The sequence below is a fragment of the Phragmites australis genome, chromosome 1, assembly GCF_958298935.1.
Source record: "Phragmites australis chromosome 1, lpPhrAust1.1, whole genome shotgun sequence".
In the NCBI taxonomy this organism is placed as follows: domain Eukaryota; kingdom Viridiplantae; phylum Streptophyta; class Magnoliopsida; order Poales; family Poaceae; genus Phragmites; species Phragmites australis.
The window spans coordinates 25,805,696-25,877,784 of NC_084921.1; the positions used below are offsets into that span (position 1 = coordinate 25,805,696).

The 72,089-nt window shown below is 43.5% G+C and overlaps 1 protein-coding gene across 1 annotated transcript; it reads right to left on the bottom strand.

Moving 5' to 3' along the window:
• Nucleotides 1-21,621: 21,621 nt before the first annotated feature.
• Nucleotides 21,622-23,477, bottom strand: LOC133913350 (3-ketoacyl-CoA synthase 6-like). The gene has a single exon (XM_062356484.1). It carries the CDS (start codon nt 23,391-23,393, stop codon nt 21,936-21,938), a length of 1,458 nt encoding a protein of 485 aa, XP_062212468.1. The 5' UTR covers nt 23,394-23,477; the 3' UTR covers nt 21,622-21,935.
• Between the last annotated feature and the right edge of the window lie 48,612 nt (nt 23,478-72,089).

Below are 72,089 nucleotides of genomic sequence, written 5' to 3' on the forward strand. Positions count from 1 at the left end.
AGTGCCGAGTCCTTGTCTGTTATAGTCAAGTAATCACTCCGACCACCCACTCGGGGTTCGACCAATCACTCTAACTACCCACTCGGATTCCGACCAGTCATTATGACCACCCACTCGGGGTCCGACCATCTAGTCGCCACGATCACTTAGTCAGAGTCACCCACCTTCTCGGATCCAACCACCATAGCAATAATTTTTAGCAACATAACCCACGTATCAAAGATGATCCATTTGCTAAGTTTAACTTTACTATACCATATTTTATTACCTTTATACCCTTTCTCTCCAGAAAAAGTTCGTGACCCACATACCTCACTGGTCTTAGAAAAGATAATAGAAGAGTTTTGAGTTTGTGTCATTTGCAAAAAAAAAAAAAGCAAGAAGCAAAGAGTTTAAAAGAGAGAGAGAGAGAATTCAAAAAAATCAGTCTGCATTGCGAATTTTGTTCCATTATGCTTGTGTCTTTTATAGTTTCTGGCTTGCTTGAGTTAGTTCTAGGAATGTGTTCAGCCAACAACTGAGATGAGTACTGTGGACTCTTATTCATCTTGGCTAATCTAATTTTAATTATTCCTACTCCTTGCTCTTAAATACTGCGTATCCAAGCTGCACCTTCTCTCGATTAGAACGGTTTCTTCCCTTGCAACTACCCCACTCGCACCCGATATGGTATCATGAACCAGCCACCGTTTGTGCCAAACTGTTGTGATTGGTAAGAACACATGCAAGAGTGTGGTAAGACGCTAGAGAGTGTGTGACTCTATTTCACTTTCCACCACCTATTAGTCAAGAGAGATAATATCTTTTATTATCTTCTGTCTACTACTAACCATGGCAGGTAAAATATCAGATGCGAAAGAGTGTGTTTTGTGGGAAGAACTCACAATATTGTTGGATGACCATCGACAAACCATTAATGATGACATTGACAAGAATCTTGCGGAAACCAATACCACATTGCAGCGACTCAATGAAAGCATTGCAATGCTCAATACACGCTTTGATCGATTGGTTAATCCGCCATCGAACAATGATCGAGTGGATCCTCATGGTGCAGCTCATGAACAAGAGGAGTCTGTCATGGATGATGAAATTTTGAGACAAGAACGTGACGCCTTTGATGAACGATAAAGGAACTTATTGAACTTCAACCATCAAGATATAAGAGGTAATAATTTTCAGCAACATAATCCACATATTAATGATGATCCATTTGCTAAGGTTAAGTTTACTATACCATCTTTTGAGGGTTCTTATGATGCTAAAAGGTATTTAGATTGGGAGATAATGGTAGAACAGAAGTTTACTGCTCATTTAGTTCCTGAAGTGTATAGAGTTAGGCAAGCCACTACTGAATTTAAATTTTTTGCAATCATCTGGTGGAATAGGGTATGCATTGACGGATTAGCACCTACTACATGGAATGCTTTAAAGGTTGCTATGCGTAACAAATTTGTTCCACCTTCTTTTAAACATTATTTGTGTAAGAAATTTCAACACTTAAACCAAGGTGATACTTATGTAGAAGAGTATTATCAGGAGCTACAAATTAGCATGTTGCGTTGGTATATTATTGAAGATGAAGAGGCTGCAATTGCACGTTTTTATGGAAGGTTAAGGTGTGAAATTCAGGACATAATCGATTGCAAAGAATATGATAGCATTCCTAGGTTGTTTAAACTTGCATGTTTGGTAGGAAAAGAATTACATGGACGACAATATAAGCCAAGGAACAATTTTGGAAGGTCGACTACTTTAAAATCAACGCTGGGTCAAGACAAAACAACCCCACATTCAGCTTTACGGTCTGCTGCCCACTTTTCGAGTAGGGCACGTTCAGCAATACCCTCGACACCATTACACGCTCCCAAGGTAAGCAAATCTTCTAGTGTACAGGCTCAGTGAAGAGCTCTTCTTCGGTTGTTTTGACTAGTCACATGACTGGGATTATTTGCCACTGATGTAAGGGAATAGGCCATGTCGTGAAGGATTGCCCAAGTCACCGAGCGTACATTGTAACAGAGGACGATGGATATGTAAGTGCTAGTAATGTTCAGGATGAATATGCTCTTACAGCTAACCTTACAGGTGAAGAGGACGAACACGAGACGGATATCAACCATAAGGAAGAATTCGGTGATGCTACCATGGAGAATTATAGGAACCTCATTATGCAGCGAGTGTTAAGCACTCAAATGGAGCAAGGTGAATAGCTACAACGCCACAATCTATTTCAGATGTTCCTCGTAGTCAAGGATTACCATGTTTGTATCACTATTGATGGACGGAGCTGCAACAATTTGGTATGTTCAGATTTGATCAAGAAGCTTGCCTTGTTGACAAGAACCCATCCTCACTGTTACCATATTCAATGGTTCAACAACAGTGGTAAGATGAAGGCAATGCAAATGGCTAGGGTGCATTTTTCTATTGGTTCATACCATGATTGTGCTAATTTTGATGTAGTACCCATGCAAGCATGCTCTCTTTTGCTAGGTCAATCATGGGAGTTTGATACAAATGCAACACATCATGGTAGAAGTAACAAGTACACCCTTATGTATAAAGGAAAGAAAATAACCTTTCTACCTTTAACCCCTGCTGAAATTATGAAATGAGAAAAAGAGATAGCTAAAAATAAGAGGAAAGAGCGTAAGCATGAATTTGGAAATCAGCATGTAGCGAAACAAAATTTTCCGCCCAAAAAGAAGAAGGTGCCAACAACTTCTAAGTCAGATAGAATTCAATTGAAAGGGTGTGTTATGCTTGCTACAAAATCTGATCTTGCTGAAATTTATAACAATGAGCTGTCATGCTGTGCTTTGATATGCAAAGATGCTTTAGTTTCACTGGATGATATATCTAGTTCTTTGCCTCCTGTTGTTACTAACCTTTTGTAGGAGTTTGTAGATGTTTTTCCAGTTGAAGTACCCCCATGATTACCACCAATTTGAGGAATAGAAAATCAAATTGATTTGATTCTGGGAATAACTTTCCCAAACCGTGCTACATATAGGACCAACCCAGAAGAGACTAAGGAAATTTAGTGACAAGTCCAAGAACTTTTGGATCGGGGATACGTACGAGAATGCCTTAGTCCTTGTGTTGTTCATGTTCTTTTGGTTCCTAAGAAAGATGGTAGTTGCCGTATGTGTGTTGATTGTAGAGTCATCAACAATATTACTATAAGATATCGTCATCCTATTCCTAGGCTAGATGACATGCTTGATGAGTTGAGTGGTTCTATAATTTTCACTAAAATTGACTTGCGAAGTGGTTACCACTAGATTAGAATAAAACTTGGAGATGAATGAAAATTTGCATCTAAAACTAAGTTTGGCTTGTATGAGTGATTAGTAATGCCTTTTGGGTTAACTGATGCACCTAGTACTTTCATGCGATTGATGAACAAAGTTTTATGTGTTTTCATTGGAAGATTTGTGGTGGTATACTTTGATGATATCTTGATTTATAGCAAGTCACATGAGTCGCACTATGATCATCTACGTACTGTTTTTAATGCTTTGAGAGATGCATGTTGGCTCGATAATCTTGAAAAGTGCATCTTTTGCACGGATCGAGTCTCTTTTCTTGGCTATGTTGTTACTCCAGGGAATAGAAGTGGATGAAGCAAATATTAAAGTCATAGAGAGCTAGCCAACCCCTAAGACTGTTACTCAAGTGAGAAGCTTTCATGGTCTTGCAGGCTTCTATCGGTGCTTTGTGTGGGATTTCAGCATCATTGCTGCCCATTGAATGAATTGACGAAGAAAGGAGTGGTTTTCAAATGGGGACCTACACAAGAAAAAACATTCAATTGTTGAAAGAGAAACTTACCCATGCTCCTTTACTCCAACTCTCTGATATTTGTAAGACCTTTTGAGCTAGAGTGTGATGCTAGAGGAATTAGAGTTGGAGGTGTGTTAATTCAAGAAGGTAAATCTTTGTCACACCCAGTTTTAACGGATAAAACCAGATGCGGCTTATGTCTGGCCAGAAAGTTTAACACACATAAGGACATCATAGGTGAAGTAACAAAAGCATTACTTTAACTTACAACCATTTACTTCTTACAAAAAGACTTCACCTAAACAACTTTAATAACTAAATGACAGCATCTAATTGACGGTAGCGGGATGAAAGCATCGGCGACCAAGCACTCCACAGGCATCGACCGGAAGACATGCTCCTAGAACACCAGGTCATCATCTTGAAAATCATAAAAGTCTTCCACTAAGCAGCATAGGTATTGTGGAAGATAGCAAGGGTAAGCACATGGAGTACTCAACAAGTGTGGGAAAATAATAATATGTAGACTTACAACAAGAATGGGCTAACACATGGTATATTTGCGTAAATGTGAGTAATGAAAAGATATTTGGACTCAAAAAAGCATTAAATAATTATTAAGTAAATGTAACCCATACAATCCAACATCCAACATAGAAGGCTCCCCATCTTGCATACCGTAACCATTTAGTACTCCCTGTACAATAACCAAAACCACAACCATCTAGTACTCCCTGTACCAGAAGCATAACCACAATCTATAATCATGTAAGGATCCAAGTCTCCCATAACCGCAGGATGACTGTTATAACAGTTTTTACACTTTGCAGAGGTTGTCCAGCTTTCCCCACGAGTTAGTGAATTCCATGTTGCCATGTTTGCAAGACACTTAACACACTCCAGTAGTGTGCTGCCAAGAAATTACTAAATGATATTTTTCACTAACCAAAGCCTAATCCAGTACGCATATCTGCCCACTAGGTTTCATCACCATGGTTTATGCGAGTCCAATTCCTACCCAGAAGCCCCCTTTTGTGTTGACAAAACACACACTGGATAGACTCTAACTAGTATGTCATGCCTTACCTATATAAACCTCGTGGTTGGTATGTTACATCTTGGGTTGTCGCTCCATGAACCAGTCCTTACTTAGGTTACTTGAGCAAACACTAAACCAACAATATAACCCTGACAACCACCAAATCCACTTTGCTCAAGGCTTAAGGTTCCATGTTGCTAGACAATTAACACATTAACCATCATTGTTGCACATGTTCATTAGTCAAGATTATAATACTTCCTAGTATCCCAAAAGCATGGCTAAATAATCTACCCACCAAAAATTCCTAACCATAAACCATCTAGGTTCCAAGGGATGATAAGGAAAAATCTAGGGAAAAACCCTAACATAGGTGACTACCCATCATATTGACAAACACGGCATGCAATTTTGTAAAATAAAATAGTTTAAATCATATGTTCAAGATGATCAAGGACACTTGCCTTCTCCTTGCTGCGGCTCAGTGTACTCTTGCTCCTGGTCTTGATATTTCTCAAATTGATCCGGGACGTGGTCAACTAATCGCACAATTACCGATAAAGTACACAAACAAAATACACTAAGAACAAACACAAAATAAAAGAACAAGAAGACAAAACCTATATAGAAAGATAGAGCTCAGAGAAACGAATCTAAGACGCAAAAATCGCTTAAAATGGAGCTACGACAAAAAAGATACACTAAAAACAAGATTTTTAGCATTTATTTTAACAAAAATACTAATTTTTATTAACAGAAAGTTTTAGGGACCTTTTTGTAAAAATAAAGGGACTTATATGTAATTTTGGTAAAGTTTAGGGGCCTAAGTGTGAAAAGATAGGGCTCTTTTTGGAAAAATATAGAAGTCCAGGGGTCTAACTAAAAAATTACCAATTAATTGGGAGTTTTGGAATTATTTTTATATTGAAAATTCTTATTTACTACGTGGCTGGCTCACTGGGCTGACACGTGGGCAAAATGCTGAGGTGGCGCATACGTGGCTAGGTGATTGGGTAGGTGAGGTGGCAAAGGTTGACTGGGTTAAGTGGTTGCCATGCGGTACCACGGGATTGGACACTGAAGGGGTATGCAAGGATCTAATCTAAGCCGTTAGCTTGAGATCGGATGGTGCAGATCAGAGGGGGTGGTCGGAGGGGAACAGGACGGCGGCGCCGAGGGGTTCAAGGCGGCAGAAGGCTGGAGATCTCACCGAAACCTCGTCGCCGGCCATAGGGCACGACGGCGAGTGGCGGAACACCACGACAAGCTCATGGAGAGTCGATCTCGGGGCTTACCGAAGGTTTGGAGGCACGGGAAAAGAGCCAGTGATGGTGAGGGGCGGCAGAGGGCTCGGATCTTCATCGGTGAGGGCACTCCGGTGGTTGATCGGCAACGGCGAGGGTCAGAGAAGCTTTAGCACAGGCAGGCAGTTCTTTTGGTGGCTTCGGGTGAGGCTTGGCGGCTCTGGAATGGTGAGCCAGTGAGGTCGACCAAAACGATTGTGATGGTGGCTTGGAAAGCTTCAATCTCGGCGAGTTAGCACGGGAGGCGGTGACTTGGCTTGGGGAATAGACCGAGGGGCCTCATGTACATATATAGGCAGAAAAAGGAGGCTCGGGTCGCAATAGGACTCTAAAGGTGGTGGCGATTTCCCCGGTTGGACTTGGCGGCACGGCGGAGACTGACTCGAAGATGACAAATCTGTCGTGGGGGTCCCACTTGGCAGCGGCTCAAGCGAAAATGACTTCGGCATAGATGTCTTCAACGGCGAGTGCGGCCACAGCTTAGCTGGGCTGGCTCGAGCGCCCATGGGCGCGGCCCAGGCGGAGGGAGAGCGGGAGAAGCGGGTCGACGCGGGTTGGGCCAGAAAGAGAGAAGAGAGAAGGGAGGCCTAGGAGGTTTTCTTCTTTTCTTTTTTTTCTTTTTCATTTCCTAAAGCTTTTGAAATGCTTTTGAATTCAAATTAAAGCAAACTAAACTCAAACAAAGCCAAATAAAATCCAACAAAAACCAAATAAATCCTACATGCCTATTTCGGCATGAATGCACTCAAACCAATATTTCCTATGTCAAATTGGATTCTCTTTTTATGAAAATAGATTATTGCCCTTTTCTAAGTTTAAACGTTAAATTAAATTCTAGCAAATTTATAAATTGACAAAGATTGAAAATTAGGGTGTTACAACCTGTTGCTTATTTCAATGAGAAATTAAGTGGGCCAAGTTTGACTTATTATACCTATGACAAAGAATTGTATGATTTAGTTTGTGTGTTTGAAAATTGGCAATATTATTTATGGCCCAAAGAATTCGTTATACATTTTGATCATGAATCGCTGAAACATATTAGGAGTCAAGCTAAATTGAATAAATGACATGCTAAATGGTCGAATTTATTGATTCTTTTCCATCTGTCATAAAGCATAAGAAAGGAAATGACAATGTGATTGTTGATGCGCTTTTTAGGCATTCTACAATGTTATCTCAACTTAATCATAAGAGATTTGCTTTAGAGACTATTAAGGACTTATATGCTACTGATTTAGATGTTGAAGAAGTGCTTGAACATTATAAAGAAGGGAAAATATGAAATAAATATGTGCTGAATGAAGGATTGCTCTATTGTGCTAACAAGCTATGCATTACAACTATTTTTGTTCGTCTTTTTTCGTTATAGGAGGCGCATGGAGGAGGATTGATGGCACATTTTGGAGCAAAGAGGACTGAAGATGTGCTGGTTGCCCACTTCTTTTGGCCAAAGATGAGATGTGACGTCGAGTGCTACATTTTACGTTCTACCACTTGCAACAAAGCTAAGTCTTGCTTAAATCCACATGATCTTTATATTTCTATGAATTTTATTTTAGGACTACCTAGGACAATGAGAGGGAGGGATAGCAAATTTTTAGTTGTGGATAGATTTTCTAAAATAGCATATTTTATACCTTTTCATAAGAGAGATGTTGCTACAAACATAGCTAATTTATTTTTCAGGGAAATCGTTTGAGAAAAACATAGTGATGATGCTACAAACATGGAGTGGCTAATACTATCATCTCAGATCATGACACAAAATTTTTGAGTCACTTTTGGAGATCACTTTAGAATAAATTGGGGACGAAGCTGCTATTTTCTACTACATGTCACCCCCAGATCAACGCTCAAACAAAGGTTGTCAACCGTACATTATCAACCATGTTACGGGCTATTCTAAAGAAAATTTTGAGGACGTGTGAAGAGTTTTTACCGCATATTGAATTTACTTACAATAGGTTGGTACACTCCACCACCAAGGTAAGTCCGTTCCAGGTAGTGTATAGATTTAATCCCCGTGCTCCTATTGATTTACAACCTTGCCTACTTTTGAAAGACTTGATTTAGATGCTAAGAAACATGCTAAAATTATTCTTAAGTTGCATGAAACAACTAAAAAGAATATAGATAACATGACTAAAAAGTATAGGATTGCTGGAAGTAAAGATAGGAAGAAAATAAAATTTGAACCGGATGATTTAATTTGGTTGCATTTGAGGAAGGATAGGTTTCTAGAACTAAGAAAATCAAAGTTGATGTCTAGAGCTGATGGATAAATGACAATGCATACAAATTGGATCTACCTATAGATTTTGGGGTTAGTCCCACATTTAACATTTCAGATTTAAAACCCTACCTGGGAGAAGAAGAAGAGCTTGAGCCGAGGATGACTCTAATTCAAGAGTGGGAGGATGATGAGCTCATGGCTCTTTTGAATACGATCAATACCACTAATAATCCTCAAATCATACAATGTCCAATTACAAGAGCACGAGAACGACAATTAAACCACCAGGTGAACTCATTTCTCGCTGTTTATGATTCCTCGGATGGATTACTACTAAATTCATGTGATGTTTTATTGCTTAGGAACGTGGAAGAAGCACCACAACCTTTCTTGAACATCACCCCTCGAAGACCAAGTCTACCAGGACTCGAGGCTGAGCTCTAGTCGTGGTTGTGGTCGTGGTCGAGTCTCAGGATAACAAATTAGTAAAACGGGCATAAATCTCTCCTACAAAGTCTATTTTAGGCAATCTTGGACATTCTGCAAAGCTTATGATGAGCCCTTTCCGATGGATATGAGCTCAACCAAATATTCCTTATAGTTTAGTCAGAATCAAAAAAATAAGGTGTTGTGCCACCATTTTGGACCTGGTTGGGTCTTGTAAGCATGTCAGGGTTAGAGTCCAGGTTGTATATGACCTCATGACATCCCGCTATAAATATACAGTAGCCGTCATAGTTTAGGTTGAGGTTAGCTTAGATTATTCTGTTTTAAACAGTTTCACCATTTATCGGTTTGTTGAACCCCAACTTGAGTACTCATTGGTAATCAACAATATTCATATTGCATTTACCTATTCTTTCTTGTGTTCTCGATTCGCTAGCCGGAAAATCCTTCTTGGTGAGGTCAACCATGTCTTGGCATAGTTGATAACCACAGAGTAGTGGTGTAGTGGTTGCGAGGGTTCTTGATCTGTTTTGATCATTGCCTTTGGATCATCAACGTCGAAGCTTCACCAAATCAACTTATCATATTACCTATGGAAGATCGCGCATCCCCGCATCAGGTTTCCTGGGTGAAGGTGGTAGAAAAAAAAATTTAGGCTAGCGTAGCCATTCTATTCCCCAACTTGAAGTTCCTGTTCCTAAGAATTCCTCCCACTCTGGTGCTAATTACAAAGCCAATGGAAAAATGCCAACCAATCAAGAGGCTGAAGGGTCTCTTCTATCCAAGAGATCCCCTTTACTCTATGATCCATAGCCTCTCAAGCGAAGGTAGAGAAATAATCTACTGGTACTAAAATCAAGTCCTTAGATGAATATTTATTTGTCTATAATCCTGACTATCGTACATATCCCAACTGACACTAGGTCTACATAGGGGGCTGTATTATAGGGATCGATTGGTGCGTCCCCACAATCACCTCCTCGAGAAACCAACACGCCTCATGACTCGGTAAGAGTGATAACTCATAACAAGTTAGAATCTTTACATTGGTCAATCCTCTAAAGATTTACTTGGTAAATCCAGAATGATGACACAAGTCATTGTGAGCTAATTTTCTCTAGGCAATGGCTTCCTTAACTTCTTCAGACTCCATGTCATTCCTTCCACACAATGAGCCCCAGTTGTTGGTATGATGAAGAAGAAAATCAGCACTAAGAGGCAGAAGTTGAACATTGTTTTGTGTATCCCAATTGCCAGAAGGTTTTCCTTGAACAATTATCTTGTCTTGCAGCCTTCCTTTTCCTTCCTTGCCCTATTTAATCGTAGACCATTCTCCCTGGAGAAGCTAAAAGAACAGATGACGAGCAGTCCAACCAACCAGCTGAATTCATCCTCCCCAGTGACATCTCCTTCGCCTCCTTGAGTAGAGAAAACTCCCATGGACGCACCCAAAACATGCCTGCAAACCAACAGAGTTGAGACCCCAGCATCGACGCCAACTGATCATCCTTCGGCGATGCTCGAGGATCTACTCAAGGCTGCAAGTGACCCGGCAGCTACTACCAAGGCTTGGTACACAGCGATCGACCATAGCAACTGCCGAAAGGTACTAAATGTCAGCCATGAAAGAATTGAGTGTGAGTCCACCCCCAGATCGCAAGTATGTGATTCGATCATCGGGCAACTAATAATTGATTTTTGTTTGCTGTTCCAGTTCTCAGGGTTATTGTTAGGGATAAGGAAACTACTATTAATGAGGCAATGAAGACTATTGATAATAATTCCAAATATCAGGAAAAGCTTAGAGGCAACCTGAAGAGAGCAAAAACCAGCCAAAAGGCCATGGCTGCCAAGTAGGACGTTGTTGTTGTCAAATGAGATGTTGTCGCTACCAAACAAGACACCATTGCAGCTTCACAAGACATTGTGATATTAGCGCTTTCGAAGATGACGGAACGGACCCTCGATTGCATGAACCATTCAGCCTCCGTAAGTGCCAAGACAATGCTTGGTCTTCTCAAAAGCTACAACCCTAACCTCGACACATCATTAATGACGGAGGGGTTCGAGTGTTTAGTAGAGGAGGTAACAAACATCATTGTCGACATGATTCCTTTGATTCCTGCCTTCGTCTAGATGATGGTGAAAGTGAGGGCAGTCCTTCTAGATGATGGTCCATTCGACTCGAAACATTCATGACATGATCCTGGTTTGGAGATGTGTGTAAATATTGGAATTATTTTACTTGCCTAGTAGGCTCTTACCACTATTCCCTTGTTGATGAAATAAAGATAGTATAAGTAGATGCAAAAACCGATTAGTACATGCTAAAACCATCGTCGAAACCTATTTATCAAATATCCGTCGATACCTGAAAACTCAACTAGACAATTATTAAATGCATTGGACCTTGAGTGACCACTTAGAGTATCCTCAATAAAAAGAAAAACACTGGTAGAAAACTAGAAAGAGCAGAAATAACATAATAATTTTTGCAAACTTTTAGCCGACACGCGTATTTGACCAGCGTACGAACATGAACTCAATAAAGAATACACATGAGACAGACTAGAACTTTAAAACCTTGTTTGTCATTAAGCGTGAGATGTCTGACAATCTCTTGTGGTGTTATGATTTATGAGGGGTAGTTGTTCGTCATCTACCCAACACATGCCTCTATTGGTTTTATCCAATACAGTCGATGCAAAGCCAGATAATTTTTTGCAAAAAATGTGTATTTATAAAACATGGTATTACTATGTAGCCCCGACTCTCTGGATGAGGAGAAGATTTTCCGAACGGAGAGTAAGAAAGAACATACCTATACCATCAAAAGTATATGATGTAGCACCCGACTCTCTGCTCGATAACTGAATCGAGTGGAGAGTAAAGCCGTAGCATCAAAAGTATGCGATGTAGCCCTCGACTCTCTCGTTGATGTGATAATCTAGACAGAGAGTAGAGCTACAACATCGAAAGATACCCGACGTCGGCCATGACACTTTACTCAATAATTGAGTTCGAGTAGAAAGTAGAGCTTTAGTGTTGATATTAAACAATGTAGCTCCTGGTTAGCGTGATAACTAAACAGAGAGGGAAGCACAAGCATCAAAATTATGTGATGCAACCCCTATCTCTCTGCTCAATGACTGGATCGAGCGGAGAGTAGAGCAGAAGCATCAATTGATTATTCTCGAAGGTATAAACCTATGAGTATATGATTGTAGTTATGTTATGGTCATTGAGTGAATTTGAACAGTCAGGTAGGTGAGAATTAAAAACCCACTCCCATTCATGCTCGTTTTCACAGCAACCTTTGATTCAACATGTCATAATGATGTGACATCCCTCTGCACAGAGATTGTTTGCGCCATAATTCTTTGGTGAAATCTTGGCTTCCGTCTGGCGCGTTAGCCTTGAATCATCATGCACCCGAGGTGGCCTTGGAAATTCAATCGTCGTTATCATATCTTGACAGATTCAAAATTTTCCATTCAACCCATTCTTGCAACTATAAATAGGAGGACCCAAAGCCATTCATTTTCATCCCAATCTCCTTCCCTTCTTCCTATGTACTGCTCAGTAGAACTTGAAACCATGGCTTCCACTCCGTCGTCATCTCCCAAGCAATGTCTAGAAATAAAAGAAGTAGGATCTCTCACCCCACAACCTCTCTCCATGGTTCCACCTTGAGTCATCATCATTTCCTCCGATGAAGAGGATTCGAGTTAGAGGTCAAAGAGGAAAGGGAAAAAATGTCCGTCAGAGGTCGGTGACCCTTCACTCGGCACCTCTAGTGCTTCCTCGACGCTGACGCCGCGGAGTGAATAGTGGAGGAGTCAACGATGTGGACCGCACAAGAGGGAAATGTCAATGCTGGTGACCTTGACGAGATCATCGACCAGGTCGCTGATGAGATCTTCGATGATGGAGCCCTCGAATGCATCCTTATAATAATAGTAATATATTAGTTAGTTGGGTATCAATATCTATTTATCTTTGTCCATTCTTGCTGCTATTGTTCTACCTTTTTCCCCTTCTCATCTTCTACCTAAGAAACCACACTAGCCCTAGTGGCAATGCTTGTGATGGACAAGTCAATGGCAATCCGCCTCCACCACCGCAGCCTTCCCTAGAGCAACATCTAGCAGTGCAAACACAAATTCTAAAGGAGTGGCCCAGACAATAGCCCATATGCAGCAGAATCCCCTTGCCGCCGGCCCTGCACTGCCACAGCAACCCCGTGAAAAGGTCGAAGAATTCCAAAGGACTAAGCTGCCTACCTTCTCTTATGCTGTTGAACCTATGGACACCGATGATTGGCTCAAGGTCATCGAGAAGAAGCTTTCAGTTGCTCAGTGCAACATTGGGGAGAAAGTTTTGTTCACACCAGCTGATGGGACCTGCTGCAGACTGGTGGGATGCCTATGTCGCTGCTCATGAAGAACCTGACATCATAAACTGAAAGGAGTTCAAGAATGCTTTCCGTGCTCATCGTGTGCCCCAAGGAGCTATCAAGATGAAGAGAAAGGAATTCCTAGCACTCAAGCAATGAGGAATGACTGTGAGTGATTATGTCCCTAGATTCACTCAGTCGTCTTGGTATGCACCAAAAGATGTGGATACCAATGAGAAGAAGCAAGATTATTTCTTGGTAGGACTGAATGATAGATTACAATATTCTTTGGCTTCTCATGATTTGAAGAGTTTCCAAGCCCTTGTAGATCATGCTCTTATCTTGTAGCACAAGAGAAACAAGATTGAGCGCAAGTGCAAAATGAATCGTTCAGGTGAGTCAAGTAGCAACACTAGGCCCCGTTATGACTCTTCTCACTTTGGATCTATGAATCGTTATGGTCAGCAATACAATCAGCCCAGGACCTAGTCTACAAATCAAAGCTCCCCCACGAATGCAGGATAGTACCAGCACTCCAACATTCAAGCTCCTCGCACTTCAAGTCAGACCCCTCAAAGAATCAACGACACTGGCATCAACACTGAAGCCTCCACCAAGGGAAATCTTGTTTCCAATGTGGAGCAAAGGGACACTTTGCCTACCATTGTCCTCGGAGACATCAAAGTCAGCCACCTGCCTAAGGAGCAAACAAGCAAAACCGTAATGGGAATCAACCCTAGAATCAAGCAAAACAGAATGTTGTTAGAGGCTGTTTGAACCATGTGGCAATTGATGAAGCTCAGGATGCATCAGATGCCGTGATTGGTATGTTTCTTATCAACTCCAACCCCACTATAGTGTTATTTGATTCTGGAGTATCACATTCTTTTATATCAACAAAGTATGTGGCAAGATACAACTTACCTATATCTCTTATGAAGCATAGGATGATTGTTAGCTCCACAGGTGGAGAAATAAAAGCAAGGTTCCCTAACCTTAGTATTAAACTAAGTGGGGTAAAATTTCCTTCAAACCTTGTCGTTTTGGAATCTAAAAGGATAGATATCATACTAGGAATGGATTGGTTAACCAAATTCAATGAAATTATCGACTGCGCAAGAAAAGCCATTCGTCTGACTGCTAAAGAAGGAAAAGAAGTGGAATACGTTGCAGAAGTATCGCCAATGGCCAGAGGGACAGTCGATCAAGCTAATGAAAATCCAGTCGAGAGCATTCGAGTCATATGCAGATATCCAGTAGTATTCCTAGAAGATTTGCCAAGTATGCTACCTGATCATGACATCGAGTTTGTTATAGAAATAGTACCTAGTATGGCTCCTAATTCTAAAAGGCCATATAGAATGGATGCTAATAAGTTAGCAGAACTTAAGGAACAATTACAAGAGTTGTTAGACAAAGGTCAAATGCAACCTAGTTCGTCACCATGGGGCGCACCAGTAATTTTGAACCCAAGAAGGATGGTACCCAAAGGATGTGTATAGATTATCGAACCTTGAATGAGGTAATGATCAAGAACAAATCCCCTTTTCCTAGGATCGATGACTTATTTGATAAGCTTAGAGGTGCATGTATGTTCTCCAACATCGGTCTTCGATCAGGATATCATCAGTTGAAGATTCGAGCACCAGACATACCTAAAACCACTTTCATCACCTGTTATGGACTATATGAGTATACAATCATGTCGGTCGAATTGACAAACGCCACTGCCTACTTCATGTATCTGATGAACAAGGTATTCATGGAGTACCTGGATAAGTTTTTGGCTAGACCAAGTTTCTTTCCTTGTTCATACTTCCACTGGAGGAATAACATTTAATCCAAGAAAGGTGGAAGACATTTTGAATTGGAAGCCGCCTAGAGTGTCTTCGAGATCCATAGTTCTCTTCCATTAGCAGGTTACTACCGTCAGTTCATAGAAGGTTTCTCCAGGATTGCAAAGCCTATCACAGTGTTACTTGAGAAGGGTAAAATGTTTAAATGGACCCTTGCTTGTGAGGCAAGTTTCAAAGAGTTCAAGGAAAGACTAACATCTGTGTCAATATTAGTCATGCCAAATACACAGAAGCCATTCTCCATCTATTGTGACACCTCTCATTAGGGATTAGGATGTGTTCTTATGCAAGAAGGTTATGTTGTGGCATACGTATCAAGGCAATTAAGGAAGCATGATGAACACTACCCTACACATGATTTAGAGTTAGACAATGTGGTACATGCACTCAAGATATGGAGATACTACTTGATTGGAAAAAAGGTGTGAGATATATTTGGATCATACGAGTTTGAAGTATATCTTTACTCAACCAGATCTCAACCTTAGGCAGTGAAGATGGTTAGAGCTTATCAAGGATTATGACTTGGGAATTAATTATCATCCCGGAAAGGTGAATATAGTTGCCAATGCTTTGAGCAAAAAGACTTATCTAAGAATAATGACCGTGCAAGACAGATGACCCGAGTTATACAAAGAGTTTGAAATACTCAATCTCAGAATGGTAAGCAACGCAGAAGCTGTGGTAATGGAAGTTGATTCGACTTTGGAATAAGAAATTCGTAAACGTCAAAACGAGGATGAGAAGATTATGGAAATCAAATAGTGTATTAAGGAGGGTAAAACTCTAGGTTTTACCGAGGATGAGAATGAAACAGTATGGGTTGAGAAGCGTATTTGCGTCCCAGATATCAAATCTATCAAGGAAACTATACTTCATGAAGCACATGAATCTGCATATTCTATTCATTTCGGTAGGACCAAGATGTATCAGGATCTTAAGGATCGTTATGGGTCGTATGGTATTGTATGAAGAGAGAGATTGCAGAGTATGTAGCATTATGTGATATATGTCAGAGAGTCAAAGCAAAACATCAGAGACCCGCTGGACTGCTTCAACCTTTGAAGATATCAGAATGCAAATGGAAAGAAATTAGTATGGATTTTATCATTGGATTGCCACAAACTCAATCTGTATATGATTCTATTTGGGTTATTGTGGATCGATTGAAGAAAGTTGCTCATTTCATTCCCGTCAAGACCACATACACAAGACCTAAAGTTTTTGAGTTGTATATCGCCAGAATTGTTTGTTTGCATGGAGTACCCAAGAGGATAGTGTCTGATATAGGAAGCCAGTTTACTTTCAGGCTTTGGCAAAAGCTACATGAGTCATTGGATACCTAGTTAAACTTTAGTTCAGCCTATCATCCTCGGACCGATGGTCAGATCAAGAAGATAAATTAAATTCTGGAAGATATGTTGAGAGCTTGTGCCTTGAAAAACAAGACTAGTTGGATTAAAAAATCTTTCCTATGCAGAGTTCTCCTACAACAATAGCTACAGGGTAGTTTAAAGATGTCGCCATTTGAAGATTTGTATGAAAGAAAATGTAAAAATACCATTGTACTGGAATGAGACGGGCCAAAGTCATGTGTTTGGTCTAGAAATTCTGAGAGAAGCAGAAAGGCAAGTACAATAGATCAGGGAAAACTTGAGAATAACGTAATCACTACAGAAGAGTTATGCTGATCATCAACATTGTGAGTTGATTTTTGAAACAGGTGACTTCTATATCTACGAGTTTCGCTGCTCAGAGGTTTTTGTAGATTTGAAGTCAAAGGAAAACTAGCACCCAGGTTTATATGACCTTTTAAGGTATTGGAAAAATGTGGAGAAGTAGCATATCAATTGGAGCTACCGCCTCAGCTAGCAGATGTTCATTATTTTTTTCCATGTGTCACAGTTGAAGAAATGTTTACGAGTTCCCTAAGAGTAAATGCCCATAGAGGAAATATAAGTTGGAGAGGCTCTCACCTACATGGAATATCCTATTAAGCTTTTAGAGACGTCAAAGCGAATCACCAGGAACTGAAGAATCCAGATGTGCAAGGTGTAGGGGAAACACCATTCCGAAGAAGAAGCCACATGGGAAAGAGAATATGAGTTAAAAGTCAAGTTTATGTAGCTCTTCTCCAATCCTTCTGAATCTCAAGGGGGAGATTCCTTCTAAGGGGGTAGGTTTGTAACACCCTGGTTTTTATAATTCTGTAAAAAATTTCCTAGAATTTAAATAGGGTATAAATAAATAGAATAGGTCAAAAACCAATTTTTCTAAAATAAATTTTTTCCATACGTTATATCTTGGTTGAAATGCATTCATGCTAGGTAGAAGCATTAGTGCTTTTATTTGTTGAAAAGTAATTTGAAAAAAAAAACCCAGAGCGTGCCGTTTGAATTTTGGTAAAGTTTGGAAAAGGCTTTTACAAAAAAAATCCCCCCCCCCTTGGGCCTAATCTCCCTTCCCTCTTCTTTTTTTTCTCCTTTTCCTTCTAGCGGTGCACTCTTCTTTCTTCCGAGGCCAAGCCCGTGCTCCCTCTCTCTCCTTTCCTCCTCCCCGCCTGGGTCGACCGAAGGCCACCCCATCTACCACCCGCCTCCCTCTGTTGGCCCCACGGCCAGAAGCCACCTTCTCCCTTGCATGGTGCCCATGTGCCCGTCTCCTTCCTCGCGCCATTGTTCAATCCTGAGTCTAGCTTGGATACGAACATTGCCGCCCTCATCGAGCCTAAATCCCAACGAACCCCTCCGAATCTGAACACCCTACGTGTTTCCGTGCCTATATAAGTTTGTGCCCCCTCCTTTCAATCTGTTTCGCCCAACCCTAGCACGCCACCACCATCACCATTGTCGCTCAACCGAAATTCGCCGCGCTTTGCCGTGACTAACCCACCCATGAGCTTCGTCCACATCCGATGAGCACTCTCGTGCACTCGCCTTCGCATTCCGGTCACTGGAGCGTCTTCTGCACAAGAACCCATACGTCACTGACCATCTTCCCAAGCCGCGCTGCCGAAGGTAAACCTTCCAATGGGTTCCCTGTACCCCTAGCTATCTTTTCCGCTGCTTGTTGTCGTCTTTAGCCCGTCGAAGCGCAAGACCGGCGAGGTTCTGACAAGTCCACTACTGTACCTATGCTCCCTCCGCCATCCTCTCTCTACCGCTAACACCAAATGCACGTCCTTCCTCCTCCACCATCTTATCTAGCATCAACTGCTAGGGTTAGATCCAACATACCCCTTCGCCACCCCAATCACATGATGACACGTGTCCCTTCTTATCCAATCAGCCGCCTAGGGCCACATCATCCCGCCACGCCAGCTGGCCACATCAGCAAACAACTAACATTTCCATAATTTCAGTATCCTTTTTATCCAGTCATTTTCCCATTTATTTTAATTCAGAAAAATTTCCACTTTTGCAAATAAGCCCCTAAACCTTTTTGTATTTAGATAAAAGACCCTGCCTTTTTACATCTTAGACAATAAACTTTCCTGTATTTATGGATAGGTCCCTCTGTTTTTACAAAAGACCCCCATCCTCTATATTTTATTCAAAATAAGTCAGTTTCCTTTTTCAGATTCAACACTAAACTTGCTTTTAGCGTAACTATCTCATGTTAGCTCCGATTTAGACATTTTTTGCACTCTCGTGTTCGTAGTGACGTGTACTATCTTTTAATACCATTTTCATAGATGCTAGATATTATTTTGTGTACTATTATTAGTTATTTTTGTTGTGTGTTTTTGTGGTGTCTTTCAAGAGCAGTCGAGGAGCAATTCAAGAATCTCCAGGACCAAGTCTTTAAAGAGTCTGAGGAGTAAGTTGGAAGAGGCAAGCGTCCTTGGATATTCTGATCCTAGTTTTCAAATGTGTTCTTTATTTCAGACATGCATGCTGCTAATATTGAATTCCATCTACTTATAGTACCCTGTTCTATATATTCCTTGTCGCCTAGTCATTAGTAGTGGTTATGATGGGTAGCTTATGCTTAGCTTTTCACAAGGGTTTGGATGGGTTGTTGGTTAAACATGACTAATGAACTTTGCAACTATGAGTTCAGAAATTCTAGTAATGGTATAGCGACATGGAACCTTAGGCCTTGAGGAGGTGTTGGTGATGGTGGTTATAGTTATATTGTTGGTTTGGTAATTGCTCGAGTGACCAAAGTAAGGACCGGTTCGTGCAGCAACAACCCAAGAAGTTTCGTACCAATCATGAGGCCTGGTATGGGATAGGCCTAGCCTATTTTTTTTTTGTGGATTCCAGTTTTGTTCGTGTCAAACCTTAAGAGTGGATGTGTAGGAATGACTTAGGCCATAACCATTTGGTTAGTGGTATGGGATGTGTAGTGGAAGGGAAGAGTAAATCTTTCTAGAGCTACGAGGCGCAAAAGGAGGCTTCTTGGTGGGTCATGCTACTTTGACAGAGATGAAATCTAGTAGGGGTGCACATACTGGATGAAACTTTGTAACGGCCTTATAGTGAATTTTCGGGTGACACACCATAGGCGTGTGTTAAGTGTTTCGTGAACACGGCATTATGGAAATCATGACTCATGAGGAAAGCTGGACAGTTCTACAGAGTATAATATCTGATAGATCAGCCGTGCTCACGATTATGAGAGATTTAGATCCTCACATGATTAGTTGGGTTGGGAGCCTGAAGTGGTTTTTAGGTGGATGGGAAACATGTGGAGATGTTTCTAGAGGTTGAAAGTAACATGATGGATCACCTAGATAAATATGATGCTTTTATAAATCATCATTAGCATAGGTTGTATTTATGCAAACTTAACCTATGATATCATGTTCCTTTATTTAAGCTTGCAAGTCATTTATTTCCTACACTTACGGAATACGATATGTATTCACGCTTGCTATTTCCATCCAAATGTACATAAAACACTGCTTAGATATGAAGGAGAACTAGACTACTACATCGATGAAGATAAAGATTGCTAGACTAGTGGACCCCCCAATCAATTGCCCGTGGAAGATGGGAGCTTTGCTTTGTTTTGCTAGTGTGTTTTAGTTAAAAACTTTGAGGTCCTTCTATCTTGTTTAAGTTAAAAATATAGTCATAATGGTATTGTGTGTGATATACTGATGAAGTCGCTGCATGTATGAAACTTGATCATAGCATACATGTGGTTTATATCTGGTTTTGTCATTTTATAGAACCGGGTGTGACAGTGGCTATCACCAAATTCGCATGAAATTAGGAGATGAATGGAAAATAATATTCAAAATTAAATTTGGTTTATATGAGTGGTTGGTTATGCCTTTTTGTTTGACTAGCATCCCTAGTACTTTTATGAGATTGATGAACAAAGTTTTACAGGTTTTCATTGGCAAATTTGTGATAGTATACTTTGATGATATTTTGCTATATAGCACATCCATAGACAAATATATTCAACTTTTATGTGTTTTATGCTCTATGTGATGCATGTTTATTTGGTAACCTCAATAAGTGTATCTTTTGCACCAATCAAGTATCGTTTCTTGGCTATGTTGTGGCAACGCCAGAATTTGATGTTGATAAAGCAACGATTGAAGCTATCCAGAGTTGGGGGACTTCAAAAAGGGTCACCTAGGTGACTTTTTAGGATTTTGGGATTCTACCGTTGCTCTGTGAAGGTTTTAGAACTATTTTCACACCTATGAATGAGTTCACAAAGAATGACGTTTCGGTCATTTAGAGCGATACACAAGAAGAGGCATTTATGGTATTGAAAGATAAGTCCTTTAATATCATGTTTGACCTTTAATGTGATGCTTGTGGCATATAACTTTGTTGGTGTTTTATTGCAAGAAGGCAAACCAATATATTATTTTACCGAGAAATTAAGTGAATCTAGTTTAAAGCTAGAAATACCAAAAATTCTTGGAGCTGAGCTCAGGCAAACATATAGTATTAGTAACTAGAGAAAAAAAATTTAGAGAACTTGGCAAAGCCAAAAGAAAAGGCAGCACAGCCCTAGTCCGAAAGTGAGGGCGACAGCTTATGTGCCCCCAGGCTGCATGTGGCACATAAGCGTGCCGTCTAGATTATTTGGATAAAGCACATATCAATGCATATTTTATTTTTAAACCTTTTTCAAAGAAGTTTCAAAAATAAAAGCTCGTATTTTATTATTAAAAATAAAACATTGGCCACAACATATTCCGTGGGGTCACTAAATCCTTGCCACACCATCCCTTTTTTCTAGCGTGGCAACCCAGTTAGCTACGTCACAGCCCATGGAGTGGCCGAGAAGTTTATTTTAGAAAAGGCTTATAAAACTAAAAAAAGAATTATGATTACAACTGTTAATTTCAATCTTCGAAAATTCAGTATCTCAATGATCATGGTATTGCAAATTTGAATTTGTTTTTTCCTTAAAATCGTTGCAACCATTAGATTTGTACGAAGATAAGTGGGAGTTTTTTTTATCTTTGTTGGATGTTGACCTTATGGAGAAAAATATAAGCCATATTGCAATTAGGCAATCTCTTAGCACTATTAAGAGTACTTTCTCTGCCATCAAAATTGGAGAATTTTTGTGTAGTAGCATTAATCTTCAATTATATATATTGGAGATCATAGTATGATCAGTTCTATAGTTTATTTGTTCCAAACCTAACAGCACATAATTGGTATTGTACGAAGTGGTAACCAAACTAATGAAAGCCGTACTTTGGGCTATATCAAGGACATCGATCCAGCTATTTTTGAAGGATCGCTTCCGAGATATGTACCATATATCCAATATGTATACGCATATTTCTACTTGGACTTGCACATGATGTGTATACACGTATACTAGTTACGTTGTATGCCTGACAACGTCAGTTGCATGCATATGCATGCTCTGTTTTATGGAGTTAGATGTCCTTGACGATCTCTGGAAGCTGCACCGGGTAGCGGCGGATGCAGTCGGCCCATGGCCCGTCGGCGTCGGCCGCCGGCTTGATGCACTCCCACGCGACGCTGTTGCAGTCGAAGCCGGCACCGAAGGAGATCATCCACACGCGGTCGCCCTTCCTCATCCGGCCCTTGGCCTCGATGTACGCCAGCTCGTAGAGCACCGAGCTGCTTGACGTATTCCCGAACCGATGCAGCGTCATCCGCGACGCCTCCACGTCGTCGTCGGAGAGGCCGAGGCCGTGCTGCACCTCGTCGATCACCCCGCGCCCGCCTGCGTGGATGCAGAAATGCTCGAACGCGGTGCGGAAGTCCGGGCGGTAGAGCCTCACCTTAGCGCCCCCGCTAAGGAGCTTCTGCTTGAGGAGGGACAGCGCGACGAGGAGCTGCTCCGAGGCCGGCAGGACGAGGGGGCCGAAGACGGTGATGTTGCTCTTGAGAGCGTGGCCGGCGGTGGTGGTGAGATCCTTGGAGAGACGGATTCCCGTGTTGCCCTTGTCGTCCTCCTCCTGGAAGACGCAACGGTAGTCGGCGTCCCGCGCGGCGGTCACGGTGCGCACGACGCGGCCGAGCTTGAACCGTGCGCGTTCGGAGGAGTTAGACAGGATCATGGTTGCGCCGCCCATGCGGAAGAGGCAGTTGGGAAGCAGCATCGCGCGCTCGGTGCCGACGTAGTACTGAGACGAGAGGATCTCCGTGGAAACGATCAGGACGTTCGTGCCCGGCGGCGCCACCTGCAGCAGGTTCTTGGCGAGGCCGACGGAGACGAGCCCGGCACTACACCCCATCCCGGACAGGTTCACGTTTTTCACATCGGCGCGCAGCTTGTACCTGTTGACGACCATGTCGGCGAACACCGGTGTTGGCGTGAAGATGCTGCAGTTGACGATGAGCACGTCGATCTCCTTGGGCTTCACGCTCGTCCTAGCGAACACGTCATCGATGGCGGAGAAGATGACCAGCTCGGTCTCTTCCCGCGAGGCCTTGAGGCTACGGTCAGGTGGCATGTAGTGGTACGCGTCGGGAACGCATGTCTCCTCGCTGAGCCCCGAGCGTTCGAGCAGCCGAATGGCGAAGCTGACGCTCTCCTTGTCGATCAGGTACGGCATGAGGTGCGCATGCTCGAGGCACGTCGCGATCGGCGCCCGGAAGCACGGCTTGGGCCGGAAGCAGCCGTACTCGACGAGGTACACGTCCTTGGGCCGGCGCATGCGCCTCAGCTTGGCCACAGCTGCCGCCAGGAGCAAGGCCAGCAACCAGTGGACCGGCCGGGTTTCCCACGCCCGCGCGAGTATCTCCTCGGGGCTCGTTCTCTGGAGCACGGCAGCGGCGGCAGCCACTGGCACAACGGCGAGGAAGTTGTTCACGACGACCTGGTACATGGTCTTTAGGAATTTGACATGGGGTCGCGAGTCCATCGTGTAAGCGTGTATGATATCAGTTTGCGTGTGTGCTTGTATAGCTTTGCACGAGTGTGCAACTGCAAGTCTCCAAGTGAGTGGAGGGAGAGTGGAGATTTAAAGTGCCCGGCGAGGGCATTATGGGAAGGAGGCAGTGCCGCAGCTGTGCTACCAAACGGCGCGTCTTAAATGCAGTGCCAATCAGGCGAGTCTTATAGAATTCACTTTTAACTACTCCCTCCGTTCTCACTGCCACTCCCTCCATTCTAACTATTTAGAAATAATACACGTTTTTTTATTAAGATTTTTCGTAAAATATATCTTTTATAACTACAAAATCTGCATAGCATAAAATCATTTTAAATTATAAATATAATTGTATAATTTTTATATATTATACATTCTTATAGTTTGATTCAATATTAATGAAAGTAAATAAAATTTGATTTTTTAAAATAAAATATGTTTACTATTTCTGAATTTAGTGAGTACCTGTTATCGTTCCAAACGACCTGGCCCTATAGTGCTCCTTGGCCATACATGGAAAGGAACTTGGATCGTCATACTAGTTCGAAATATTTTCTTGTGAATTTCTTATAGTTTCCTTTTTGTGAAATTAATTATTGGTGTTGGGCCGGTAAAGAAGAAGCAGAGAGAGAGCAGCGGTGTGCAGTGAGAAAGAGAGGGGAACCGGAGTTGTGGGGAGGGGGGGGGGGGGTGGGGGAAGCCATGTCCATGTCGGCAAAACTGACTTGTAAAACTGGGCCGAGGGGTTAATTGCCCAAATAGTTCTGGGTAGTAAGACGAGTCAAGTTTTTATTTAGAAGGTGAGGTTAGATGCACAAAGTGACTTGTTGGACAGTGAAATTGATTTTCTCACATAGATTTTTCCTATTTTATTGCTATCTTTTGAGTGTGTGGATGTCTTGGTGTGAGAGCTAGAGATGGATAATTCAGAGCAAATCACTGCTATAAAAATATCTTTATTGCCGGCTCCAAAGTGGCCTTCACTGTTGACTCTAAAGCCAATAATAGGCAGTAGGTAGTGATAGTCTCCGATTATTATTGCCGGTCTAGTAACTGATACTGAAGGTATTATCAGCCACTCCTCACCCAACCGGTCACAAGTTGGCAGATTTTTCACAAGCATGTGGATCAGGACTCGAACTCATGACCTCAGCAGCTCGGTGTGACCCCTCTAACCATCTCACCTCTTATTTATTCTTGAGTATAGAAGCAAAATCAATTCTTTTGACATCTTCTCATCGAATATTCGAATGACTATTTGGACATCTAAATGATCTTAAATGAAAAGGTTATCAATTACAAAGTTGAACATCTCGTCGAGTTCTACAATATTCATATAAAATTTGTCTTCATCCAACTCCGTATGTAAGAGTTTGTATCCAATCTGTGCAGTCTTCAGTAAAACAGCTATAACTTTTGCATATGGAGAACGATTTTGACGATTGACCTCCACTACTAAAAAATTTATTTTTAGAGGTGGGTGATAACTCGTTTTTACAGACGTTTAGTGCATCCGCCTGTGATCGAAGGTCTGTAGAAATAAATGATTTTCACAGGCGCAAAAGTGACCGTCTGTGGAAATCTATTATCACAGGCGGTTCACTTAAGGTTTCTGGAAACCTTAAGTGAACCGCCTGTGATAATAGATTTCCACAGGCGGTTCCTTAAGCGGACCGCCTGTGATAATCGGTCACTCAATCGATATTTTTTGAACCGAAAAAAAGCAATTTTTTTTGACCGACCAGGAACCCCACGCGGTCGCAACGTCGCAAGTCACAAGTCACACGTTTTTTCGCGCAAAATACGCGCGCTACGCGTTTTTTGGCACTCGAACTCGAAACCTATCGGGTCACGCGATCCCTCCCCACCATCACACCAGAGAACGACAACTGAACATTGAGCATTTGTAATTCTTTTGATATCTGCAATCCGAAAGTTTAAATGATTATTTGGGCATCTAAATAACCTCAAATGAAAAACTTATCTTAAAAAAAACTTATCTTAGAAAGTTCCTTATGTGAACCGCCTGTAATAATAATCTATTATCACAGGCGGTTCACATAAGGAACCGTCTGTGGAAATATATTTGCACAGGCGGTCCGTAACTGCAGGAGGTTCGCGCCAATTGTTCAGGCGGTTTTTCAAATAAACCGTCTGTAGAAAATTATCCTAAGTGTCTTGAAAAATAGTTTTGTAGTAGTGCTCTACTTTCGAAGGTAATGATGAGGCACATTTGGAAAAAATACACATCTATAGATCGGTACCTTCATTGAGCATAAAAAAGGCTCAAAAGACCTTTGATAGGACCTCTAAAGTTTTTGAACAAAAACTTACCTTCCCAATTTGCCTAATAATTTTTGGAAATATAGTGCTACATCTGAAAGTCAGTGTTGTACAGACATTTTATCAATTTGAGTTACAAAACCCACGATAAAAATATTTGAATTTGCAGTTTTCAACTTTGTGGCCTTGTGTGCTTCTTTTTTAATGATTCCTACTAGTTTTACACTAGATCTATGCTAAAAGTTTATGGTCAAGTATGTGGTTCCTTCTGTACTAGTTTTAGACATTTATTGTGCATCAATATGGCTTCAAATAAAAAATGATCAAATACAAAGTTGTAGATCTCATCGAGAGATACAATTTTATATAAAGTTTGTATTCATCCGACTTCGTATGAAAAAGTTATGAATTTTTTAAGACTAGTTGTCATCGACCATGACTGAAACTTTGTTAAGATTATTTGGGAATTTAAATGACCTCAAATTAAAAAGTTTTCAACTACAAATTTGTAGATCTAGTCAAGGACTACATTTTCGTGTACAGTTTCTCCCCATCTGAGTTCGTATGAAAAAGTTATGAATTTTCAAGGTATGCTATCATCCATTATCACTGTCTGCTCGGCACACGAACCGGCAGTGATATCCATTATCACTTTCGGTTTATAACACGAACGAGTAGTGATACTTGACAAACTATCACTGTCGGTTCGTGGCTAGAATCGACAGTGATAGTTCAGGTATCACTGCCGGTCGGTGCCCTCACCCGGTAGTGAAGCATCACTACCCGCTCAAGCCTTCAGCCAGCAATGATGCCCTTTGTCACCGCTAGTTCATAAGACACATTGGCTGATTCTTTCCATGTAGCTTTTAAATAGGTAGTGATGCCCCATCACTGCTGGCCAATTAGGTACCGACAATGATGGGCCGGTATATATGACCGGTTCTGTAGTAGTGAATTAATGACCCTTAAAAGGTCAAAACGTCAAACAAGAGGGGCCCTTGCTATTATGATGAGTAACAAGGTACCCGGACCAACCAATTAAGGTGTAGAGCAGACTGAGTACTTTGAGGTGATCTTTCGTTATACTCCCTTCATTTTAGAATATAGGGCGTATTAAGATTTAAAAAGTCAAACTTCATAAAATTTAATCAACAATTATTCAAATTATACGTAGTTTAATGTAAAAAAATTGCATCAATAGATCCATATTTTATTGATCTTTTAATATGATATTGATTTTTTTGCAATTAATAATATATTACAAAATAAATTAATGGTCAAAATATACTTTTAAAACCTTTTTGAAACCCTAATGCGCCCTATATTTTGGGATGGAGGGAATAGTGATGTGTCATTATGTTCGTATTTTTGTGCAGTTGATTAGTGCCTTTCTATTTACTACTCACAGTTGGAGTATTGAGTAAGGGGGCGTCCTCGCTAACGGGCTCCACGAGGGATATGGCGACCGACGGGGGATATTTTCTGAATCCTGGCCCATCATGTGAATAGCTCAAGGCTCGCTCGACTAGTGAGGTTTGCATGACCAGCATCCTAGCAATATATATTATGATCTCACGACCAACCTTTGCTGATCGCGGGATGTCCATACCTAACTTGTTTAAATCGCATTTATTGATTTCTACTCAAGAATTTTCCTTCCCGACGTACCTCCTTCAACGAACAAAGTCGTGGCCAGCACAGATGGGCAGTGCCCCGTCCCATAGCATTAAATGCTATGGAGTGAGGTTTTGGGGACCGGCTTGGCACAACGCATCAGATGAGATGGGCTCCGCGTGGTGATGGCCTAACAAAAGAATATCTAGCTAGGTATGGGTCTACTAAAAAGGGCCCACTTGTAAGTTCTCCTTCTCTTATATATAAATAGCAGAGGACCCGGTTTGTAGAGGACAGAGAAGGAAGAGTCCAGGATTCGAGGAGGAACTCATCTGTAACCAGTTCACAAACACTCATAACAAAATGCACATGACATTTTGTTAGGATTATTATCCTTCCAGAGGTCTGAATCTGGATCACCCCTAGTGTTCTTAAGTTTATCACACTATAAGCATCATTCACATGCCAATCGACTGCTAGACCCCATAATCATTATCAGGGACTAACCCTCGATAGTTGGTGCGCCAGGCAAGGGGCACGTTTCTGCATTTGAGTAAGTATTGGAGATTAGATTGGGCTACCCATGGCTAGATCCATGATAACTGTTGATTCCCGTTCTGAGGACCCCGGTCACCGTAAGGTATTCGTCATGGGATACGACCTAGATGAGCTCAGTGTGCTCCGGGTATGGAACATCGAATAGGAGTTCGAAGGCTCTGAGGCTCAACTGAAAGTTTGCATGACAGTTCATGCAACGGGGGGCAGCGGAGGCTCCCATGTTGGGTGCCGGCAATGATCCCTAGGCCACGCGCCTAGAGGGAAACTAGATCGACGCTAGACACGGGGATGCTCTGACACAGCCCCAACCACCATAGCGTCGTCCGAAGGAGCTATCGCAGAGGATGCGGTCTTTGGCAGTGTCGTCACCAAGGCCATCACGCTGCACAAATGTCGGGGGCTCCCACCCTCAAGATATGTCAACACTCCACGCTCGGCAGCTCGGCTATAGGGCCATGACGCCTGCAGAGAATCTGTTGATCGTGCCAATACTTCTTAGCCATCCACCGGTAGCACTACAGGAGGGTTTGCCAGTAGCGTCATGGTTTTGTGACCTCACCCTCATGGTTGAGACCACCCGATGCCAAACTGCGACAGCAAACACCGTGGTTGTCGTTAGGACAGGTGAAGGTCATGATCGCCAAGAATTGCAGCAGGCCCCACGATAGGAAAGATCTCATCCTCCCTCGGTAACAGGGAGTGCTCAAAGACCCTTAGCGTGCGTGTCGGGACAGCCAACCCTCTAACCTGCACGACTCTTTGCGCCAATGCTACCTCTGTGGTGTGATCCATAGCTAGGTGGCCACCCAAGAGCAGGAGGACCACACCTAGCGAGAGTAGGAAAAGGGCAAGTACCCCTACCACTCACCTCCCCCACGTAGGGAGGTGTCAGATTCCTCCATCCCATCCCTGGGACCACGTGACTATCATCTCTCTCCCCGAGCATGCATCATCCCTCATTAGCTAGAAACTCCCCATTACAGATTGGTGTGCAACACTCTATTAGCACAACTGTGAGAAGTGTGCTGGCCGAACAAGTTCCAACTGGTCCTAGCCGAAAAGTATGATGACTCGACCAACTTCAAGGAGTTCTTGCAGATCTACACCATCATGGTGCAGGCCACAGGAGGTCAAGAGAAAGTCATGACCAACTACTTCCTGACCACCTTGACTGGCTCAGCTCGATCCTAGCTTATGAACCTCTCCCGTGAGTCGATTCACTCATGGGAGGATCTATGCGAGCAGTTTGTCACCAACTTCCAGGGGACCTATGCCTGACTCGGGGTCGGGGACGATCTGTACCAAGTCAGGAAACGACAAGGTGAGTCATTGCGGGACTTCATCTGGTGCTTCACCGAGCGCTAAAACATCATTCCAAGGATCATGGGTGAATCCATGGTCATAGCATTCAAGAGAGGGGTCAGATACCAAAAGATGGTCGAGAAGCTAGCTACCAAGGAAATCTGAAGCTGGTCATAGACAAGTGCGTACATGCTGCTGAGGCCTGAGAGTGTCAGATTGACACCAAGTCATGGTTGACCTCCAACTAGCCTGACTTCTCCTAAGGGGTTGGCCGGAAGGAGAAAAAGAAGAACAAACGTAAGGAAGGACCGTCTGATGTCTTGGTGGTCGAGCAGACTAGCCAACTGCGCTAGTGCTTCGAGAAAAAGGAGGGGAAGAAGGGCCGTCGCTACTGCCCGATCCACCGCATAGATTCCTTTTTTTTCTTTCATTTCTAGATAAATGCAATTTTCTCCCCCTTTGTTGAATATTTGTGAATAACATCTTTTGTCATATTTTCTCCCCTTTGGCAATGCAAACATCAGGGATATAAGACTATGCAAAAGATGTACAAATAAAATGCAAGCCTACAAAGCTTCACATATAGATCACAAAGCACTTGCAAGGACTAAAGATGTCAAACCACTAGGAGGAGTAAACAATATAACTCAAAAGCGCACAAAGTCTCGAAGTGAGTTCATGTCACAAGCACCGGGAGTGAAGCAAGTTTTGATCATGTTGGTCCATTATCCCAAAGATGTCACCACAAAAGCATCCATAGTTTCATGATCAGTGCAAAGATTAGATAAACTAGTGCTTTATCAAGTTCAAACTAGACAACCAAGTTCAACTCGACGGGCTATGCAAACACCAACATATCAATCCAAGCCTTAGTTTGATAACATGAAAAACAACATTCTTCGCACATTAAAAAGCACAAGTTAACTTTATCATTTGATCATTTAACTATCCTCAAGTGAGTTTTAAGCAACCATGGGTACACTTCTTTGGCAAACCACATGAAGCCTTAAGCCACTGTATTGGATTTAATTTTAACTCAAAACTTGATCATTCATTTTATTGACTCAACATAGGATTCAAGATATGCAATTTTTCACAAAGCCAAAACAAGTTGTTCCTTTGCGACACAAAAGAGCGCATGCTCTCCCAAGGGTTAATCATGGGCTAAACATTTACATGGACAAAGGTTAAATACCCCCAATCTGGTGAACTGAACAAAGCGACCTAGCACAAGCTTTTCACAGAACTAGCGCTAAGTTAAGCACTGGTCAAGCTAAAGCAAACATTCAAGGGTGACAAGAGATTTTGTTCACATTTCAAGTTCATTCTTAGAAAAGACAAGCTTGCTCAAAATATTTTATGCCATGTTTCAATAAGAGCTTAAGTTTGCACAATTTGTTATACATCCACTACACTTAGCACAAATTCACAACTAGTACAAGAAAGTGCAAAGAACATATAAGTGAAGCTTGCTAACATGATTATCTTACAAAAATGCTATGCAATGCAAATACAACAAAAGTAAGATAGAGTATGTACAAAGATAACTCCCCCTCACACAATGCCATAGGGATAATACACACCAAGCTCTCCCCTTAGAAAGGCAAACCTTGTTACATCTAGAGGCTTGGTAAAGATGTCGGTTAGCTGGTGTTGGGTATCTATGTAGCTCAACTCAATATCTCTTTTCTCATTATGGTCTCTCAGGAAGTGGAAACTCACATCTATGTATTTGGTTCTAGAATGTTGAACTGAGTTATTGGCTAAGCTTATGGCACCGGTGTTGTCACACAAAAGTGGCACACTCTTGAAATCTAACCCAAAATCCCTCAAGGTAGCAACCATCCGCAAAATATATGAGCAACAGCTAGCAGCAGCTACATATTCAGCTTCAACAGTAGACTGCGCAACGCTAGACTACTTGCGAGAAGACCAACGCACAAGAGAAGTACCCAAGAAATGACAAGTACCAGAAGTACTCTTCCTTTTAGTTCTACACCCAGCAAAATTCGCATTCAAAAATCCTCGAAGAGAAACCGAAGAGGATGCAGAAAACCAAAGGCCATACTTGAGAGTGTGCTTGAGATACCTCAGAATGTGTTTCACCGCTTAGCAGTGAGATGTCCTCAGTGAAGCCTAGAAGCGAGCACACAAGTAGATGACGAAGTGGATGTCGGGTCTTTTCACCGTCAGGTACAGGAGGGAGCCGATCATGCTCCTGTACTCCTGCTGGTCTACCTCCTCGCCATATTCATCCAGATCAAGCACGGTCGAGGTAGCCATCGGTATCGCCAATGGATTTGCATTGCTCATGTCGAATTTCTTCAGCAAATCCTTAGTGTACTTTGTTTGGTGGATGAATGTACCTTGTTTGCATTACTTGATTTGCAGCCCAAGGAAGAAGTTGAGCTCACCCATCATCGACATCTCGTACTCCCTCCTCATAGTTTCTGCAAACCTGGCCACAAGTGAATGAGAAGAGCCACCAAAAATGAAATCAACCACGTAAATTTGAAGAAGTAAGAAATCATTGCCATACTTGAGAGTGAACAAAGTTTTATCAGCTGACCCTATCACAAACCCATGCCCTAGAAAGAAAGACCTAAGCCTATCATACCAAGCCCTATGTGCTACTTAAGCCCATACAAAGCTTTCTGAAGCTTGTATACTCCTGGGGTTGCTTGACATAGATCTCTTCTTCTATGAAACCATTTAGGAAAGCACTTTTTACATCCATTTAATAAAACTTGAAACCTCAGGATGCTGCAAATGCAAGGAGGATCCTAATAGCTTCTAGCCTAGCTACTAGTGCAAAGGTCTCTCCAAAGTCTATCCCTTCTAACTGAGTGAAACCCTGAGCTACTAGTCTAGACTTGTTTCTTACCACAGACCCATCCTCCCCCTGTTTGATTTTGAAAACCCATTTGGTGCCTATGGTGTGAACATTTGGGGTGGCTCCACTGGGACCCAAACTTGGTTTCTCTCATAGTTTTCAAGCTCTTCATGCATGGCATTGACCCAACTCGAATCAGATAAAGCATGTCCAATATTATGGGGCTCAAAAGAAGCAATAAATACAGAATCAATGAAATGAGCATGCGAAGCAGATTTGGACCTCGTTACCCTCTCACCAAGGTCACTAATCATCAGCTGTGGAGGATGTCACCACTAAATGTGTTGAGGGGCTTCACGCTACGATATGACCTCCCCCTCAAACAGTGCTAGTGCAGGCTCGAAAGCAGATGAAGTGGAAGTAGAGGCTATAGGACCCTTTGCTGGTGTCGAGGAGGCAGGAACCAGCTCAGGAACGAGTGAGTAGTAGGAAGTAGTGGATCATCCTCATCATCCCCGAAAGCTGGAAGGTCACCGTCTACAAAAACGCTTTCACTCATCTCCTGATCAACTGCACACTCAAAGATAGGGCTAGCACAAGGGATTAATTCATCAAAAGTCACACCACAGGACTCCATAATGGTGTTAGTGTCAAGATTAAAGACCCTATAAGCATGATCATGAAGAGAATACCTTAAGAAAATGACATCAGAAGAGCGCGACTCAAACTTATTGTCAAGATTGCCACTGTTTAGGATGAAGCACCGACACCCAAAAACTCTCAAATGCGAAACCTTCGGCTTCCTCCCAAAACGCAACTCATAAGAAGTCAAATTCAAGATCAAGTGCAAGAAAATTCAATTGGAGATGTAGCACGCTGTGCTAATGGCCTTAGCCCAAAACTTGATAGGAGTCCTATGCTCATTGAGCATCATCCTAGCCGTCCCCACCAAAGTGTGATTCTTTCTCTCAACCATGCCAATCTGCTGAGAAACGCGTGGGGTAGAAAATTGATGCTCAATGCCATGCTCAAGACACAAAGCATCAAAGAGATAGTTCCTGAACTCAGTGCCATTATCACTATGAATTGCTTTCAATACACCAGGGAGTTCTTTGAACAATCTCAAAGCCAAGCTCCAAAAGTGTGAAAATACTTCATCCTTGCTCACAAGAAAGAAAACCCAAGAGTAGCGAGAGAAATCATCAACAATGATAAGTACATACCACTTCCCACCCACTGAACAAACCAGGGAAGTACCAACAGTGTCCATATGGAGAAGTTCTCTCGGTCGTTCAGTCATCACCAGATTGACTGTTGGGTGAGAGGCGGCAACCATCTTGCCATGCCGACAAGGAGCAAAAATGAGGTTCTCCTCAGATCAAGCCTAGCGCACTCAAACGAGTAAGCAAGTCAAAGCTCATATGCTCTAGTCTCCTATGCCACATCCAAAGCTCATAAGAAGGTTAAGCAATCAAACAAAAAAAAAGAACCAAGGGATTCAGAAAAACCAGCTCCAAAAACTCTCCCAACTCTGGAAATCCGGCAAATCAAAGCGCCCAAAGAATCAAGAACTCGAGAAGTATCGCGTTTGAAATGCACTTTCAAGTCCTCATCTAGCAACATAGATACAGAAAGCAAATTGTATCCCAGATGCTCCACCAAAGCCACATCCTGGAGAGTAAAACTCTTATTTAACCTTAACATACTTTTGGCTTTCACCCTTCCTTTTCGATCATCCACAAAAGTGATGTACTAATGCCGCTTCGTTGGGGTGAGGTTGGAGAACTATGATGTATCTCTCGTCATATGGCGCGAACAACCGGAGTCAATGATCCACTTGTTCTCCAGGCCTCCGCCTACCACCTACATGCGGGAAGAGTAGTGGGTGGATAGCTCAGTACTTGGGTTAGTCATAAACTTCTTGGGAATCCAGTACTGGGTCATCTGCCCTGAAGCAGTAAAAGTAGGTGCATGCAAATCAACACTACTACGGCGGGGGTGAGAAGCACAAAGAGAAAAATATGGTCCACCAAAGCGCTAGAACTTAAAGCCTCTGACACATGGATCCAAGCCATATGAGTCATGGTAAAATCCACGCTGGGCACCACCTCTAGGAAGAAACTAAAAAGCGCTAGAGACTCATGGGTAGGAGCAAGGAGAAGGCTCATGTGCACCACTCCCACTCACGTCGCTCATCCCTCCTATGGTGAAAGCAAAACCCAACCAAGTGACCCTCTCTTTGGCAGTAGGTGCAGTGGTAGCGTCTCTCTGGACTTGATTACTAGTGACTCTAGGCTCTGTCACAGGGGTTCTCATATGAGATTGTGAAGCTCTCTTGGGTTGTGGTGCAGACTTCTTCTTGGTAGGTTGTGGTGTGAGTTTCTTCTTGTTGAGTTGTGGTGTGGTATTGATTTTGGATTTCTCAGCTTCTAGGGTAGTAGATGTGGTAAAAACAGTCTTACTCTCCCCATTCTAAACCACCCTCTCAAAATCCAACCCAAGAGCCAAACCTACCTTATCGGCACACATCTTGGTCTTAGTCAAGATCAAGTTCATTTTGCCCTTGCCTTCTGAGCATTTCTCCACTAGAGAAAGGAGATATTTATTCTTGGTTAAAAGCTTCTCAACTTGCCCTCTAATCCAGCTAAGTTTATTATGAAAGATGACGTAGGTGGGACAATTTGGCTGCACATCCTTCGAACTCCCAACACTCTCCAATCTAGATTCCAACTCCTTGATGCACACTACTTTCAGTTCAACATCCTTTGCAAGCAAATGGCAATTCATGCAGGCGCCTAAGATAGTGGATCTAGACTCCTCCTCAGAGTGCTTCTTCTCAGCAGTCTCAAATCGACTGGCAACTTGAGCATGCAAAGCCTGAAGCTCGACAAGTTCTGTCATAACCACCAAACAACTCTCACACTTCCCATCATCACGCCTAGACCTAAGCAATGCAAGCTCAGAAAAAACAGACTCATACTTAGGCCTAAGCTCCTTCAACTTATGCACAGCTTTCTTAAGTAACCTATGCTGACTAACGAGAGCATCATTCAAGGTGTCGACTTGGAGGGAAAGCTGGTCATAGGAAGATAATACCTCGGAGGGATCAAGCTCAGGGTCACTGTCGTTGTTGTAGTCCGCCATGAAGCAGAGGCCGGTGAGGTCCTTGGCCTTCTTCTTGCTCTTCACTTGAGGTTCATCCTTCTCTAAGCTCTCCTCCTCGCTTGAAGAGGTGTCGATGTCACTGAGAGCTGTCACGAACACCATAGAAGCAGCCTTGGCCGCCTTCTTGGCCATCTTGTCATGATTCTTCTTGAAGAAGGGCTTCTTGTTCTTCTTCTTGTGCTTGTCATAGTCGTGGTCACGGTCTTTCTTCTCCTTGAGCTTGGGGCAGTCCGCCTTGAAGTGGGTGGTGTCGCCACAACCAAAGCAAGCACGGGTACTGCCCGTCCTCCGGTCTTGGCAGTTATTGTAGAAGCGGGTGAATTTCTTCACGATCAGTGCAAAATCCTTATCATCAAGCACATCCACCTGCTCCTCTGTGATAGAGACCAAGGAAGACAAAGCAAATCCACCAGATTAAGTGTTAGCATAAGAAACACCAATTTCAGACCGGTTGCCACCGCTAGGTCCAAAAACCAATGCCATGTTCTGAGATAGGGGGTTTCCGAGACCAATCCGAGCCACCTTGGCTATCTCGGTGGACTTGAGCTTGATGAAGAGTTTATCACGTTAATGTGTCGTAACTTGATGACTCTTCAATGCTCGAGATCTTCACTTCCCATATGCTATGATCCAAAGTATAGAGAAGCTTGATTGTTCTCTCGTGGTTAGAATAGGGCAAAACACTAGTTCATCGAAGATTGCTAACAATTCCATCAAAGTGAGCGAACATGGCATCCAAAGACTCCCTGGGGCCTTGCACAAATATTTGATATTCTTGGTTGTATGTGCTTCGGTGTGTGGCCTTAATTTGATTAGTGCCTTCATGAAAGACACTCAGAATAGTTCAGATCTCCTGAGTAGTACGAGGTGCTGAACCTTGTCAAACTCATTCTGACTTAGGCTTGTGAACAAAATATTTCTAGCCTTGTTGTTGGCCTAATACTGTTCGATTTGAACCTGAGTCGTGCGAGCAACTGAGATCTTATAGATGGAATCAAGTACCTCCCAAATTGCACTTCCTTGGCTTAAGAGATAAGCCTCCATACCCACCTTCCAGTATGAGAAATCACGGCCATCAAACAATGGAATCTTCCCACTTCTTTCCATGTCCCCTACAGATCACAAAGCCGGTTAAGGTCAACAAGTGATCAAATCGGCTCTGATTCCAATTGTAGGAATGAGATTGGCGACTAGAGGGGGGTGAATAGGCACCTCAATAAATTTCTTGCGAAATCGATGGCCTTTTCCTATTTGGATCACCCAACGCACCTCAAAACTCAAGCGGAAGCAAATATAGAGAGCAGTTTAACATGAGAAAATCGAGGCAACACGACTCCACGGACGGTATATGAACCATATGTTCCATTTAAGATCAATCAATGTGTCTTAGCACTCGAAAGATCACAACTTGCGAAGAAGCAAGAAAAGATGAACACTGAGCAACGACACTCTCCAAGTTGATTGTCTAGAGGCAAAAAAATTCAAGACCCCATCACATAAGCATGTGTATGCAAATTTTATGCCTCTAGCAACAAGAAGAATGACCTCATAAGGTGCTGAAATTTCAGCCCAAAAAAACCAAAACAAAAATCAAAACCGAAAACCGAAAAACTTGCAAACTTGCAAGGGAACCAATAGAGGGAAACTAGAAGGAGGAGAATTCATGCATATGCAAAAACATAAACTTCATTACTTAAAGAGGTCAGCCCTATTTTAGATGGATGACAAAGATTTATCTCGCAAAACTCTCACCTATTACATAGGCTAAGCACTCATCATTCTCTCCTCTAAAAGCCTGTCTCTAAGCTAAATTTTACTCTTTATATCTTTATCTGATTATCCATTTTAAAATATTTTCTCTTTATATTTCTGCACATTTTATATCCTATTTACGGCCTGTGAGTGCGGCCTCTCAGAATTGGTACGGGAAGCCTCACTAGCTTGTGAGCGCCTCTGGTGGAGTTTTTCCTCCTCCGCCCGCGCATATCCTCCAATTTGCTCATGAGGATTTCTATCGTGCGTATTGGGCGTCGTTTCAGCCGATCATATAGGGAGCCTTTGGCCAGGCCCTGGGTTGCGGTATCGAGGATCGAAGAGTCCGATATGACCCTAATCTGGGCCTTGATCTGGGAGAACCTTCAGAAGTAGTCTCGGAGGGTTTCGTCTGGCTCATGCCTGATAGTGAACAGGCTGTCGAAGGTTATTGGTTCGATAAAGGTGCCCTGGAAGTTGTTGCGGAAGAGGTCTCGGAGTTGGGACCAAGTGTGAATGATGCCAGGGTCCAGCATCTAGAACCAACGTATGGCCACCCCTTCTAAGGCGAGGGGGAAGCATTTAGCCATGGTGGCCGGTCCGCCCCCACTAGCCTCTACGGCTAGGGTGTAGGATCATCAGGGTCCTAAAACCCTCTAGAAAGGGTATGGCCTGCAGGTCGGTCTGCAGCGGAGAGTCGCGATCTTGTAGGGGTTGCTCATGACGCCGGCTCCGAGGCTCCGGGGACCGAACAGGCTGGGTCCTTGTGTCGAGGGGTTCGTTTGTTCGTGGAGCTTGGGTCGGAACTGCATCGGCCATCCCGGGAGCGGCGACGAAGAGTATGGGAAGCTTGCTATTCAGCCCGCAAGGCTGTCTGTAGTTCCTCCATTTGGGCTAGGAGTGCCGTCAAGTGTGATTCCCGCTCAGGCGGAACAGTGTTTTCGACGGTAGCGCCAGCCGCAGCCCCTAGGGGCGCAGCGGGGGCCTCGCCTTGCTGTTGCTGGGTCTCTAGGATAGAGAACCCTTCGGTGCCGCCCGCAGCTGTGGTTATGGTTGGGTCGGCGGTGGCCGTAATGTTCCTGTTCCCCACGGCTGGGGGGCCATCATCGGCGCCGCCTGCGTTTAGCCGGCTCCACTACCGCGCAGGCGTGACTGGGGGTCGGCCGCCGTCAACGCGGCCTTGGTGGTCTTCTTCTTGGCTGGCATCTTACCTCTCTTAGCACTTCTGTGTTCGAGTTCCCACGGACGACGCGCTGTTGGAGCAAGAGTTCATCTTGCCCCAGCAAGTACGGAGAGAGTTTCTTCTAAGGAGGAGACTCAAGCTTGGAGACGAAGTTTAAGGGGAAGGAACACAACGAATGTATTGATGGTAGAAAAAAATAAATCACTCTGGGAGGAGTATCACAGCGTGACTTGGTGTGTTTTCACCCCTGTGTCTTTTTCGCTGTCTTGCCCATTTTTTAGCCCAGATGACCACGGCTCCTATTTATAGGGCCATGTATAGCTTGACATACAAGTTGTCATAATGTACAAATATCTGAGATCTGACCCATTTACTGGGCCTTATCCCGAGTAACTGCTTTCTACCCTATCTGGGAGATAAATATCTACCGTGGTAATTATCGTGGTGCCTGCCCTCTGAAGGGGGCGAGCAAGTCGCCAACTGTGGCCCAGCGCCGCACTGTCAGGGGTGTTAGGATAACCTCCATTATACCAGGGTGTCAGAGTGGCATCCACTAGCCTAGGCATTTAATACCGGTCACCTCCTTGCAGGTAAAGTACGATCGGTGCTCCCCCTCTAGCAGATCTTTCCTAAGGCCTGATGACTCACCCAGTAGCCTTCGGGAAGCTGGCCCAAGCAGCGGGAAGCCGAGGCTTCAGGAGACCGAGCCTTTGGAAGGCTGAGCCTTCGGGAGGCCGGGCTAGTTAAGCCAAGAGGCTGTCGAGGGTCCTTAACAACGGCTCCCAACAGGTGTCTACGGTGAAGATAACGTCTTACGTGGAAGAGAAGAGAGGGAAGGACCAGTCACACAGAGTTCATATTTGTTGGGACACGGAGCATGAGCCCCAACAGATACGGTGAGAGCCCCACTCATAAGAGGAGGTTCAAGCTTGGAGATGGAGCCTGTGAGTGAAAAGGTGAGAACGGGAGAAATATCATTTGTGTAATGGGAAACACCCACTCGAGCCTCCTCTCTCCTGCCTTTGGAGGGTATATTTATAGAGAGAAGGGGCAAGGTAAATTACTGATCTACCCCTAAGATATTATGTTACAATCATATACCTAGAGGGGTACTTTTGGCATTTCACCCTTTCACATACTATGTGGTGGCTAAGATACTACGACAGCTATAGTAATACCACCGTGCACCATCTAAATATATCCAGGCTATGGTGTTCCCCCAATAGTACCCCCTCATCTGCTACTTCGTGGTTACGAGGGGTGAGCGGATGATCAGAGAACTAGCTCTAGCCCACCTAGGTGTTAGGATACCCCGAACCGCTTCTCATCCTTGTAAAACCTCTTGGCAATGGCCACAAGCAGTTGTGATGAGGTTTGATGGAGGTGACATGGTCCGGAGGCCATGACAATGCTCTAAGGAGGTTAGACCAGCCGGAGCATCGTGGTGAAGCTGGGGGCATAGTTGTCAACGGAGCTGAGGGGTGTGACGGAGGCAGAGTCATTCGGAGCCCTCGGTGGCAGAAGCCGAAGGTAGAGTCGACAGCAATAGCAAGGCTGAGGCAACCCATTACCCCCTTAGCGATAGAAGCCAGAGATGAAGTCATCGACAATGTTGAGCTGGCCCACCACCCGCTTAGCGGTGGATGCTGGAGGTGGAGTCAATGGCGAGGATGAGGGGCGTGACAGGCCAGAGTCATCTAGATCCCTCGGCGGCGGAAGCCTAAGGCAAAGTAGACAGTGAGGCTGAGGCAACCGCTATCTCCTTAGCGGTGGAAGCCAGAGGCAGAGTCATTGGTGAGGCTGAGGTGGCCCGCCACCCCCTCAGCGATGGATGTTGGAGGTGGAGTCGATGGCGAGGCTAAGGGGCAAGACAGGGCAGAGTCATCTAGAGGCCTCGACGGTGGAAGCCAAGGGCAAAGTGGAAGGCAAGGCTGAGGCAGGCCACTACCCCCTCAATGGTGGAAGACAGAGGCAGAGTAGTTGGTGAGGCGGAGGCGGCCCGCTACCCCGTCAGCAGTGAATGCTGGAGGTGGAGTCGATGGCAAGGCTGAGGGGTGTGATGGGGGTAGAGACTTCCAGAGCCCTCAGCGGTAAAGGCCAGTGGTGGAGTAGATGGCAAGGCTGAGGCAGACCACTACCACCTTAGTAGTGGAAGCTAGAGGCAGCCTGCTACCCCCTCAGTGGGACCTCAAAGTCCCCGTAGAGCTGAAACCTCTCATTGAAGAGTTCCGAGACATTGTTCCAGTGGATGCAAGTGGTGAAGTCGACGTCGAGGCTAAGGCAGTCTGCTACCCCCACAACAGTGGAAGCCAGAGGCGGAGTAATCGGCGAGGCTGAGACAGCTTGCCACCCCCTCAGTAGTGGATGCCAGAGGTGGAGTCGACGGTGAGGCTAAGGGGCATGATGGGGTAGAGCCGTCTGGAGTGCCCAGCGGCGAAAGCCAGGGGAGGAGTAGATGGCGAGGCTGAGGCGGCCCACTACCCCCTCAATGGTGGAAGCCAGAGGCAGAGTCGTCGGCCAGGTTAAAGCACCTTGCTACCCCCTTAGCGGTGGATGCCAGAGGTGGAGTCGACGGCGAGGCCGAGGGGCGTGATGGGGTAGAGCCTTGCGGAGCCCTCAACAACAAAAGCCGGGGGCAGAGTACACGGCGAAGCTGAGGCAGCCCACTACCCCCTCAATGGTGGAAGCCGAAGGGGCCGCTATGATGCACGTTTGTCCGATCTTCCGGAAGGTAATATAATAAGCCGATTGGTGGATTTTCGACATTGATGATCCAAAGGCTCCGAATAGAACAGATCGAGAACCCTCGCAACCACTACACCACTACTTCATGGTTATCAACAGTGCAAAGACAAGGTTGACCTCACCAAGAAGGCTTTTCCTGCAAGCGAATCGAGAACACAAGCAAGAATAGGTAGTTGCAATCTGAATATTGCCAATTACCAATGAAGTACTTGAGTTGGGGTTCAACAAACCGATAAATGGTAAAACTGTCTAAAATAAAATAATCTAAGCTAAACCTGAGTCTTAACTATGATGGTTATTGTGTATATATAGGGGGGACATGAGGAGATCAACCTAGGGTTGTGCAGCCGTGGAAAGAGGCATACGCAACCTGGACTCTGACCATGACATGATTACAAGACCCGATAGGGTCTGATACGGTGGTGCAACATCTTATTTCTTTGACTCTAACTAAACTGTAAGGAATATTTAGTCAAGCTCATATCTATTGGAAAGGGCTCGTTGTAAGCTTTCCAGAATGTCCAAGATTGCCTAAAATGTACTTCGTATGAGAGAGTTATGTCCATTTTAGTGACGTGTTGTCCTGCGACTCAACCATGACCACGACCACGACTTCGACCACGACCACGACCACGACTAGAGCTCAACCTCGAGTCTGAGTAGACTTGGCCTTCAAGGGTTGACGTGCAGGTAAGGTTGTGGTGCTTCTCCCATGTTCCTAAGCAATAAAACATCACAAGAATTTAGTAGTAATCTATCCAAGGAAGCATGAACAGCGAGAAACGAGTTCACCAGGTGGCCTAATTGTTGTGCACGTGCTCTTGTAATTAGACCTTGTTTGACTTGAGGATTATTGGCGGTATTGATCATATCTGAAGGAGCCATGGGCTCATCATCCTCCCCCTCTTGAATTGGAGTCGTGCCCAACTCAAGCTCATCTTCTTTTCCCAAATATGGCTTCAAATCTGAAATGTTAAACGTATGACTAACCTCGAAATCTGCAGGTAGGTCCAATTTGTATGCATTGCCATTGATTTTCTTAATTATCTTAAATGGTCCATCACCTCTAGACATCAATTTTGACTTTCTTAGTTCTGGAAACCTATCCTTCCTCAAATGCAACCAGACTAAATCACCCGGTTTAAATTTTATTTCCTTCCCACCTTTACTTCCCGCAATCCTATACTTTTCAATCATGTTCTCTATATTCTTTTTAGTTGTTTCATGCAACTTCAGAATAAATTTAGCACATTTCTTAGCATGTAAATTAAGTCTTTCAAAAGTAGGCAAAGGTAGTAAATCAATAGGAGCATGGGGATTAAATCCATACACTACTTGGAACGAACTTACCTTGGTGGTGGATTGTACCGACATGTTGTAAGAAAATTCAATATGTGGTAACATGCTCGATAATGTGCAGTTGACGACCTCTGTTTGACCATCAATTTGAGGATGACACGTAGTAGAAAATAGCAGCTTCACCCCCAAATTATTCCAAAGTGATCTCCAAAAATGAGTCAAAAAGTTTGCATCATGGTCCGAGACAATAGTATTGGGCACTCCATGTAATTGAACGATTTTCCTGAAAAACAAATCAGCTATGTTTATAGCATCATCGCTCTTGTGACAAGGTATAAAATGTGCCATTTTAGAGAATCTATCCACAACTACAAATATGTTATCCATCATTGTCCTAGGCAGTCCTAAAACAAAATACGTGGAAATATCCTCCCATGGTGCACTAGGAACAGGAAGAGGCATATAAAGACCATATGGATTTAAACGAGACTTAGCTTTATTGCAAGTGGTGCAACGTAAAATGTTGCGCTCGACATCATGTCTCATCTTTGGCCAAAAGAAGTAGGTGCCAATACATCTTCAGTCTTCTTTGCTCCAAAATATTTCATCAATCCTCCTCCATGCGCCTCCTGTAACAACAAAAGATGAACGAAGCTAGCTAGAATGCATCGCTTGTTAGCATGATAGAACAATCCTTCATGCAGCACATATTTATTCTATGTCTTCCCTTCTTTACAATGTTCAAGCACTTTTTAAACTCTAAATCAGTAAAGTTCTTACTTGTCTTAAACCAAAAATCTTATGATCAAGTTGAGATAACATGGTATTCAGTTTAGCTTGACTTCTAATATGTTTCAGCGATTCATGGTCAGAATGTATAGCAAATTTTTGGGCCATAGATAATGTTGCCAAGTTTCCAGCACACGAACTAAAGCATACAGTTCTTTATCATAAGTGGAATAATTCAGACTTGGCCAACTTAATTTCTCACTAAAATAAGCAATAGTTCTACCTTCTTGAATTAGCATACCTCCAATTCCAACCCCACTAGCATCACATTCTAGTTCAAAGGTCTTACCAAAATCAGGGAGTTGGATGCTTGTTCTTATGCAGGTCCCCATTTGAAGAATACTCATTTCTTTGTCAACTCATTTAATGGAGCAGCAATGGCTTTAATTTTTGCTTCATCCACTTTTATTCTCTGTGGAGTAGCAACATAGCCAAGAAAATACAACACCCTGATTTTCAAAATTTAAAAGTTTCTAAAATTTTCTAAGATTATTGAATAGATTCACCATTAGCATAGGTTTAAAACCTATTTTCTTAATCAATCAATCAACATAGGTTATTATTTTGTGTCCATTGCATGCTAAGTTTTATTAGGAGCCAGGTAAATGCATTAGAGTTTTTTTTTCTTTTTTTTCTTTCTCTTTGGTGTTTTAAATGAAAAAGATTTTGAAAAAGTTTTTACAAAACTTTATAGTAAACTAGTTAAGGATCTTAATGGTTAGAAATCAAAATCTTTGAATTCATCATCTGTTCAATCCTTAATCATACCCAATCCTTCTCTAGTTTAATTCAAATCTTATCCAAATCCTTGTTTAAAATAAATATTTTGTTTTCCTCAAATCATATCCAAATCTAAATTCAAATTCAAACCCTATTCAAATTTCTCTGTAAAAGTTTCTTTTCTAAAATCCTAGATATGCCTAAGATGTCATTAGAACCAAACCTACCCATGCCCATGCCCTTGGCCGGCACACAAGTCATCTAGAAGGTCCAACACAAAGGGTCCATACAATCTGCAAATTTTTGTGGAGTCCATGACAGCCTCATCTCCCATAAAGTTTTGGAGTTCAAAAAGTCCTCGAATGCAAATCTTGACAATACCAGAGTTGTAGGTCTCGTCGAGAGCTTTGATTTAAACCTATGAAAGTCCCCTTTTGGACAATGGAGCTAGGAGTTATGGCCCCCGAGATTAGTGCTGCGCAGATAAATTTGATTTCAAACAGTTCAAATAGTTTATCTTGTGGTGCAATTTTGAAAATCAAGATGGCGTTTTAAGAAGTTCCAATGAATACTAAAGTTGTAGATCGTTTCTAGTACTACAATTTAGAGTTCAGAAAACGTCCAATTTGGTGTCCGGACGGTAGAGATATCATCGTCCGAATATAGAGGTACGAAAAATGAAATCATATCCCTATTCCACGCCCCCAATCCAATTCATGTCCGGCTTGAACTCCACCTCAACCAATCGCCCCTAGTCCTATAAATAGGAGTTACACGCCCTATCCTATCCCTATTCCACGCCCCCAAGCCCTAGACACCACTGCTGTCCTATCCGTGCGCCGCCGCCGTCCATGATGCGCTACGTCGTTGTTTCCGCGAATTCTCCTTCCTCAGCCATTGAAGCAAGGTGATGACCCTTTCTTCTCCTCCATTTCTACTGTTTTACCATCATACTAAATCCCTAGTCAAGCTCTTGTCCCAGTCAAAGTCCGATCTACACCACCACTGTCATCGCCGTCGAAGATACCTACGCTGTAGTTGATGGCATTTACGTTCCGGACTGACCAGAAGTCAAATCGCCATGCCTTTTCACCAGCGATGACCTATGATTTTCCCCATGCCTAAGTCATGCCTTTTCACCGGCGCATGACCCATGATTTTTCCCAAGCCTAAGTTTACGCATTAGAATCATGCATCATATATCAATTCAGTGCAGATTAGACCAATCAGTGGGAGATTAGCTTAGTGATTCAGCCAGTTTGGATAGAGAAGAGAAAACCGCAAGGGAGCCAAGCTCCAGAGGGCTCGGTGGCCACACTAGCGAGGATCAAGTCCCATCTCATGGTCACCAATGAGGCCAGACCCCACCAAGAGCCAAGGGAAGAAAGAGAAGCAACCTGAAATAGAGGAAGCGGAAGTCAGAGAAGCCGAAGAAAACTAGCACAATGACAATGCAGATTGTTTCAACTTGCCAAAAATAATGAGAACCTCTAGCAGAGTAAGGACAGATGGTCTAGGGCAATCAACAGGTGTCCGTGCTAAGGTTTCCAACCTTATGATCCTGTGCTTTATTTCCTTAAGGACTACCATGAGTGAGCATCGTTCTAATTGAATCCTCTATTTTGATTTTTCTGGTATTGAACTAGCCCCAGAGTATCAGAAGTCTACTGATTTCTAGCACTTCGACGGATGGGCTAGTGCAGGCAAGTTCCAATCCTTGTTTATGTTGAGCAATTAATTTCAAAGTGACACTTTAAACTTATTACGAGACTATCACCTGTATTATCCATAGTAATGTAGAGAATCAGATAGAGCACCATATTAATCTAGACTAATGACTTTGGAATGTGATATTATAAACTTGAATAGTACTAGTGAGGTCGTGCCTGCCTTGTTCGTCATTGAATACGTCACTAGGACCTGTGTTTGCTTGGCTAAATAATACCTGTGTTGAGCAACTGGCACCTTAGAAAGTACATTAAACACGGACTTGATTGATTCATAGCTAAGTATGGTCTATTGGTGTATCTCCAGAAAGCTAGCACGTAGTAGGGATCGTACTACGTGAAAAAAGTTATTAGTGATAAATGATAAACGGTATTAGTAACAGATCTTGTAGCCGTTAATCTTATCGTGTCATTAATAATAGGTCATTAATGACGGGTGATACTAATAACTAAACGTTACTGACAGGTCATAACCGTGACCCGTCACTATTAACTGAATATTAGTGACAGGTTGTAATCTTGACTCGTCACTAATAACTGATAAATATTTTTTATATTTTTAAGACACAAAAAAGTGAAAAAATAATTGTTCACCCGAGTCATCCCAACGCAGGCTCATCCTATATGCCTCACAAGCCATGCTTTTTTCATATTGTTTTCAAGTTTACGTTCTATGAGAATCGAACCCGCATCCTCCTCCTCACGCGTGTAGCCACCGTACCACCTCTGCTATCACATAGTTGTGATAGAAACAGGATATTTTATCTTTTTAACCTTCTTTACCAAAAGTCATTAGTAACGTATCATAATCATGACCCGTCACTAATGATTAATTTTGTCAAATTTTGTTGAGGGTTATAATTTTGTTAAATGATCTTAAATAAAATTTTTGTCAACTACAAAGTTGTAGATCTCACTAAGTTCTACAATGTTCATATAAAGTTTGTCTTCATCCGACTCCATATGAAACAGTTTATGTCCAACCCGTGCAATGTTCCATAAAACAGCTATAACTTTTGTATACGGAGTTCGATTTCGACGTTTGACCTCTACTTTCAAAGCTAACAAGGAGGTTTATCCCAAAAAAATATACGTCTTTACATCCTTACCTTTCTTGACACCAAAAATGCTGTGAAGACCCTCTACAGGACCTCTGAAGTTTTTCAACTAAAATTGACCTTCTCCGATTTGCCTGGAAATTTTTGGAGACATAGTGCTACATTTGAAAGTTAGTGCTGCGTAAATATTTTATCAATACGAGCTACCAAACTCATGATAAAAATCTTTAAATTTGCAATTTTCAACTTTGTGACCCTATGTGTCTTTTTATATATTTATTTATGCATCTATATGGCTTGAAATAAAAAAGTGATCAAATACAAAGTTGTAAACCTCATTGAGGGTTATAATTTTCATACAAAGTTTTTCCCTATCTGAGTTAGTATAAAAAAATTATGAATATTTACCTGACCAGTAATAACTCAGGATCCGACCAGTCATTAGTGACGGGTCACCTGGAGGCCCATCACTAATGAGTGTGCCCTCTCTACCCATCACTAATGACTGACTCATTAGTAACGGGCCTTTATGTAACCCGCCACTAATAAGCGTGCTCTCTCTACCTGTCACGAATGACTCCATCATTAGTGACGAGCTTTGAGATCACCCGTCATTAATGAGTGTGCTCTCTCTATCTGTCACTAATGACTCCATCATTAGTAACGAGCTTTGAGATCACGCGTCAGTAATGAATGTGCTCTCTCTACCTGTCACTAATGACTCTATCATTAGTGACAGGTTTTGAGGTAACTCATCACTACTATCTTTAATGATAGATTGTTCCCTCGTCGTCACTAATGACCTCTCGTTAATGACGGGTCTTGGCCGAGTCCCGACCCAGGCTACACATTAGTGACTGATCATCATTTAAACCATCACTAATAGTGTATAAGTAACACGTGCTGAATAACTGTCACTAATAACTTGTCTTTTTTAATGGTTTCTTATATAGTGTCCTTGCACATATTATACAAAAGATGATCTGGTTGCTATATGCTAAACGAGTTGGTAGATAAGGTCTCAACGTCCTTCAGGAGTATATTTGTAACCTGAAGTGACTTTTAAATTGTATTTGAAATTTTCCCTATTATAAATTATGTTTGCCTTTGCCCTATCATCTTTTTTTCCTGGTTGAATACGAAAGCGGTGTTGACTGGCGTGCCACTGGCTAATTAGAACGCACCGTCGCGATGTGTATGGCCGCATGTTACATCAAGAGGGACGTGTATACTATATACAAGTGAGCACATCAATAGTCACACTCGCAGACTAGAAGTCCACAGGCATGGGCTCATCAAGATCGGATCGGATCGGAGGCATCCCCATATCAGGGTTTAACACCACATATCCCATTGCCGGCTCTGTGCCATGTTGTTTTTGGTTGAGAGTCGGTTTCCACATATATAGTCAACAGTTAATGAACCAATTGATGGCACACTGCTTAACTAATTGAGATATATCACAAATTTGACAGGTACTGTTGCGCATCGTTACTCACCAGACACAAGCACATCAATCATCCCTAATGAATAGATATTGCAAGTCCTTGAAAGCTACCATTTCTAGGGGAAGTACCATCAATAATAAAATGCATCCATTGATTCAGTATGGCCAAGATTTGTACTTTTTATATCTGGACAAGAACGATAATTAGAGGGATAAATATACATCTCATAAATTTTTTATTGCCTTCTCCTATTTTTTTCACTCAACGTACCTTAAAATCAAAACCAAAAGCGAAAACTTAAGAAATATATGCTGTAACAAAATATTCTCAAAGAAAGCTTGGCTCTCGTGGATGTAGATGAACACTATATTCTATTGAAACATATCCCACAAGTCATCGCCACAGAAAAGATAGCAACCTGAAGAAAAAAAAACCTTTGCTCTAATAAAATGATCATCGGAAGAAAAAGTTCTCCAAGTTGATCTAGAGGCAAGCGAATTCAAGACTCACTCGTATATATTTATATGTGATATGTCTCTAACAATAAGAAGAATAATTTTACAAGGTGGGATATTCTTAGCTCATTAATCGAAACAAAAATCACAAGCAAAAGAAAAAACTCACATAAAAGCAAGGGAGTCAATAGAAGGAAACTAGAATGAGATGAATACAAGCATCAGAATAAACATGCACTCATTGCTTGCAAAGATCAACCCTCTTTTTGGTAGATTACAAGGTATTTTTCTTACAAGAAGGTCTCATCTATTACAAAAGGAGGTAGCTTAGCCCTTAAACTTCATTGTTTATAAAATACCCCTCTCTTCCAATAGCCTCGTACCTACCACCGGGGCATTTTGGTCTATTTTTCGCTCTATCCGTCGAATGACCATAGCACCTTCACGACTTAGCTTTGCCTTAATGCAAACTTCATGATGATGTCACGTGCCCTCCATCCTTCCACGGTTTTGAGGCCAAATTGTAAACCCGCCTCGCATGCTTCTCAAAGCGTGACTTGTTGCCACTTGCTTTCACTTTAAGCAAGCATCCTGATATCGACATGTGTACTCTGTCTTGCAATCTTGACCACCGGCAAGTCTCTCCCACTCTCGATCCCTTAGGCCATTTTGTCACTTGCATCGGCAGCCCCTTTGCTTTTACTTCATCAACACGACATCTTCATCCTTTCTTCCATACTTTGCTTGACCTCTATTTGCACAGATAGGATCACTTTTAACTCCGTCTGGCACTCTCAATTGTCCAGCACCAAGTACCTCGCTTGACCCTGATTATTCCGCCATCGGCTGCCAAGTTGCATCCATCAGCTGCACAATATTTAGACAAGCACACACATATCTCTAACTCCATTATAGATTAGTCCATAATCAAAATCCCCAGTCAATGCACATCTTAGAAAACTTATGAACACCGGATATTCTGGTGTAGTCACCTCCTCACCACCGGATCATCCAGCATGTTCAATCCAGAAGATTGACCATCTTGCAACCCTTCTGAAAAAATGCCCTGGTGTACACTTCATCCCATCGCCGGACCATCCGGTGAGTTCACTTTCACCAGACCACTGTTCTGCAACCTTTCTACAAGAAATAGTCTGGCGTGCATTGCTCTCTATCACCGGACCATCCGGTGAGTTTAATTTTCCTAGAGATGACTTGCAACCTTTCAGCAAGAAATGATTCAGCGTGTATTGTTGCCCATCGCCAAATCATCCGGTGCATATTTCAATTTCTGCTTCTGAGTTAAAACACTCTGGTGTGAACTGAAGGTGATATGCCCTAGAGGCAATCATAGAGATGATTGTATCACACATCTGTGTTCATATACTGCCGAATAATGTGTTATTCTAAGAATGACTATCGTTTACATTGATTGGCAAGTATGTGACTTGTTCATAAAACTCTTTGTTTATTTTATAATGTTATTCTTAGTTGATCTCTGTCGCATATCATTGTGATGATACATAAGATCAGCACATGTATTGATTGATGATCACGTTTCATGGATCATAGGTATAGAGATACCAGATCAATAATGTGGATATTTACATTAGAGAATATGATGTTGGATAGACCCACCTTGAGATACTGCTGGAATTGTTATTTATGATGTGCTATCAGTTGTTATGTCAAATTGTGTACCTGTAGGATCCTTAGACCTGATATCGTCATTGATTCCAAGAATGTGTAGCAGTATACCTTGAGGTTGCCAAATACTATTCCGTAACTAGGTAGTCATAAAGGTAATTTTTGGGTTTGTCATAAAACATATCGTGGGGTATGAGCGATCAAGATAGAATTTACCCCTCCTTGATAATGGGAGAGATATCTATGGGCCCCCGAGGTAGTTGAATTGAGAAAGTGCATGGCCATGCTAATATGATTAAAGAGTTAATCATGATGAATCCACTACTTGATCGAGTGAATGGTCGAGCTATCACAAGGGTGGCACGTATCTTGTCTTGAGCTTGACTGGTATCGTGAGGCGAAGGGATCGGTGCATGTGTATATCAAGGTTCAGTTGATATGATCTTTTATGTATACTCGGGAGTCAACATGTCCTGCTAAAGATCGCTATTGATTTTGGTTTGGTAAGGGTTTCCAAGTCGTAACTGTTTGTACATGAACCTAATGGGTCACACACTTAATGGGTTGGAACACAACATGCGGATTAGATTCGTATATGGGTTTTGATTGGATTGTGATCCATCAGAAGTTAGAGTCGTAAAGGCCTTCCAATTTGGGAGCCCAGTGGTGAGCTCTATATAAGGAGAGGCGTGGGTAGGGCGTGCTGTGGTTAAGCCATTCTGAAACCCTAGCTGTAGCCTTCCACATGATCTCCGAAAACCCTAGCCGCGCGTGCAGTGCTAGCACATCGGCGCTCGGTATTTCTGCTCAATACGTGTGGATACCACAGAGACGCTGCTGCTATTATGGTGCTGATCTTCTCAGCAAGTTGAACGCGACGTGCTCGGAGTTGGTTGAGGAGCACGACCACCTACTCAGAGTTGGGTAGCTTGCTCGTTCCCCAACATGAACCTCATCTGAATGCGAACCTTCTGGCGTGTACAAAATCCCAAGCGCCGGATCATCCAGTGTGTATAATTTTCCACTCAAAGACAAATATGCCAACTCTATTTCTCTCTGCAACTTTGGTTAGTTATGATCATAATTGCAACACATATATATGCTTGTGCAATCCACAAATCAATAAACCAAAATAAAAACATTATCAATCACTCATCACATATAATCCAAGGCACATTTCAACTTGGGTTCTCATATATTAAGCTAACTGCCTTTTTTTATCTTGTTCTCCTCATGTTCTTAATCCAATGAACTCAACAACAAATTATGTGCCATATAAGGGTGTCTTCGACAATACATGTCAGCGAATTATAAGAATGTTCATATTACATTTTTTCTATGTGGAGAGGAAAGCAACAAGGAGAGATAAAAAATTAGACTACTAACTAGTAGATAGTCTGCTCATTTAATTTATTGATCTTGCGATTTATTACATGTATGCCAATGTAAATATTATAGATAGTGCTATATAAATATTAGGAAGAAGTCCATTTTACTCCGCCAAACTATGTCGTTGGTAACCCCCTAAACTATTAAATCATCCATTTTACTCCCCCGAACTATCAATACTGGATCATTTTACCCCTCAAAGTGGTTTTGTACCCGGTTTGGCTAACATGTATGCCACATCACCATGTGGGGCCCAACTATCAGTCTCACCTCCTCTTTTGTTTTCTTTTCTCTTCTTTCCTTCTCTTTCTTTTTCTTTTCTCCACCAAAGTAGAGAAAGGGGGAGGTGGTGGCTCGGCCAGGAGCTATCAGCGGTGCGTAGGGATAGGTGGTAGCGGCGGTGCTAGGGGTGGGTGGTGGCCCGAGGTGGGCTCCCTCCCATCTGCTCACTCCATTGAGGCGGCTGGGCGATGGTGGCCCGAACAACTCAACTAGAGGAGGCCATCGAGGGCAAGCTTCCCCAGCACGTCACAATGGCAACGATCTACACCGACAGCTTCCTGAGATCCCAGAGATAGTGTGAGAGGATGGAATTGGCCGGCGGTTCTTTCTAGAGGCCGCGCGATGATGAGCGGCAGTGGCCAAAGCAAGCACAAGGTGACGGCTCACCTCAGTGCATCACAAAGGAAATTGGGATTAGGAGAGGTTAACAGGGTCGTAGTGATGGTGCTTGCACGCTGAGTTGGTTGGAGACGCCTTAGGTCGACAGGCCGATGGAGAGGGCCGATGGTGAAAGCAGTGCATCGGCACGGAGGAAGAAGGGTCATGGCCTCCTACAATTGAGTGTGGTGGAGGGTGAGAGAGGTAGATTAGATGCTCTCGGAGGAAGTCAAGAAAGGATCACCTCACCATTTGCAGGAACAAGCACGCGTGGTGGCGGCACTTTCCACTGGAGATGAGGAAGAAGGTGGGGATGCAGAGGTCATCGGCTTGGGCTTCTCTTAGCGGTCAAAATGGGTTGGGGGGGGGGGGGAGGTGAGACACTCATTCTCGGCGGCAGCGTGGCTCTCAATCGATGGTTGTGGTCCCGTTGCTCGGCTCGTCCACCAGCGTCGGGGAAGAGCACAATGGCACTGTGTTGTTTCTCTCGCATTTGGATGGCATCTGCACTCCCTGCCGTGTGTGTCATCACCATGTGATGCAACAACATGGACCGAGCTGCAGTGCACATGGAACAATGTGGACGGTGGGCTAGTGACAATGGTCTTGCATCGTGGCCAAGCGGCGTGGCACTACGGGAGCGAGATGGCTGGAGAGCGGGCACCGAGCGACTGCACGGGGGAGGCAACAAACGCAGCGGAGGAGAAGAGCTCCTAGCAGCAGTAGCTTGGACGACACGCACGAAGGAGCTATGGGACAGCTGGCTGGTGGAGCATAGGAGTTGCAGGCCATGGTGGCTTAACAGGGAGCAGGGCGTGGCAGGGTGCACGATGGCGGCGCATAGGCAGAGCAGCGGCATGGTGACGGCATGCACAATGGCTCAGCGGGGAGGAAGGGTGCTCAGTGGCGGCGTGCACAGACAGGAAAAGAGATAGATGACATGGCAGCTAGGCGGCAAAAACCAGTCTCAGGGGTTACATCACCCAGTTTTTGCCATGGTAGAGGGCGGGAGCCCACCCCGGGCCGTTGCCCGCCCCTACGCACTGCCGGCCAAGCAGCGGCCTCCCCCTCTATCTCTCTCTACTTTGGTGGAGAAAGGAAAAAGAAAGAGAAGGAAAGAAGAGAAAAGAAAAGAAAAGGGGAGGTGAAATTGATAGTTGGGCCCCACATGGTGATGTGGCTAACATGTCAGCTAAACCGGGTACAAACTACTTTGGGGGGTAAAATGATACGGTATTGATAGTTCGGGGGAGTAAAATAGACGATTTAATAGTTTAGGGTTATCCGGACCAACGGCATAGGTTGGGGGAGTAAAATTGACTTCTTCCTAAATATTATAGATAGTGCTACAATTAAGCTATACAAATGTTATCTGCAGTATTATTATTTAGTGGTGACATACACAATTCTTGTAAGTAGTAGCTATCTATATTATTAGAGATGGTCACAAATCCATCTTGAGTTAACCAAATAATTTCCAAATTAAACAATGACACCAGTACTGTAACGACAGATCGATGCAGTTGGCAGCAAAAATGATTACAGTTTGTTGTGTCGCGTGCAGTTAAACGAAAGATTATGAAAAACTGAATAGGGTGATTTTACGGTGATTTTTAAATCAGTTTGAGAGAAGAAAACTAATAAGCATGCTTTCACATGTAGAAATTGCCGATCTGCATGATACAAGGTAAAATTGTAGTCTTGCTTGCAGGTTTTAGCTAGGTACGTCACTCCTTGCATAATATATTTGTATTGGTCAAATCTGTAGTTTTCTTGCCCTCATATATATGTAATGGATGATTTTGTTGCAAGAGCAAATCTAATCGAAAATAATAGTCCATGGTAAAATCGCACCTGCTACCTGTTTTAGGTCGAGATATGAAGGTTGCACAAACTCCTCAAACACAGAGTAATTAGCAATATGACCCATGTGTGATTAGTGCCTTCTTGAATAACTTTGTAACGAGAGAGAATAATGCGCAGATATTGTGGCATGTCAACCGTTGCGTTGCTTGCCACGGTAATGTGTTGAAACTTCTCGAGACTCTGAAATATTTCAACTAAATAAGTCGTTCTTATAAAGTAAAGAGATATCCCCAGAAACATCAATCAAAATCATATTCGAAGAAAAAATCAATGTAGCGTTGAAATTACAATCATCAGAAAGAGACGGATTCAGACGGTTTATGTGTCTATTAGGGATTTGACTATATTTTAATACTCCCGCGGATGTCATCAGATTTCTTTATCATATTAATTAAGAATGATCCAGACTTGAACTGGTTTTGGCTTACATTAGAGGCAATGCAATTCTTGTATTTATATCTTATTGGATTAGTCTTACACTCTTACTGCTACTGAAAGTGTGGCAAAATTAAAATCACAGCAATGGTCAGTATATTTATTTAATCTACCTCTAGATATGTTCTGTGGAACAGAAGCGACCATCCTAAGCTTAATTCATTTCTGAAAACTAACTCGGTAGATGATTCTTGCCCGGTTTATTTAGCTGATATGTTTTTTCTTTTTTGCTTTCAAATGATCATTTATGCAGTTTATCGCCGTATTGATTACTTATTAAAAGTGAAAGTCCAGTTATACAAGTAGGGTTGAAGGATCCAACACCTTGCGCGGGATTTTTGAGGCGAGAACTTATTGTATATTAGTAAGCAAGCACGTGGAATCCACGTGTCCATAATAATAGAAAAATTCCCAATGATTCAATTTGTTTAATAAGAACAAAGAATTGAGATAAATGATTGGGCCGTTCAAATTATTAGTGATGACTTAAAGTCAATTTTACCATGGCCATCACAACAGATCTCACGCAGAACATGATATTTTATTCATTAACAATATTTTTTAGCCAAATCGAAGGATAGAATCATGCTTGTTATTTTAAATTTACAGGGTCATGGAATTGACAATGAGCAGTATAGAACTACTATATTCGGATATATCAGGGATTTTCTTCAGTCTCTTGGCATATCTATATCTTCATGAGGGGAATCTCTAAACGTATAGAAATCGCCTGTAGATACCTTGGGTATCTCATAATAGGAAAGTTTATCTCCAAGAAAGAGAGGAAAGATTCCAGAGGCCGTATGATGGTCCACTATATATGCGGAGCCTAGAAACCCTGCGGAGGAGAACGAGAGCTAAGTAGAGACAATTTGAGACAAGTTGATACACGCCATTGAAGCCTGCAGAAGCTTTACATTCACCAAACCTTTTGTAGTTAGATCTGTATTAGCATCTCACCCTAACTACATGTAAGGAAGTCATCCGACTAGGTTATTAGATCCATCTAGGCTAGTTACACAACCCCTATAACAGTCTTAGACAAATACAAGAGAAACGTGACGTAGAGCTATTATCTTAAGAGATATATGAACCTTTTTAAAAATTCCCTCTATAAGTTTCTTTGATTCGTCTACTCAAAGCATCGCCTATCTCTTTTACAAGTTCGTAAGATTGTTGTAACAGCCCAAATTCTCAAAATCAAGTATATTAAAAAAAATTCCAAAGAAAATAAAAGAGCTTTTGCAAAATTTGATAAAATCCCTAAGTGTGTGTGTATCTTTATACATGTTTATGCAAAGATGTGAATATATGCGTTATGTGTATAAATACATATATACTTTGAGGGCTATTTTTCTTTCTATAAATAATATTTTTAGATATATATGGTTATATATTTGATTTTTTGTTTGATTGCTTGAGTATGTGAGCTAATATATTATATATGTGTGGTATATACGCTCTATGTATATATATACATGTGTATGGACATAAGAGGAAATAGATAAAAGGAAAAGAAAAAGCTCTATGTGCTAAAAGGATGAAGCCCACCTTTTCTCTTCCCTCTCTTCTCCCTTCTTGGGCCCGACCCAACCAAACCCGGTCCAACCGAGCCCATTGTGTCTCCTCTCCCTCTCTTCTCTCTTCTCCATCTCAACCCGCAGCAACAGTGGCTCAGCCAGCCAACCGTCGCCCTTGCCATCGTCGCCATGTTCGAGTCAGAGAGTGACCACCCAACTATCCAATGGGATCGCCCAAGCATCTAGAAGCTAGAGCCCGTGCCAATTTTGCTAGAGCCCGAGCCAATCACAAGATGTGCACGTGAGTTCATCCACCGGCCATATGGAAACTCAATCAAATTCGCAAGTATGCATTAGAGATAAGCTATGGATCAAAGGAGGAAAGAATCCAAGAGGTATACATGAGCTTTTGCCCAAGAGATAGAGTCCTGAACGCATTCGAGTCGCTAGAATCGAGTTCAGATAGCCGCCGCTGTCGGAGGATTAACTCCTGTTGCAGGGATCCCGAGAGACCCCTTTTTAGAGATTCGGCCGGGGGATGATCCTGAATAAGTTCGTCGGAGAAATGAATGAGAGTAAATGCAACGGCCGGTGGTGGGGGACGACCTAGTGCGGGAGGAAGTAAATGCACCGGAGTTTTAGACAGGTTCGGGCCGCACGGGGGCGTAACACCCTACTCCTGTATGGATGCAATAACTGTCCCGGGGGAGATCCCTCAGGGATGTAGCTGGTTACAAGAAATATGATCTATCTAAGAGCTTGAGGCTCCTTGTTCTTCGGCTGGAGCTATGCTCAAGCTTGTTCACAATGTTTCTGTTTGTTTGCTTGGTTCGTCGTGGGGCTCGTCTTCCTTGTCTTCTTTTTCGTTGTTGTTCTTTTCCTGTGTGCCGATCCTTTTATGCACCCGTCGGCCGCGACATACCCCGAACGGGAAGGAAGGGGCACAAGTTCCGAGATGCCCTGACTGAGAAAGGCGTCATCATCTCCTCTGGGCGAAGTGACTGGGGCAGTGGAAAAAACGCGGCGCGCATCCGGTCACCTGTCACTGTGGACGCCCTGGCAACGGGCGCCGTTGAGAGGGCCAACCGGGCAGCCACCGAGCCACCCGGCGTGCCCACCCTGTCTTGTTTCTCTGCCACGGCAGGGCGGCAGGCGGAATGCCTTGGTCCTGGCGATGTTATCCCGAGACATACCGGATGATACGGGACGGGACCCGTGCAATTAATAGCCCCACGCCCCCCTGCCAAAGCATGGCAGGGACTGACACTGCGGCGGGAGCAGTTGGATGTGTCAGACCACGCACGTTCATTAAATGCGGCTTCGGCCTCTGACTGGTGGACACCTCATCGATGGGCCCCTCGGGGGCCTTTCTGGGTCGTCGGGGAACCGAGTGCTCGGGGTACTGTTCACCTCCACGAGCACTCTCTCCCGAGCACTCTTGCTCGATCCTTCGGGGAACCGAATGCTCGGGGGCCACCACGCACAGCCCGAGCATTCTCTCCCGAGCCCTCTTTGTGCGGAACCTTCAGGGAACCGAGCGCTCGGGGACTGCCGCTCGCAGCCCCGAGCACTCTCTCTCCCGGAACTTTAGCTCTTCTGGTCATCGGGGAACTAGGGCGCTCGGGGATGACCTGGCACCGGCCCGAGCACTTTTCTTCCCGGTACTTAGACTCCGCGGATCGTCGGGGAACTGGGGTGCTCGGAAACCAAAGACTGTGGCCCCGAACACCTTCTCCTGGGATTCAAACTCTCCTTACCCCGCGGGAGAGACCTCGCGGGATGGCGATACGTGGCGGATGGCTGGCCTGGCCTCGGGACTCAGGGACCCCCGGTTCCTGATACACCGACAGCCGCCATCATCTTCGCTCGGGAGAAGAAGAAGCAAGGTGAGCTATCCGATTTATAGTTAATGGTCGAGATTAGATCTCTTTGTACCCTTTCGGTAGCCAATACCAGTTTGCCACATGTCTAACATAAGTCCGGTCAGTACTGAAGCCACGTCATCACGCCTCCTCACCATGCCACATCAGCAAATCCGCTGAGGTGTCATGCCACATCGGCCAAACATGCCTAGTCAGCATGCCCAGTCAAACCCAGTCAGCGATGTTTTTTCTTTGATGACATCATAATTAGTATATATTGCGCAATAAATAGTTTTCAGTATAAAAATAATTCTAAAAAAGTATAATCAACAGGAAATTAATTTCTCAAAATGTTTTATAATGTTTATATGTTTATTTAATTATATTTAATGGTTTTAAATAGTTTTATAATTTAAATAAATGCTAGAAAATTTCAAAATAATCCCAGAAAAATCATAGATGACTTTGGAAAATCATAGAAAATTCCTAGCAACATAAATTCATTTATAGATAATCTTTTTAGTCATGTTCTAACCTTTGGAAAATCATAACTTGTAAACTATAGCTCCGTTTTAACCCGTTCTTTCGCTGAATTGTTCGGAATAGTGTAATCTTGTGATGATGATATTTGTTGTGTGATGTTTAGTTCTTTTTGGATCTTGGTGTTTATGTGTGTTGTTTTTCTGCATATGTTGCGAGTAGACGCCAACATTTCGGAGGAACTAGAAGGTCTGCAGGATCAATATTTTTAAGACCCAACTGAATTCAGTGAAGGCAAGTTGAGTTCTTGATCAATTTTATCCTAGTTTTATAAATGTTTTGTTTTATAAACATGCATGCTGAAAATTGTTGGGAATCCCAAGAGTTAGGTTTTACCCTAGTTTTCCCTTATTATCCTTGTCGCCTTTTTTTGGGTTATGGATGGGTATATGATGCTTAGCCTTGCTTTGAGATGGTAAACATGACTAATGCTATACAAACTTGATAATGGTCCTATGCAGCAATGATAAAATATGATGGAATAACTTCTGTAGCAACATGGTATAGGGATTTGAGCATGTGGTATGATGGGATGTATGGTTTGGAAAGTGGTAGTCTTGCTCAAATCTAAGGACCGGTTCATGGGGTGACATTTCTGTGTTTATAGTACAACCACAAGCCTAGAATGGGATGGAACTAGCTAAGTAATTTGCTTACTCTCAGCATAGTGTAGATCAGGTAGAAGAGCGGTGAATGGACGATGTCTTGGGATCCAAAAGGCGCCAGAGGGGGCTTCCGTTGTTCAGGTAAAATCACATGGCAGTGAAACCTTAGCAGGTAGACATGAGCTGAGAGAGAGCATTGTAAAGTCTTTGTAGTGGATTCCTAGCAAACACCTTGGTAGTGTGTAAGAGTTATCCATCGGCCAATGGATGCTCGGCAAAATAGGATGATACATCTTGTGGGTAAAGTACAACCTCTACAGAGTTAAAACTGAATATTCAGCCATACTCATAGTCATGAGCGGCACTGAATACCTACCATGATTATAACTGGATGTTTTGGTTAGTCATGTCAACTGTGATTGTGGGAATCATAGTTGAGGGTGGTCAATCATAGTGGTGGGAACTATGATTGAGGGTTCAACCTTAGTGGATGGAACTTTGGTTGAGGTGTTTGTTAGAGGGTTAAGTCAAGATGGATGGAGATATTGAGGTGGTTGGTTATTCACTTGATTATATTTGCTTTTCAAACGTTTTTACTTAAATATTGATTTATGCAAGTGAGCCATATAGCCTTATCCTTATCAAGCCTTCATATGCATACTATTCCTTCACAACTTGCTGAGTACGACAAGTGCTCACTCTTGCTATCCCCAAACACTCAATTGGAGAAGGTATTGAGAAGTACGCTGAAGGTGGGATTGTTCTAAGATGTTTTCTACGTCGATGATGCATGTGGGATAGTCGTAAAGGATTAGAGTTTTCGTAGTTCGTTTAGTTCCACTGCAGTTTATTTGGTTCTTCGACCCTTGAAGGTCTCTTTTGTAAGATAGTTAATTTGATTAAGTATGGATATTGTAATGATTATCATCAATGAAGTCACTATGTATTGAGATTGATTCTTGGGCTCACATATAGATGAGATTGGTTTGTTTCTTGAACCGGTCTCAATGATTACCGAGTCACCAATCATCGACAGCTGGTGTCGTCCGCGGGATCATGACAATAGGCATTGAAACATCTACGCACGATGTGCTGTCGACTTCGCCCAAGCTTGCACCAAGGACCAGCTTCTTGAACAAGGGGTTCTACAGCTTCACCACTTCACCCGACGAACTGGCGATCGATCGGTTGAACCTCGACAAAGAACTATCTGGCAACGATTTAGGCAATGTGGTAAGCGCTTCATGCATCAATGCTCCAAGGACTATGACATCCAGTTCGAATGACTCAGCTGCCAAGACAATCGTGAATGCGATATTTACCACATGTCAGGATTCTCCCCCACAGCTTTTGACAATATGGATTGTCACGACACCTACCCGAAGTAATCCGATAAAAAATCCCTGATGGATCTGGACTCCTTCTATGGTGGAGATTACCCCCAAGAAGTCTTCGCCATTGGAGATGGGGGTGACGATCTGGTCAATCATGATGACAGTCCTACAAACACGAAGATCCCTGTCACTCCCATTTCGGGTGATGGCCAGCTTCCGCTAACCATGTCTTCGTAGATTCGAAACCCTAATGGAGTGCAGGGATTGTGTCTCCTGACCATCAGTAGGGGGCTCGGTGCTATAGATTTGCAATGGCACAGAGGCTCCTTGTTCTACAAGACCCTCTTATGCACCCCCTGGCTACGGATCTGACAACCCCCACTGGTAAGGGCTAGATGAACTCGATGACTGGCAAGACGGAGGAGGTTCTCATTCAGGTTGAGAACTCCCATCTGGCCACTGTCAGGAATAACACTAACTGGGGGAAGTTGCGCACCACCCCTTCTTGAGATGGATCAAACTCAGAGAGGTGTAATCCTAAGAATAAAATGACCTGGGAAGACAACTAAGCAACTAACCTGTCAATGGTCAATCGATCAACAACCTGTGCAAGGTTATCAATGAGCGAAGGTGCTCGAAGACCCCCGAGGAGGCATCAACCATGCCTTAATGATTTGATCGGATGACGTCCTGGTATCGCTCAAGCTAGGGCCAGTTTCTGACCCCCGTGGATAGGATATTTGAGGCCGCTTGTGCCATCAGTGTGTGCTAGGCCTTCTCCTTGAATCTGTAGAACATGAACAGGCCGGTAAGGTTCCGCCCCAAATCGAGAAGTACAATGGGAGCACAAATCCTATTGAGTTTCTCCAGATCTACACCATGGCTATCCATGCAGCTTGTGGGGATGAGAAGGTTATGGCGAATTAGCTCCCCACAGTCCTTTAAGGGGCAGCTAGAACCTGGATGACCAATCTATTGTCGGGAACAATCTACTCGTGGCAGCGGATCTATTATATTTTCTGAGTTTACTTTCAAGGTACGTACGTTCGCTCTGGAACGAAAAATGAACTCCACCATTGTGAGCAGATGGAGAAAGAAACTTTCTGAGAGTTCGTGCGCAACTTTAGCAACATAGCTAATGATGCATTGAAGAGATCGCTAGGAAGGAGCACTAAAAAGCCAAAGAGCTCATGAAGAAAATTGATATGGACACCAAGGCTGAAGAGGTGCTACTCTTTGTCAAGTGGAAGGCTTAGGGCATCAAATGACCACATCCTGAGCTCAACAATGACATGACCAAGAGCAAGCATAGGAAGAACACAAAGGGAGGTAAGGGTAAAAAAGTCAAAGTTGACAAAGTTTTCACAAATCTAGCCGACATCCATCCCAGAGAAAGAGCTACACGCCATGCACTAGTAAACGTGATGGTAAGCTTTGGTGCGATCTCCACTAGACCAAGAATCATAGCCTCCATGAGTGCCACCTCCAGAAGAAGATGGTAAAAGTTGAGATCGAGAAAGTAGGCAAGGGAAAGAAGACCCAGGCCATGGCCCAAGGCAGGGACTCGAGGTCCAGCAGCAATGAGGATGACTCAGATCTGATGTGTTTCTAGTCAGACGAGAGGACCGTTGACCACATGTTTGGCGGTTCTGCATCCTACGAGTCCAAATGGTAGTACAAGATAGTGGCCCAAGAAGTCTTAAATACAAGGTCTCCATGTGCTTCTTGATGGAGAAAGTTCCCTCAAAATCATCTTCGTAGGCTCACTTAAGGTCGGTTATGCAAGCATTCCATGGCATAGTACTCGGATCCTCAGCCACTCCTATTGGCCAAATATCGCTCCCCGTTACCTTCAGAAAGCATGACAACTTTCGGATAGAGAAGATTCTATTCGATGTGGTCAACTTCAAGATGGCATACAATGGCATAGAATGCCATTTTGTGATGACCAACTTTGGCCAAGTTCATGGATGTCGCGCACTATGCATACCAGTGCCCGGGACCTGAAGGGGCTATTACCATCTAGGGTTGCCCTTAGGCAGGTCTCCGCTATGACAAGCGGAGTCTCAATATGGCATCTCAACACGGACCTAACAAGGAACCCAAGAGCTCAAGGATCAAGGTGAACAAGAAGCCTACATCATGACCACAACCACAATGCTTCGATGAGCAAACCCGATAACCTAGGGATTTTGTTCCATGACTAGTTCGGAACCCATGTAATATCACTATGCTTCCCCGAAAGTAGTAGGATCCTTACTTATCGGCTTAATCTAGTATATGTCCTCTAGATTTAAGATATTAGGTCTACAATAACTCAAGGATTGTCAATTAGCTCTGTAAGTTCCAAGTGTAAGTACTAAGAGTACCTTCGTAATAATAAAGATCATATTGTCTAGAAAGTCTCCTGAATTATTTTTCTACCTTACTTATCTTCTCCCGCATTCTAATGCCCCATAACGAGATAAGTCACCTCTCAGGAACCTAATCCCATGCGCGCACTCATGGTAGAAAAAGATTTTTCTACAACCTAAAGGTACTATGAGCTCTCTTCACTTTATTACGTTTTCCCATTTAGACTACCTACCTGGAAAATCTTACCATGTAGATGGTCGGGGGCTTAACGAAGTACTTAGTACTAGAAACCAAAAATGACATATTGTGTATGCTCTAAAAGCCGATTCTAACGAGAAGGAAAGGATCATTATATTGGGACTTTGGGGTTAGGAAAAGGTTCCATATCACATTCCACGAGTGACCGGGGGCTATGACACCTTCCACTCAAGTGGACTTGAGGCTAACCGTAATAATTGCTCTGACTAGTGACTAATACATCCTGAACTAATCAAAAGAAGAAGTAAGTAAGGAAATCACTATGTTGTCGAATGCATCCAACACATGGTACCCTCATCAAATGCAAATGATTTAAGATAAAATTCCTAAAAATCTAACAAGCTAACGATTTCTTTATTACAGACTACATGATGAAAGTTTAAGGTGATGTCCCAAGCCCAAAGTCAATCGCATCCACAAAAGCCTTGGTTGGCCTGAGCACCTCTTCCACTTTCTACGCCGACTCCTCATCCATCTCCCCCATGAAGCCCTCTTGGAGAATATGGGTGAAGATGTCCTGGTAGTGTGCCTTTAGTATGGCCAGCACAAGGGCAACCACTTCCTCCGCACCTCGCTAGGCTTCGCTCTAGATGTGCCTGACCACCTTCCCTCGGAGCCCCCTGTTGGTCTTGACAAGCTTGGTTGTCTAGGTGGCCAATACGACAGCATCGATGTCTCCCATGGGCTCCACTTGGATCCCAACTCTGGTGAGCGCTTCTTGGAAGACATCAAGGGCGGCAACAAGCTGTTGCTACACAGTGGACATCCGGGCTCCCTCCTGGGTAAGGTGTCACGGGTTTCAAAAAGCTCAATAGGATACCATCAATGCAAAAAGGCAAAGGGATGCCATTCTCAGGCTGGCGAAGGGCTTACCGACCCTCCAATTTCACGTGCATCTCCTCCTTCTTAGTGACCTCACGGGAAAGTTGGAAGTGCATCTCAGTGGCATTTTTCTCGAGTTCAGCTATTCAGGTGGTATCCTATTGAGCTTCTTTGTGGGTCATCTATAGATGTTTCGTGTATAGCTATAAGATCTCAAGTTAGTACCTATCATTCCATCGACTAAACGACTATATTGCAGAAAAGACTCACCGTGTAGAAGGAGGTCAAGATGGTGTATGGGTCATGACCACTGGGACCTTGGATGATTTCCCTCCAGGTCAAGTCCTCGGGTATCCCATGCACCAGGTTCAAAAGAGCTCGGGGTGGCGGGATCTCCTCTTCATGGCTTTCATTGGATGATGTTGGGGGCTTACCAGACTTGCTCCTAGCACCATTGCAGGATGGGACATCCAGAATCTAAAGGGGCATGGACTTAGGGGCTGGAGGTGGCACTCCAAGCAACCTGCGAGAAAAGGGTCTAACACTTGTGCTCCTATCAACATAGAAAAGATGTACAGAGACTGTTTCCTGGCCAACGGGGTCTCAATGAGACTAGGATGGAGGCCAACCTCTTTGGAAGCCTTCTTAAGATCACCTCTTCATGTCCTGACCTCTAGCGTGGCTAGGGTTGCATCGATCGATGTCCTCACACAAATGGTCTCCTTTCCCCGATCTCGCACTAGCACCTAAACACACTCAATGTCAATCACCATGACTACAAAGACTTTGGCTAAGAGCTTAAACATACCAGAGCTAGGGCTGGAGCTCCGGGTGTTGAAGTCAGGCACAAGTCCATGGTGGTCATAGTCGGGATTGGGTCCTCGGTGTCCGAAGTCGACATTGAGTTTGCAGGAGTGGTTCTCAGGGCTAGGACCTTGGGGGCTATGGATGGAGCCAGGGCTAAGGGGCCAGACGCCAGTGGCATCAGCGATGAAGGATCTCTGACCGGAGAAATGTCGCCCACCAAGAAGTCGTCCTCATCCAATGCGTCGCTCGCAAGGGAAGACATCGCAAATGACATATTGACTTCCCCGCTCCAGCTTCGGCCTCTGGTCCCTGTAATCTGGATCTTTTCCGAACTCTCATCCTGAACACCAACGTTCTTAGTTGTCGGGTTGGGCTGCCCACACCTGGGGAGCTTCATGGCCCATGAAAATTACCACCAGGATTCCCAACTACTTGGAAAGAAGATTAAATAAGAGACCGAGAAGGTTTGCAAGGCTTACCGATAAGATCCTCTTCACAGCATCGGCCTCCATCTCTACGATGGGAATCTGGACGTTTGAGTGATCAGACTCAGGGGCTATGTCCAACAACAATTGGGTCCTTTGGTCCACCGCCTTCAGCAGGAGTTCTACGAATAATAAATGACTTGTGAGATGTAAGCCCGTAGTTTCCTAAATAGCTACTTAGGTGTAACACCCAGTTTTAAAGGAACAAAACTGGGCACAACACATGTATACCAGAATCAAGTTTCATACATGTGTTACATCATCAGTGTATCATCATAGTGCCATTATTACAATAACGATATTAACTTATTACAAAAGGACCCGAGGGTCTAAAAGAAAATACAACGGTACAAGAGAGCTTCAGTGCCAGCGGGTCTTCCGTCTGCAGGCATGAACCGGGAGCACATCAGCTGAGAACAGGAGCCCCAGGTCGAAGTCATCTTCATCGAAGGATGCAGCTTCATTGATGGCTTTTGAACAGCAGAGGGATGCAAGAAAGGGGACTACGAGTGTGAGTACAAAATGTACTTCGCAAGCGTAGGAAAAACTTGCTATGGGGCTAAAGTCAAGGAAAGATTAGACACTGGTTAACTGCACTAAGTAACTATGACCTATGACTTCAACAACGGGCATCCTATTTACTAAGTGAGGAGACACAACTATAACAAGGGGGAACAACTCATCAGATTCCATCAGACTACCAAGACTCACCAGATAATTCCATTACCCGGCTACCCAACCAACTATACTAAAACCCTGATCCCAACTAATAATGAAGAAGTACAAGCCGCTCTTGACCGTGAGCATGGCTGATTGATCAGGTTTATACTCTGTAGAGTTTGCACAGCTTTCCCCACGGTCGTGATTTCCGTGTTGCTTCAAACTTCCTGGGTGTGGAGTTAGGGTCTCACTACAAGGTCTTTACAAAGCTCCCATTGATCTGTAGGCACCTACTGAGGTTTCACTGCAAAGAAACGATTTCATCACTACAGAAGCCCCCTCTTGTGCCACCAACCATCCATTGGTGCCCACAGAACCGGAGGAGTGGCTAATTAGTTATCCAGGCCATACCCATACAAGCCTCATGGTTGTGCGGTTTAGCCAGGTTACATGCTTCAAGAACCAGTCCTTAGGATCCCACACAAGAACAACCACAAATCAACTGTGTATTACTCGCACACATGCATTCTCACACCATCATCATACAAACATTCTGTTGGGATCCTTATACCATGTTGCTACAAAATTACTATACCCGATTCTTGTTGCATAATTATTAGTCAAGTTTAACATTTACCCAACTATGACACCAGTAGCATATCTACCCTTCATTAACCATGGATCATCAACGGCGACAAGAAATAATCATACAAAAGCTAGTAAACCCTAACATGGTATTCCAGTTTAGACAAGCATGCAATGAAGGAATAAAAAGCTACACATGAACACTAAAATGATAGAAGGATGTTCAAGGACACTTTCCTTCAACTGAGGGTTGCTCGAAGTCTTCAAAAACATGATCTTGCAGATTCCCAAACTGATCACCTCCTAATCGACAAATCGAAAAACACACAAAATGGAAACTACTAAGAACAGTACACCAAACAGTACTAAGACTAGGTAAAAACCCTATATAAATATTTTACACAAAAATTTGAGCGCAACAATTGCCCAAATTGGAGCTACGAGCAAAACGTTATAAGCTTTTGAAGTTTTAGGGGCTTTTATGCAAATTTTACTTATTTTTTGAGAATAAACCAAATTGTTTTTATACTGAAAATCTTATTTATGACATCATAAAGTGAATCAAAATTATTTTTCCATAGACAAATCTACAAAAAAGGTCCATGGACACATGGACCACGACCTAGAGGGCCAGCCCATGTCCACGGTGGACCGATTACAAAGGAGTGAAGAGGTATGCAATCTGAGCCACACGATCAAGATCGGATGGCTCAGGTTGAACGGGGGTGGACCAGGTGGCGCTGGACATGGCCAGCGGCTAGCCGATGGTGGCGCATGGCCAGAACCTCACTGGAGAATCGCGAAGTCGCGCTTCCACCTACGAAACTCATCGGGGAAAGGCGTAAAACGAAGAGGAGGGCACGGGGATTCTCACCACGGGCTTCTCAAGAGCGGAGAGAGGCTGTGGGAGGCCGGCGATGGAGTGGAGTGGATGGTGGGGCTTGGACACGGCGTGGACAGGGTTCTGGTGGCAGAGAGAAGCCGAGGAGCAGTGGGATGATCCACTGGAGGCCCTATGACACCAAAGATGAAAGAATCGGGGTCAATGGTTGCTCAGGCACGGAGAATCTATGCGGTGGCGGAGCTCACCAGAGTTGAAGGAGATGATGACACCAAGGATGAATCCAAGTGAAAAATGTGGGGCAAACAGGTGGATTGGGTGCAGAATGTCGCAAGGAAGACATTGGGAGGCTTATATGCGTGAGAGGAGAAGAGCATCAGCCGAATTCAAAGAAAATGGCCCGTGGCCTTTATGGCGATAAATGCGGAGGTTTCCACAGTTGAGAGGGGTTATGGTGGGGAAACATTCAGGGATGCATGATTACGGGGTGGGGATCGCGGGCGCAGCATTGATTGGCGAGAAACAGCTCGGGGAGGCATCAGATTTTGAACGGGCGGTGGGATTTTGGGGCAAAAATGGCGAACAGGAGGAGGAAGAAGCGGAGCTGGTGGACTCGAACGCGTGGCTCGGCTCGGGGCAGGCGAAGGCCAGCTCGGGAGAGGGAGGCTCAGGCACGAGGGAAGGTCGGCTCGTGCGTGGCCCAGCGCGGGAGAGGGGGAGGACGCCCATGTTGGGAGAGAGATGGCTAGGCTGGACCCAAGTGAGGGAGGTAAGGAGGCAGCCTAGAAAGAAAAGAAAAAAGGGGGGAACAAGATTTGGGTTGGACAAAAGGAATTCGGCCCGGAAAGAGTTTTATAATTTCAAAAATCCCATGTAGCTTCCTCTTCTGAGTGATGTTTTCATTACACTTTGCACATACAGACTCGTCTGTTCTAGGTAATCCGTTCTGACATCTAAATAATCTTGACTGGATACTCTGAGTAAGAGAGATCTTCTCGCACATCCAGTTCTTCTAATGGTAGCTGCTCTTCGGGAACTCACAGACACTTTTTCAACTGTGACACATGGAAAACATCATGTATCCCTGAGAGTTGAGGTGGTAACTTAAGCTGGTAAGCTACTTCACCTCGTCTTCCCAGTATCTAGTATGGACCAATAAACCTGGGTGAAAGCTTGCCTTTGACCTTGAATCTGTGTAGACCTCTGATCGGCAACACCTTGAGATACATAAAGTCTCCTACTACAAAAGTTAGTTCTCGGTGTCGATTATCTGCATAGCCCTTTTGTCTTGATTGAGTAGTTTTTAGATTATCTCTGATCTCTTGTACTTGTCTTTCTGCTTCTCTCAGAACTTCTGGGCCAAAAACTTGGCTTTCCCCGGTCTGGCTCCAGAACAACAGGGTTCTACACTTACTTCCATAAAGGCATCAAAAGGAGACATCTTGAGGCTAGTTGATAACTGTTATTGTATGAGAACTCCGCATATGACAGATTCTTGTCCCAACATTTACCATTCTTCAAAGCACACACCCTCAACATGTCTTCAAGGATTTGATTTACTCTTTCCATCTGACTGTCAGTTTGCATGTGATATGCTGAGCTGAAATTCAACCTTTTATCCATAGATTCATGCAGGCGTTGTCAGAACAGTGAAGTAAAGTGACTGCCATGATCAGATATGATGATCTTGGGTACTCCATGTAGATAGATAATCCTGGACATAAGTAGAGAGGATGCTCCCGGGCTCATTATCAGGGTTACCAAGTTTACTAAGGTGCTCAATGGGTTCCAAGAGGCATTCACCAAGAACCTCTCGAGCCAATCCTGACAGAGCACGGAGCTGACACTCACCTATGCGATGCCTATCATGCAAACCCACCAACCATACAACTCCGCTAGTTTTGGACTTTGATAGGTTTCTTTGACTAGAATGAAATGAGCTACTTTTGTCAACCAGTCAACTATGATCCATATGGAGTCATACCCTTACTGTGTTCATGGTAGATCCACTATGAAATCCATGCTAATATTTTCCCACTTCCATTCAGGTACTTTCAATGGTTGTAGCAGTTCTGCTAGTCTTTGATGCTCGGCTTTGACTTGCTGACATATATCACACAAAGCCATGTATTCTGCCACTGCACGTTTCATTCCGTACCACCAATACTGATCTTTAAGACCTTGGTACATCTTGGTACTTCCTGGGTGAATGGAATATGCTGAATCATGAGTTTCCCTTAGAATTATATCCCGAATAACCTTCATGTCTAGAACACATATCCTGTGTTTGTACCACACTCTACCTTGCTCATCTTTAGTGAAATCTGGGGCTTTGCCTGATAAGGACATCACTCTTTCGGATACACACACACTGAGTATTCCTCCAACAATAGGTCCATTAACACGAGCTCGTGCACATCAACTAAATCATGAGGTGAGCTCGTTCCTTAGTGTTCCTTTATATTTTGATGAGGATGGGATGCTACTGAATAATTGTGATATATTGCTACTTAGGAACACGGGAGAAGAACAGCAAGGGCGCCCAAGCCAAGGTGGAGGTCCAATCCAGTTCGAGTCCGTTTCGGAGTCCAGGACCAGTCCGCACTAAAATCATCGCACAGGACGCATACGGACTCCGTTTTTGACGTTCTGGACATGGTTGGAAAGCTAAGGAGATAAGTTTCCAACGGGACTGGTCCCATGTCCAAATTCTTTCTGAGTCAACAGAAATCGTCGAAACAAGTGGACGTCTAGAATCTGTCAGGGTGCTGCGCCACCATCTTTTGGGCCGTTGGCCCGTGTATCGTGTTGGAGTCCATTAGGGACGCGTCCAGGGGTCCTTGGCCGACCCTAATCCTTTATATACAGTAGCCGCCGCCCTAATTAGGGTTGGGTTTTTCTTAGATATTGATCTACACACTGTTGTGAGATTTTCGCTCTTGTTCCGGACCGACTAGGCCGCCGCAAGTGTTTGTGGAACCCCAACTTCGAGTGCTTGAATTCAATTCGCAATATTTCAGATTGCATCTTCTACGTTCTTGCTCGTGTTCTTGGTACACTTGCAGGGATTGAGCCTTCTTGGCGAGGTCAACCGCGCGACACGGTTGATAACCAACGGAGCTGTGGTGTAGTGATTGCAAGGGAGACGATCTGTTCGGGTCGAAGCCTTTGGATCATCAACGTCGAGTTCTCCACCCACCGACTTATCGCTACCTATCGGAAGATCAGGCCAACAATACTCATCAACTGGTATCAGATTTTCAGGTTGCCCGCTAGGTAATTTCGTTATCCCCTTTAGATTAGTCTGTTTTTCATTACCAAGAGTCCAGAAAAAGCCAAAAAAATTCCGTCAATTTCCGCTACCCTAGAACCCTTTGTGCCTTTGCAATTTTTGTTTTCAGTTGCGCGTTGTTGAGTTTGTGTTCGTGGTCGAGTCTTGTTGCTGGTTTTAGAGTCGTGTTCTTGGTTTTTAGTCAACGCTCCGTGCTGTTTTGATCACGCCGCTATCCCATCGCCACCATCCCCACCAACAAGTCGAGCCACCACATTACTCGATTTGCCACCGCGAGCTGCCTTGTGTTACTTTCCGCCACGCCAACCCTAGATAGGTCGCAAGCCGCCTTGTATCAATTGCCCTGCCACCGCTGCCATCCTTGTTTATCTTGCGATCCTATTGCTTGCAATACCTTAAAGATGTCAATTTCTGCAAGAGTTGCTTGAAAAAAAAACCCTAACTCGACAGGGGTTCAGTAAAACAGCCATAACTTTCTCATACGGACTCGGAATCAGGCAAATTTTTTTTTCACGGACATCTACAGAAAAGGTTACATCCGTTGCTCCCCCGCTTCATCAGGTTCCAACAAAATATTTTTCCCAAAATTGGCTCAGAAGATTGAGTATTCGAGCCGCGAAGTTTCCGCACACTTTTCAGAGAACGTGCTTGATTTTCTATAGGCCACATCTTGCATCCGTTTCAGCTGAAAATTTCTGTGGTTGTTGCTTGTGTACTCCTAGTTCAGAAAAAAATATCAGAAAAATACGAAAAAAAAAATTCGTGATTCCTACTAGTGCTAAAAGACAAAAAAGAGGAGCACATAGAGAACACCCAGATCATTGTGCTATTTGCTGTGTCTTTCTCTGATCATCCTTTTTAGCTTTGTTTCAGCTGTTGTGCTAGGACTAGGGACACGTGATAGACCAGCAACTGTGATTCATACTTTGGACACTTATTTAACTTTGCTCTTCTGATTACAATTATTGCTAATCCTTGCTACCATATTGTGCCTTCCAAGCTCCACCTCCTTTGATCCGAACAGGTTCACTCTTGCAATCATCCCACGCTTCCACGGTTGTTCCTCCTTGCTGCGTTGGTAAGAACATTTGTAAGAGCGTGGCAAGACGCTTGCGTTTGTGTGATTCCACCTTCCACAACCTAGTAGTTGATAGGGATAATATTTGTTGTCCTTTGTTTTCTACTAACCATGTCAGGTGATGGCTCTCCGTCGGATTTTAAGGATTGTGTGTCTAAGGAAGAACTCAACAAAGCCTTGCAGGATCATACTAGGCTATTGACAGACATTAGAACAAGCATTGCTAGCCTCATCACGCGAGTCAACGACCTTGAGTTGCGACAGCCACCACAGGATGATGACCATTCACATGATGATGATGATGATACTAATGACGGTGACCAAGAAGATGGTGAGGTTTTTGTTGGGCAAGATGCGCGTGCTGAGCAACGTCCTCATGCTGAACAATTACGTCGTGGCCAACAACAACGTCGTCAAGGTAATGGAGGTAATAATGTTAATCGCAACGGTCGCGATGATCCTTATTCTAAGATTAAGTTTTCCATGCCTCCTTTTGATGGTGCATATGATGCTGATGCTTATTTGAATTGGGAAATGACGGTTGATCAAAAGTATAGTTCTCATATGGTTCCTGAAATACATAGAGTTAGACTAGCCACTTGTGAGTTCACGAATTATGCTATTATTTGGTGGAATGGTCTAGTTTCTAGTGGCTTAGAACCTGAATCATGGCCTAGACTAAAGCGTGCCATGCGCAATAGATTTATTCCTCCTG

Coding starts and splice junctions, on each gene's coding strand:
- LOC133913350 (XM_062356484.1), bottom strand. CDS start 23,393: ATGGACTCGCGACCCCATGTCAAATTCCTAAAGACCATGTACCAGGTC.